Source organism: Mobula hypostoma, chromosome 5 (genome assembly GCF_963921235.1).
Source record: "Mobula hypostoma chromosome 5, sMobHyp1.1, whole genome shotgun sequence".
In the NCBI taxonomy this organism is placed as follows: domain Eukaryota; kingdom Metazoa; phylum Chordata; class Chondrichthyes; order Myliobatiformes; family Myliobatidae; genus Mobula; species Mobula hypostoma.
Window position 1 is genome coordinate 114,154,910 of NC_086101.1, and position 72,089 is coordinate 114,226,998.

A 72,089-nucleotide genomic window follows, 5' to 3' on the forward strand; every position below is an offset into this window, starting at 1 on the left:
CCCAAAACGCATGCGAACTGGTGAATTTCTGTAAATAGATGTTATTTATTAAACTTATACTTTTTAAATTCTTTGATTTATTTTAACTCTTTATTTTGGTTTTTCTTAATAATAATTTAGTTTGATATTTAAAATAAATCGAGGTGTTTTACAGTAGTACTACACTTCCCAGAGAGGCGAGCGAAGGCGCGCATGCGTGTTGGCGGTGGGAGGTGTGCTCATGGAAATCGGGACCTGTGGAATTTAGACCCCGGGGCCTGGGAAAGGCAGGAGGCGTTGGCGGTGTTCACATTTGGATGTCCAGGCTCTGATCGGGGGTAGGACCAGGAGGAAGAAGGGGAGCTGTGTGTGTTTCTTGAGGTGTATAAGAGTGCGAGGAGGCGGAAGGCTGAGGCTGGAAACAGGTATGTGCTTGGCCATTGTCCTGGGTGGGAGGGTTGGGTGTGGTGTAGTGAGGTGAGGTGAGGGCCACTGGGTGCGTCCTCGCCCCTCGTATCCTCCCTCCCTCCCTCCCTCCCTTCCCGCGATTCTTTTCCCTGTCTCAGTCTCCAGTTCAGCGCATTCCTCCTCCTGTTGCTGGATTCCTTTGGCCAGATAGCCACCCCACAAGTACAACCAGAGCAGGTAATTCGACTGCGAGAGGAATCTCATTCAGACAACGTATATACGTGTATATATGCACACTTGCACACATAGTACACGCATGCATGTACATATGTACGCACAATGCATACGTAAACACAACATACCTATGTGCACACATACTTATGAATACACAACTTCATAACATAAACATGCATGTACATAATGGACGTATATATGTATGTGTATGCTCACATGCATCCACACACAGGCATGGACGAATATGCGCCCACATGTATGCATATTCACACGTTTGTATATATATGTTTTTACACATATGCAGTTTTATATATACAGTATATACACACATTCCTACATACGCACATACCTATACATACGCATGCACAGATGCGTAGGCATATGCATACAGATACAGGTGCACATGCATATACAGGCACGTGCACACACACACACACACACACACAGAGGCATGTGTGCACTTGCATTCTTTCAAAGATATTGCGTGCTGCTGATGCCATATTGCGGTGGTAGTGATCTGGTACATGTATGGGGTGGGAGAGCTGCACCACAACAAAGAAAAGATCATAATGTGTGGGGTGGGGTGTTGCTGGTTTGTTTAAATTGCTCCTGCAACAGTGCTCAGCTTTTAACTCCTGTCTACACTTCTGGGAAGGCACCCATAATTCAAAGTTCACTTCAACAGATTGGTTGTAAAGTGCTTTGAGGGTGGTCTTGAGGGTACTATGTAAATACAAGACTTTTTTTTCCCCCAGGTCGCGGCAGTGCCATCACTCAAGTCGAGCATGACGTTCTGTTAGTGGGTCCTCGGGTGGTTGGGTGTGTTGGTTGTTCAGTCTCCTTTCGCAGCGGCTGCTTATTCTCTGCAGTGCAGCGGAGGAGGCGGTCCACGTGTAGCGCGGCTCCCTCTTGAACAGATCTCCTCCAGGTGTATCTATTGGGTGCAATGTCTTCCTAGTTTTTAGGTGTAAGGTTAAATTTCTTCAGGCTGATTTTGAAGTTATCTTTAAAACGTGTTCTTTGCCCACCAGGGGTTCACAGACCTTCTTCATCTGAGAGTAAAGGATCTGTTTGGGTAGAAGAGAATTAGACATCCAGGTGACATGACCTATCCATTGGAGTTGGTGTAGCTTTATTGTGGTAGAGATCCTGTTCATGTTGGCCTGCTCCACAACGCTGGTGTCAGTGTGTCTCTCCTTCAAAATCTTTCCCCCAAGTACAGTAGGTGAGCCTAGATGAATTGTCTCGACCGACACTGTGGACTCTCCATTTCCTGCCACCGATGCTGCCTGACACACTGAGTTCTCCTTCCCGTAAGCTTTTCTCCTGGTTCTGTCTCTGTGTCTCCAGAGTAGCGGTGTGCTGGTTTGTCATTGATTGTTCAGCGGTCACCCCCACTGTGATCTGGCAAAGTTGGGACAGTTTGGTGGAATCTTGATCTATGCTTTCCAGCGGCAAACAGCCTGCTGAGGAAAACTTGTGGGTTCAGCAGCATTTGAGGGAAGGAGAAAAATAATCAATAATTCAGTTAGAAACCTTGCAGCAGGACCTGTAGTTCAGAATCAGGTTTAATATCACTGGCATATGTGGTGAAATGCGTACCATTCATTCAGATCATTTCAACACATCAGTGACGTGGGTGCAGACGCACCCAGCCCTGAGACACCAGGCAAGGTCATTTGATTCCAAACAATTGATTTATTGATCGTTATAGAATGCCTCTCTGGTGCTTCCTGCTCTCTCCTCTCTCCCTTCCCTTTTTCCCAACCATGATTCCCCTCTCCCTGCCCCCTTCCCACTCCCAGTCCACAATAGACACCCATTATCAGAATCAGGTTTATCATCACTCACATGTCATGAAATTTGTTTTTTTTGGTGGCAGCAGTACAGTGCAATACATAAAATTACTACAGTACTGTGCAAAAGTCTTGGACTCCCTATCTAAAAGTTTTGCACAGTACCGTATGTCTCATTGGTTCAGCCCAGTACATCACGGGTACACCCCTCCCAACCACTGAGCACATCTACGTGAAACGCTGTCGTAGGAAAGCACCATCCATCATCAGGGGCCCCCACCACCCTGGCTGTGGCTCTTCTCACTGCTACCATCAGGTAGAAGGTACAGGAGTCTCGGGACTCGCACCACCGGGTTCAGAAACAGTTCCTACCCCTCAAACATCAGGCTCTTGAACAGGGGAGGATAACTACACTCAACTATTGAGATAGATGATCAGCAATCTCACTTTAAGGACTCTTTATCTTTTTATTTCATCCTCTTGTTTTATTGCTATTTATTATTATTTGCATTTGCACAGTTTGTTGTCTTCTGTGCTCTTTCTCTTGCATTGATCCTGTTTACAGTTACTATTCTATAGATTTGCTGAGTGTGCCCTTAGGAAAAGAATCTCGGGGTTGTGACATGTACGTACTAAAATAACTCTTACTTTGAACTTAATACCACTTGTGCGGGAAGATTCCAGCTGGAGGTTGAGATTTTCTGGTCATTTACTTATCAGCCGTAATTCTTAAATGAGCTTTTTCTATTTTCTGATGTGTATTTGTTGCAACTCTTAAGTAATCTGAGAAATGGATTCTGATGAGTGCAGTGTTTTCTGAGGAAACTGATGACTTCCACAGTGCAACAGACTTCAACAGTGAGGTAGAGGCTGTGGGCTGACGGTCCCAGTCGTAAGGAGGTAGTTTTGGTAAAGTTTTTGTGGGACTGTGATTTACTTCTGATGACAACATCCCATGTCGGTGTTGAACTAATTTGCAATTGATTGCTCAGTTTTTATTATTAATTATTGTGCTGTTGCCATAATGGCATAAGAACACGAGCTCAACCTTTTGTTAATTAATCTAATACTTCCTTTGTTCTTAATCATATCATAAATACGGGTTCATAATTTGTTGAATGGGAATATAGGTCCGTAATTCGTTGAAAGTGGCATCACAGGTAGATAGGATTGTAAAGAAAGCTTTTGACACATTGCCCTTTATAAATCAATGTATTGAGTAGAGAAGATGGGATGTTACATTGAAGTTGTATAAGAGGTCTAATTTGGAGTATCATCGTGTGCAGTTTTGGTTACCTACCTGCAGGAAAGATGTAAGCAAGGTTGGTAGAATGCAGGGAAAATTTACAAAGATGTTTCTGGTCTGGAGGACCTGAGTTAAAAGGAAAGGTTGAATAGATTAGAACTTTATTCCTCAGAACATAGAAGATAGAAAGATTTGATAGAGGTATACAAAATTATGAGGGGTGTAGATAGGGTAGGCTTTTTCCTCTGAGGTTGGATTGGACTACAACCAGAGGTCATGGGTTAAGGGCGAATAATGAAATGTTTAAGAAGAGCATGAAGGGAAATGTCTTCACTCAGAGGGTGGTGAGAGTGTGGAACGAGCTGCCAGCACAAATGGTGCATGCAAGCTCGATTTCAATGTTTAGGAGAAGTTTGGATAGATACATGGACGGTAGGGCTATGGTCCTGGGGCAGACCGGTGGGAGGAGGCAGTTGAAATGGTTCGGCACGGACAAGTGCACCATTTGCATCAAATCAGCAAGGATTGTGTGGGCCTGAAAGTGTCACCATGCTTCCAGCATTAACACAGCTTGCCCACAATTCACTAATGCTAACCGTATGTCTTTGTAATGTGGGAGGAAACAGGAGCACCCAGAGGTAACCCACATAGTCATGGGAGAACGTACAAAGTCCTTTCAGACAGATGCAGACATGGAACCCCGACTGGTGATAGCTGGTGATGTAATAGTGTTATGCTATCGTGCTGCCCGCAGTTTTCTTCTCTTCTTTGATAAAAATCAGAATCAGGTTTAATATCACTGGCATACGTTGTGGAATTTGTTGTTATGCAGTGGCAGTACAATGTAATACAGAATAACAAAATCCGTACGTTCCAGTAAGAAGTTTATATAAAATAGAAAGAAAATTAAATAGTAGTACAAAAAGTAGTGAGGTAGTGTTTATGGGTTCAATGTCCATTCAGAAATCTGATATACGTATCCATGTACCTATCCAAACTTCCAATGTTGAAATCGAGCACCATTTGCACTGGCAGTTCTTTGCACACTCTCGCACCTCTCTTGAGCAAAGAAGTCTTCCTAATGATCCCCTTAAACTTTTCACCTTTCACCCTTAACCCATGACCTCTAGTTGTAGCCCCACTCAATCTCTGTGGAAAAAGCCTGCTTGCATTTACCCTATCTGTACCCCTCATAGTTCTGTATACCTCAGGTTTTTTTAACGTTCCAAGGAATAAAACATAAAGAAGGGAAGAAGCTGTTCCTGAATTGTTGAGTGTGCGCCTTCGGGCTCCTGTACCTCCATCCTGATGGTAGCAATGAGAAGAGGGCATGGGTGATGAGGGTTCTTCATGATGTACATCACCTTTTTGAGGTGCCGCACCTTGGATACGTCCAGGATGCTGGGGAGGCTAGCACCCGATGGAGCTGACTGAGTTTCCAACTCTCTGCAGCTTCTTTCGATCCTGTGTAGTGGCCCCCAGCCCATACCAGACAGTGATGCAGCCGGTTAGAATGCTCACCGTTGTACAATTGTAGAAATTTGTGAGTGCCTTTGGTGAAATCTCCTCAAACTCTCATATTTTGAAGTTCTTGTTTTTAAATGCTTTATAAAGGAATAAGCTAACACTAAATCCATTGACTAATCCGATTTGTGTGGTCAAAGTATTGTTTGTGTTATTATTGGGGGAGGTAATATTCCTCTCTGAGATTAAAAGGGAAAAGTGTTTTGGGAATTGAGTGCTATTGTTCATAATCCTCTGGTGATTCGAGCTTTTGTAGGGTTTCAATTATCAATGTAGTAACGTATCAGATCTCAGTGATGTCACAGGGATTAATTTTGTGTTTTGCCCTTGAATCTCTGGCCATTACAGGAAGTGTGTGTGGGTGAGGGAAGTGGATGAGTCAGTCTCTCACCTTGTTTTTATTGTTAACACCCAGCAGTGCCTGCAAGGTTGCCGATGCCCATCCCTACCTCCGGGTTACTAGGCAACACTACTCACGACCTGGAAGCTTTTTTGACTGCATGGAGGTCATAAGATTAGGTAGGGGAAATGCAGTGAGGCGGAGTTTGGAGGCCTCTGACTGCCTTCTGGAGATCCTGTGGGAAACTCACTGGGAGGTGTGGAAGAAAATCCTACGACCTGTCCAGCATCCACTTGCAGTTGTTCTAACTTTTTAAAGCTCTGTAGAGCCTGACAAGATAACAAAGCAAAACACAAGAGATTCTGCAGATGCTGGAAATCCAGGGCAACACACTCAAAGTGCTGGAGGAACTCAGGAGGTGGGGCGGTATCTTTGGAGGGGAATAAACAGTCAGTGTTTCAGGCTGAGACCCTTTAAAGAGAAATGTTCTTCTTGAGGGCTGGTGTGCCCCCTTGTCTGCAGGTCATGGAAAAGTACAGCACAGGAACAGGCCCTTTGGCCCATCTAGTACATGCTGAACCATTTAAACTGGTTACTCCCATTGACCTCGCATCAGAGGTCCATGCGGGCAGGAGGTAGGGGGTCGTGGAATCAATATCGAATCGGCAAGATTGGAAACTGAGACCCGATGGCTGAAACATGGGTCCATGAGTCTGAGGCTACGTCCACGCTACGCCGGATAATTTTGAAAATGAAGCCTTTTCTCTTCGTTTTGACCTTCCGTCCACATTGAAACGGCGTTTTCATCCCTCGAAAACGGAGATTTTGGAAAACACTCTCCAGAGTGTGTAAATTTGAAAACGGTTGTTTCGTGTTGTAGTGTGGACAGGGTAAACGGAGAGATTTAAAAATGTCGTCATGACAACACCACAACAACAATGCTTTTTTTGCTTCTGCTTGGTGCTGCGCAAGCACTGCCGGACGGCTGATCTTGGTTCTTGATCCTCCAAAATATTCCGCATGGAATTTAAACTGGAGGTGGCTTTCAAGCTGGTCTACTCGGTTTCTCTGTTTGCATCCTCTGTTCTTCTGCCCGTACCCTCCGGTCTCCCAGTCTGCGGTGGTCGTACCCTCGATCTCCTGTACCCCGGGGTCTCCAGGCCAGCACTGCCGCTGACTGACCACCGCTGTTATAACGCGCGGTCGGTGTGAACGGCGTGAGAGTTAAATTGTAAAGTGAGCTTTTTTGACTAGATCCCCTAAATTGATTTGATTGAGTCTATCTTTAAAAATATTGAAGTCAGAAATACTGCGCAGGTCTGGCGGCAGAAGATTCCACTCTCTAGGTTCTTGGCTCTTGATCTTCCAAAATATTCCGCATGGAAGTTAAACTCGAGGTGGCGGAGGGTGGGCTTAAGGAGATTTTTGAAGAAGAAAAGCTGCCTTAAATTTAATTGGGTTTGGTTGAGTGACTGTGTTAGGATTAAGATTATTCCATGCTTTAATTGTGCGGGGGGAAAATGAATTGCTGTACACATCTGACTTGGTAGTTAGTATTTCAAATTGAGTTGAGTGCCCTCTTCTACTCCTAATAGGTTTGGGTTTGATGTGGGATTGGTAGTCTATGTCGAGTTGACCATTTAACATTTTGTAATTGTTGATCTTGGGTAGAGGACGGCTTCATGCGTGTGTTGTTTACTTTATTGTCTACGTTAATAGCTTGTTTGGAGTTAAATATCTCCACTGCTTTGCTGACTTTGTAGTCGTTTGTAACTCGCAGAAACAGCTCGACTTCATTATCTGTCTGAACGAAGAAGTCCGGTCTGATTTTCCAAGTTTTCTTTGTATTCCTGGGAGACATTGTTGAAAACTTTATTTCGCTGTTATTGTAGGTACTCTAGTTTTATTCTATGGAAATAGCACAATGCTGCCGCAGAAACGTAAATAGTATACCGTTTCCTCTTCACTTGTTTTCTGTAGATGTGTCTGCGCATGCACAGTAGGAGTAGATTCGCCCAAATATCTGTTTTAGTGTGGACAGAGATATTTTGAAAAACGCCTGTCGTTTTTACTCGAAACTGGCGTTTTCAAAATTATCTGGGCTAGTGTGGACGTAGCCTGAGACCACAGGGGAAGCTGGAGGCCTGACGACTGCAAGTCCACTGGACACTGGAGGCCTATCTGTGGGTGGGAGGGAGGAAGGGAGCTGTTGCTGTTGTGGTTGCTTGTCTCATTCTGCTGAGCATTGTGGGCACGCCTTGGCGCTGGAATGTGTGGCGACCCTCGTGGGTTGCCTGTTTGTTACCAGTGTTTTACCTGTAGTTGCTGCAGTGGATTCTCAGTCCAATGGCAATGATGAACGGCGCAGGAAGTGGGACAAGAACAGCAGCAAGATGGCGACTGGGCTGTATCCACTGCTTTTTGTTGGATTTTCTGTTATTAGGACCTAAGTTATTGGGAAAAGTTTGCCACCAGGTTAGAGGCTAGTGTTTTTAAACATTTGATTACTAATGGAAATGCATCAGGGAACATGAATTGGGTGAAAAAGGATCAAGTGCTTTCCTGGTGTATGTGAAGAATTTCACTTCTTACTTAGAGCGAGACCTTTGAGGAAAAAATTTTTAACAAAGGCAAAGGTCTCACTCCAAATAAGAACTAGAACTGGAATTTGATTGTAAGCAAGGTGGGACAGTGGAGACCTGATTGGATGAAGACTAGCCAATCGGGGATAGACGACAGGGGTATAAATACCATTGGACTAGCCTTGCCCAGACATCATCCCTGACGAAGATGGCAGAGTTTGTCATCGAAACGTCGGTTAAAATTGATACCCGTACCCGGCTAGAAGCCTGAGAAGAGTTTATTCATGAATTGGGTGGTTTCAAAGAATGTACTTGCATTGATACATTAAGTGGCCACTCTACTAGGTACCTCCTGTGGCCACTCAGTGGTCCTCTCCTTCTGTAGCTCACCTACTTTAAGGTTCGGGGTGTTGTGCGTCTAGAGATCCCTAACCCTAATATAGTGCTCTTCTGCACACCACTGTTGTAACGCGTGGTTATTCGAGTTACTGTCGCCTTCCTGTCAGCTTAAACCAGTCTGATCATTTTTGCTCACAGCACTGCCACTCACCGGGATGTTTTGTGTTTTTTGCGCAGTCGCATGAGGCATTGTTGCCCACAGAACTGTTGCTCACTGGATGTTTTTTTTTGTTTTTTGCACCATTCTCTGTTAACTCTAGAGTCAGCATGAAAATCCCAGGAGATCAGCAGTTTCTGAGATACTCAGACCACTCCGTCAGGTACCAACAATCACTCACAACCATTCTGATGTTTGGTCTGAACAACAACTGGACCTCTTGATCATGATAGCATGCTTTTAAACATTGAGTTACTGCCACATGACTGGCCGATTAGATAATGGCGTTAATGAGCAGTTGTACCTAATGAAGTGGCCACTGAGTGGATACTATGTTGGTTCACCCTTTAGAGCAGAGGTTCCCAACCTGGGGTCCATGGACCCTTTAATTAATAGTATTGGACCATGTCATAAAGGTTGGAGACCCCTGCCTTAGTCAAAGAGCACTACAGCAAGGAAACAGGCTCTTTGACCCATCTAGTCTGTGAAGAACTATTATTCTGGCTAGTCCCATTGACCCTACACCCGGACCATAGCGCTCCATACCCCTCCCATCCATATACTGTACTTATCCAAATTTCTCTTCAATGTTGCAGTCAAATCTGCATCCATCATTTTTGCTGGCAGCTCCTTCCATATTCGCATCACCCTCTGAGTAAAGAAGTTCCCCCTCATGTTCCCCTTAAATATTTCTTCTTTCGTCCTAAACCTATCACCTGTAGTTATTGTCTCACCCAATCTCAGTGGAAAAAGCTTGCATCTATCGTATGTAAACACTCTTAAATTTTTTGTATACTTCTCTCAAATCTCCCCTCGTTTTCCGAGGCTCCAGAGAATAAAGTCCTAACCTATATATTATTAATAATTTTTGTTGTAAAGTTTTCAGTTGTCACATTGTGGAGCTTCACTTGGAGCTGGCCTACTTGGGTCACTGCCTTTCTCTCTTCTGAAATGGCATACTTAGCCAGCAGGCGCATGCCAGTCTGGATCTCTTGGGAGCTTGTTGTAATGAGCCAGGCAGGAAGCCTGGCAGGAAATGCACTCAACAATATTGTTCATGAATCAGTTCATGATGCTTATGGCCTTGGGGGAGATTACAGTGTGAGGATGAGCCTGCTTCGTCACCTTGTAGAAGGAGTAGCCGTCCTTCCTCGGCCTCTTACGTTTCTTGCCCAAACCAGCAGTCAAAAGGGGCAAGGTTTTCTTGGCGCTCTTCTTGGGAATGGATTTCGACTGCCCGGGCATTGCTTCAGTTGACTTCAAACGCTGAAAGCCTCTAATATTAACCCCCAGGAAGTGTCAATCTTACCTGCTCATTGAAGGCTGCTTCCCCCATGGGAGGTGGCGATTGGCCCGTCTAAGGAGCATTGTAGCCCCTCCCACCAGCTGCCATTTAGCTGATGACATCACGTCGCCAGTAGCGCATGGAAACCACGCAGCCTGTTTTCGCTCTCCAGGTCATCACAGGCTGAGGGTGCCGTGGAAACGGTAAACAGTGGAAGTGTGCTGCAGTTAACTTACCAGTGGTGAAAGTCTTCTGTCCCCACTCACACAACACTCATTTCTCCATCCACTGATGTTCCCTGACCTATGTGTTTCCAGCTCTTTCTTTTTCACTCCTGGTTTTCAGCATTAACTTGTTACTCAGTGGAAACCTCCTTGTTTGTGTAATACCAAAAGGTTTCTTGCCGAGAGGGTGGATGGACTTCTGGTTTAATGATTCATCTGCAAAATTGTCACCCCTGACAGTGTCGAATACTTTCAGCAGTATTGGACAGTGTCAGCTCGTCTCATGGCCCTCGTAGATCAAAGTATTGAGTACAGGAGATGGGATGTAATGTTGAAGTTGTATAAGACATTAGTGAGGACTGATTTGGAGTATCGTGTGCAGTTTTGGTCACCTACCTGCAGGAAAAATGTAAATAAGGTTGAAAGAATGCAGAGAAAAATTACAAGGATGTTGCCGGGATTGGAGGGACTGAGTTATAAGGGAAGATTGAATAGGTTAGAACTTCATTCCTCAGAACATAGATGATTGAGAGGAGATTTGATAGAGGTATGCAAGATTATGAGGGATAAAGATAGGGTAAATGCAAGCAGACTTTTTCCATTGAGGTCTGGTGGACTACAACTTGAGGTCATGGGTTAAGGGCGAAAGGTGAAAAGTTTAAGGGGAACATGAGGGGCAACTTTTTCACTCACAGGACTGTGAGAGTGTGGAACAAGCTGCTAGTGTAAACGTTGCATGTCAACTTCATTTCAACATTTATGAGAAATTTGATTTGTACATGGATGGTATGGAAGGCTATGGTCCTGGTGCAGGTCAATGTGAGTAGGCAGTTTAAGTGGTTCTTGGGAGATTTTTCTATATTGCTGCCTTTGGGGCAGTGTCTTTACGAGACAGGTGATGGCAGCCATTATCAATACTCTTCAGAGACTGTCTGCTTATTTGTGATGTGCACCAGCTGCTCACACGACCATCCACCACCTGCTTCCATGGCTTCACGTGACCCTGATTGCGGGGCTGAGCAGGTGCCACACTTGCCCAAGGTGACCTGCAGGCTAGCAGAGGAAAGGAGCACCTTAAACCTCCCTGGTAGAGATGTATTTCCAACCCACCACCCGTGAATGTATAATGAAAAAAAATTGACAAGGATGTTGCTGGGACTTGAGGACACCAGTCATAAGAAAAGGTTGAATAGTTAGGAGTTTATTCCCAGGAGTGTAGGAAAATGGGCAAAGATTTGATAGAGGTATACAAAATTACAGTACCAGAGACCTGGGTTCAATTCTCAACACTGCCTGTAAGGAGTTACTACGTTTCACCCCATGACTGCATGGGTTTCTTCCCACAGTCCAAAGACGTTCGGGTTGGTAGGTTAATTGGTCAATGTAAATTGTCCTGGGATTAACTCTGGGAGGGATTGCTGGGTGCCATGGCTCAAACGGCCAGAAGGGTCTATTCCATGCTGTATCCCAAATAATAAATAGTGTGGGATTTATAATTAGAGCTCACATTTCTAACCTCTTCGTCTTGTCCTTGCAGACTTCGTAATGAAGAACTTTGATTCGCCCTAGTTGTGTTCCCCTGGGCAACTAAGAAGCAAATCCCTCACTCGTCAGTGAAACATCCCAAAAAATTAGAAAAGAGTGAATTCACTTCAACCCATCCTGGTACTGCTGGCGGGTTCATGAGATGAATTCCGAAATTTGACTGCAATTTGTTTTTAACCTTTCGAAACCTTTTTTTGAAATTCTGCCTGGGTTTCGGTCTTTAGCCCGCCGCAATCTGACAATGGCGTCTCTGCCATTGTTGTCTGGCAGGGACTCTGTGCCACACGCCAAGCCGGCGTACGCCAAGCCGTTGAACGACCTGGACTTCCACTCGGGAGCTCGGATGGAGGAGATCACCAAGCTGATCCAGGAGTTTGGCAAACACGAGCTGAGGGACTTCGATGACCAGCGCGCGCTGGAAGTGCACACAGCCAAGGACTTCATTTTTTCCATGCTAGGTAAGTGAGCGTAATGGAAGGAGATTTGCATTTTTTTATGTGGGGACTGTTAGATCTTTAATGTGCCCAGAGTGCTCTACAGTCAGTGAAATACTTCAAGGTTGTGGCCAGTTGTAGACTGTAAATAGCAACACTAAACACGCTCAAAAATGCTGGAGGAACTCGGCAGGTCAGGCAACATCCATGGAAATGAACAAACATTTGACATTTCAGGCCAAGACCCTGCTTCAGGACTGGAAAGGAAGGGGGTGGATGCCAGAATAAAGAAGTGTCAGGGGAAGGAGGATGGGTAAAGGGCTGGAGAAGAAGGAATCTGATAGGAGAGGAGAGTGGGCCATAGGAGAAAGGGAAGAAGGTGGTGATCCAGAAGGAGGTGAGAAGAGGTTAGAGGCTAGAGTAGGGAATAGAAGAAGAGGGGAAGGGGAGGAATTTTTTTTACCAGGAGAAGTCGATATTCACGCCATCGGGCTGGAGGCCATCCAGATGGAATGTTTGGTGTTGCTCCCCCACCCTGAGGGGTGACCTCATCTTGGTACAAGAGGAGGCCATGGACTGACGTGTCAGAACAGGAACAGGAATCAGAATTAAAATGTTAGGCCACCAGGAACTTCTGCTTTTGGCGGATGTCAGTCGGTGGGAGGCAACTTCCAACTTCCTTCCATCTTTCATATTGCCTCCGACTTCCACCCTGCCGTTAAATTCACCTGGTCCATTTCTGACACCTCCCTCCTCTTTCTCGATCTCTCACTGTCTCCATCTCTGGAGACAAACTCTCGACCAGCATCTTTTATAAACCTACCAATTCCCACAGCTATCTTGGCTGTACCTCCTGCCACCCTGTCTCTGGTATGTAGTAAAAAAAAATGCTGTTTCTTTTTCTCAGTTCTTTTTTCTCCATCGCGTTTGCTCCCAAGATGATGCTTTCTTTTCCATCACTTGTCCAAGATGAAGCTGCTCTGGAGTGTCATCTGCTTGAGTCTTGCATCACAGACTTGTGATTGAGAGGCAAAAGCCACATGAACCAGTCATTTTTTTGCTTACCGTGACTGTAATTTAAGATCTTTTTATAGTCCGTAGAGATTGCACAGTGCATTTACTGACTCATAGGAGGCGCAGCACAGATCCCACGTGCCAGCCCTGTTCTCATCCATTCACCATCTCTTTCAACCAGCAGCCGTCAAACATCTCCCCTTCCTCAGTTGCTTACAGCTGGTATACACTCTGTACCTAATAAAGTGGCCACTGAGTGCATGTTCGTGGTCTTCTGCTGCTGTAGCCCATCCACTTCAAGGTTCGACATGTGTGTTCAGGGATGTTCTTCTGCACACCACTGTTGTAATGTGTGGTTCTTTGAGTTACTGTCAGCTTGAACCAGTCCGGCCATTCTCCTCTGACCTCTCCCATTAACAAGGCGTTTTCGCCCACAGAACTGCTGCTCACTGGATTTGGGGAAGAAATGTGATCTAAGTGACTTTTGACCATTAAAAGATTGTTGGTGCCAGACGGGGTGGTTTGAGTATCTTGGAATCTGTGATTTTCACGCACGACAGTCTCTGGGGTTTTGTGCTTTTTCAAAGTCGAGCAACTTGTGGAAAATTAGCCGGAGTTCTTCATCACAACTGCACAATATTAATGGAAAAGTTTTGCATGTTGGTGTTTAGTGAAAATTTTTCCTGGCGCTGTCTGTGAGGAGTTTGTATGTTCTCTTCATGACTGCACGGGTTTCCTCTGGGCGCTCCTGTTTCCTCCCACAGTCCAAAGATGTACCGGTTAGTAGGTTAATTGGCTATTGTGAACTATCCCATGATTAGGCTAGGGTTAAATCAATGGGTTGCTGTGCGGTGTAGCTGGAAGGGTGTATTCAGCGCTGTATCTCAATAAATAAATAAATAAATAAGCAAAAACCATGTCAGACAAACTGAAAGAGATAAGAGCTTGCTGATGCTGGAACAACAAGCAGTCTGCTGAAGGGACTCCCAGGGTTAGGCAACATCTGTAGGCAAGAAAGGGAGCTGTCGATGCCTCACGTCGAAGCTTACATTTCCTCATTCAATCTCTTTCCACTCTGTCCTGATGCAGGGTTTTGGCACGAAATGTCATCAGTTCTCCCCCCTGACAGCTGTTTCTTGACCCACTGAGTTTCTCCAGTAGACTGTTTATTACCGTGGATAAGACAAGGAAGGGGCCTCTTGGTCTCTAGAAATAAAAGATACTTGCCAAAAAATCCCTTAGAAAATTGAAGAGAGTGAAGACACTCAATATTTTAGGAACGGCGTCTACTCCTTCCACCGACAGGTTTCTGAGTGGACAACAAATCCGCGAGCACTTGTTCATTTGTTGTGTGCCGTGTCCTATGATGTGGGCGATCATGGTCTTTCCATGACTGTGATTGTTCTCGGCAATTTTTTCTACAGAAGTGGCTTGCCATTGCCTTCTTCAGGGCGTTGTCTTTACAAAGACGGGCGACCCCAGTCACTGTCAATACTCATCAGAGATTGTCTGCCTGCTGTCAGTCTTCGGATAACCAGGACTTGTGATATGCACCAGCTGCTCCCGTGGCTTCACATGGCCCTGATCCTCGGGGAGGGGAGGGGTGCTAAGCAGGTGCTACTCCTTGCCTGAGGGTGACCTGCAGGCTAGCAGAGGGAAGGAGCACTTTTGGTAGAGACGTATCTCCAGCCCACCACGAACACCACTTTATTATTTTTTCTCTCATTTTACACAACCTGTAATGTACACGTATTGTAATTTATAGTTTTTTTAATACATTGCACTGTGACATACGGTGGTGTAGCAGTTAGCCTCATGTTATTACAGCTCAGGGCATCAGAGTTCAATTATAGTGCCATCTGTAAACAGTTTGTACGTTCTCCCTGTGACCACGTTGTTTCTCACACAGTCCGAAGGCTTACCAGTTCGTAGTTTAATTGGTCATTGTAATTTATCGAGGGACCTGAAGTGGAGAGAGTGAGCAATTCCCAGTTCCTGGTTGTTAATATCTTTAAGGCTCTATCCTGGGCCCAGCATATCGATGCAGCTACAAAGAAGGGACAACAGCGGCTGTATCTCATTAGGAGTTTGAGGAGATTTGGTATGTCACCAAAAACACACTGAAATTTCTACAGGTGTAGTGTGGAGAGCATTCTAACTGGCTGCATCACCGTCTGGTATGTGGGGGGGGGGCTACTGCACAGGATCGATCTGTGCTGCAGGAAGTTGTAAACTCAGTCAGCTCTATCATGAGCACTAGCCTCCGTAGTTTCTAGGGGTGATGCCTCAAAAGAGTAGCTCCCATCATTAAGGACCCCCATCACCGAGGACATACCCTCTTCTCATTGCTACCGTCAGGAAGGAGGTACAGGAGCCTGAAGACACACAGTCAATGATTCAGGAACAGCTTCTTCCCTTCCACCATCCTATTTCTGAATGGACACTGAACGCGTGATCACTACCTCACTACTTTTTAAATTCTAATTTTGCACTACAATTTTAATTTAACTTTTATATATTTTCTTTTTCTATTATTATGTTTTGCATTGTACAAGACAACAAATTTCACAGCATATGCCGGTGATTTTAACCCTGATTTTTGATCCTGCTGCTGTGACCAGGCCAGTGTTAAACAGGGGCGCTGCGCGGTGCCGGTGATTTTAACCCTGATTTTTGATCCTGCTGCTGTGACCAGGCCAGTGTTAAACAGGGGCGCTGCGCGGTGCCGGTGATTTTAACCCTGATTTTTGATCCTGATGCTGTGACCAGGCCAGTGTTAAACAGGGGCGCTGCGCGGTGCCGGTGATTTTAACCCTGATTTTTGATCCTGCTGCTGTGACCAGGCCAGTGTTAAACAGGGGCGCTGCGCGGTGCCGGTGATTTTAACCCTGATTTTTGATCCTGCTGCTGTGACCAGGCCAGTGTTAAACAGGGGCGCTGCGCGGTGCCGGTGATTTTAACCCTGATTTTTGATCCTGATGCTGTGACCAGGCCAGTGTTAAACAGGGGCGCTGCGCGGTGCCGGTGATTTTAACCCTGATTTTTGATCCTGATGCTGTGACCAGGCCAGTGTTAAACAGGGGCGCTGCGCGGTGCCGGTGATTTTAACCCTGATTTTTGATCCTGATGCTGTGACCAGGCCAGTGTTAAACAGGGGCGCTGCGCGGTGCCGGTGATTTTAACCCTGATTTTTGATCCTGATGCTGTGACCAGGCCAGTGTTAAACAGGGGCGCTGCGCGGTGCCGGTGATTTTAACCCTGATTTTTGACCCTGATGCTGTGACCAGGCCAGTGTTAAACAGGGGCGCTGCGCGGTGCCGGTGATTTTAACCCTGATTTTTGACCCTGATGCTGTGACCAGGCCAGTGTTAAACAGGGGCGCTGCGCGGTGCCGGTGATTTTAACCCTGATTTTTGACCCTGATGCTGTGACCAGGCCAGTGTTAAACAGGGGCGCTGCGCAGTGCCGGTGATTTTAACCCTGATTTTTGACCCTGATGCTGTGACCAGGCCAGTGTTAAACAGGGGCGCTGCGCGGTGCCGCGTGTTGAACCGGAGTGGCCTGTTCTGTGCTCTCTCTCTACGAAAGAAAGAAACCATGAATACATTTAACCAGCAGCTGAATAAACACCAAGGGTAGAATGGAATCAAGACTTGGCCGTGGCTGCATGTGTGAGAGATACTCGTGCATTCAGACAGAAGGTTGAATTCAAATCTCATTCCAGAGCCTTGAGTATGAAAATCTAAAATTTGCGGTAGTAGTCACCAGATCAGGCAGGGAAAGAAATCTTTTGATTTCAAAAATGTACTTAATTCATAAAATACAATCAGTACCTGTCTGTCTTTGCATTTATTGTGCCCTTTGTACAATAATCTTTTGATCTATGAAACATTGTTCTTCATATTTCCTCTTTAAACAATACCACCCCTCTCCCCCACTGGAATGTTTGATGGGCCAGGCCTCAAGCTGTATTTAATGTTCTTTGCACAAATACGGGGAGGTACAGTTACAATGAGAAGTCAAGTTTATTGCCATTTAACTATATACATGTATGCCATCAAACGAGACTGTTTCTCTGGACCAGGGTGTAAAGCACAGTAGTGCACATAACACACAATAACTTGAGAAATTAAGAAATAAATCTACAAAATGAATTGCGCATAGATAAACAAAGTAGAGTGCATAAATTAAATATTGTAAGACAGAACAGGTTAACCAGTGACACTTTGAATGTGATGCAGCCAGGAGTTCAGAAGCCGAAGGGCCTGAGGGAAGAAGCTGTTTCCCATCCTGACTGTTCTTGTTTTAATGCATTGGAGTCTCCTGCCTGATGGTAGAAAGTCAGAGAGGATCCTTGATTTTACTAAGGGCCTTGCCCACACAGCAGCTCCTGATAAACATCCCTGATGGATGGGAGGGAATGATCCTCTTGGCCACATTCACAGTCCTTTGTAGGGACTTCCAGTCTGATGCTCTGCTGCTCCCATAGCAGATGGAGATACAGCTTGTCAGGACAATCTCAGTGGTGCTCCTGTAAAATTCAGTGAAGATTGGCGGGGTGGAGCCTCACTTTCCTCAATCTCCTCAGGAAGTGGAGGTTCTGCTTTGCTGCTTCATTCAGGGAGGTGATATTAAGAGACCAGGTGAGGTCGTCCAAGGTGTGAACTCCCAGGAACTTGGTGCACTTCACTCTCTCTACAAAGAAACTTGCTGGTGGCAGCATCAAAGGCACATAGGTACAGATAACACACAGAATAAGTAAATTGTACAAGACGCTGAAGGAAAGCACGACCTTAGTGTCGTGGTCATGGTCACACAGCTTGGAAACAGGCCATTCGGCTCAACTCATCCATACTGACTCTGTAGCCCAGTGAATTAGTCCCATCCACCCAGGTTTGACAAGAGATGTGGAGCATTCAGTCAAGAGGAAGAAAGAAGTTTACTTTTAAGGTTTAGAAAGCACAAATCAGATGAGGCTCTTTGGGAGTTGTAAGGTAGCCAGGGAGGATCTTAGGAGAGCTAGAAAGATAAAGATAAGTTTGATTTGTCACATGTATATCAAAACTTACAGCAAAATATGTTGTTTGTGTCAAGTCAAATCAAATCAGTGAAGATCATGCAAATGTCATTAAGCTTCTGGCGCCGACATAACATGCCTACAGCTCACTAACCCTAACCCGTACAGCTTTGGAATGTGGGAGGAAGCTTTAGCACCCAGAGGAAACCCACGAGGTCATGGGGAGAACATACAAACTCCTTGTAGGAAGAGACGTGAGAGGGCATTGGCAAGTAGGAGTAATGAAACCAACACAGTCACGGGGAGAACGTACAAGCTGCTTATAGAAGGAAACAAGAGGAGGCATTGGTAAGTAGGATTAGGGAAAACCCATAAGGCATTCTGCATGTTTAGGAAGAACTGGAGAATGACTATAGTGAGGGTAGGGCCAATCGGGGATAAAAGAGGAAGCATATACTTGGAGTCTGAGGAGGTAGGAGAGGTCCTTAATGAATATTTTGCTTGAGTATTCACCTGTGGGACTCTCACTGTGATGAAGATGAGGACAGCATAGAACAGGCTGATATGCTGGAACATTTCTATATTAAGAAAGAAAGCCAAAAGTTCTTGTACTGAGCTGTACTGTTTTATGTTCCAAATATGTTTGTAAAATCAACATGCAAGGGGATTGGCTTGGTTTTGTTTTTTTTAAAGCACAATAGATGGTATTGAGTGATAATGAGTCGAAAGAGTAGATGGATTTGGGCTGAAGTCCCACTGCATTTCAGTTTGGAATTTGAAATTACTTTCACAGAATGAAGACTTTGTAGAAGAGGTTGTGAGGTCACATGCTTGAGCAACCGAATGCAACTGAGCTGATCCTGTGACTTCACATTAATGGTGGAAGGGGGGTGGAATTCCTACATATTCGGGAAGATTGAACTCCTTGGACTATAATCTAATTAGATTACATCATTTCAGTTGGGTTGACGAGTGTTTCTTGTGATACACAAGCTGTGTGTGATAGAAATTGGATAGGCCAGAGGACAACTTGCCTTTGTAAATTGCTTGTTTAGCCATTCCGTCGCAGCATTACTAAGTAAATTTTATTATCAAAGTACATTCATGTCACCACATACCACCCTGAGATTCATTTTCCTGTGGGCATACTCAGCAAATCTATAGAATAGTAACAATAGCAAGATCAATGAAAGATCAACCAGAGTGCAGAAGACAACAAACTCTATAAATGCAAATATAAATAAATTGCAATAAATAATGGAGGTGCTGCTGGATGTATTCACCATCTTTCTGGAACAATCCATTGTCCCTCGGATTTCAACGTGACAACCATGATTCCAGGCTAAAGAAGGCGACAGGAACCTGCCTAAATGACTGTCCTGTGGCATTAATATCAACCATTACGAAATGCTTTGAGCGGCTGGTCATGGAGCACATTAAAGCCTTTCTCCCAGCTACAATGGACCCTCTCCAGTTCGCTCATCATTCAAATCAATCCACTGATGGTGCCATGGCCTCTGCCTCCACTCTGTCCTGTCCCACCTGCAAAATGGGGTCTCATGCCAGACTGCTGTTTATAGACTGCAGTTCAGCGTTCAACAGCATCATGCCCCAGAAACTGGTGGGGAAATTGCCCTCACTGGGCCTCAACTCTTCCCTCTGTAATTGGATACTGGACTTCTTAACAGTAAGGCCACCATCGGTCCGTGGGGGCAGCAACGTCTCTCGTCCCGTTACGCTGAACACTGGTGCTCCCCAAGGCTGTGTGCTCAGCCCGCTTCTGTCCACACTGCTGACGCATGACTGTGTCGCAGGATCCAGCTCAAACCACGTCACCAATTTTGCGGATGCCACAGCAGTGGTTGGCCTCATCAACGATGATGAGATGGAGTACAGTGAGGCTGCTGGATTGGTGTGAGAAGAAGCCTGAAAGAGGAGAAGACAAAGGAAATCATGGACTTCAGAAAGGTGCAAACGAACCTTCCCCCTCTGCGAAAACATTGGAGAGTTAAGTGCACCAAGTTCCTGGGAGTTCACATCTGGTCCTCACCTGGTCCCTTAATATCACCTCTGTGAATAGGAAGGCACAGCAGCACCTCCACTTTATAAGAAGGTTGAGGCAAGCAAGGCACCGCCCCCCCCCCGCCACTCTTAATTGCGTTTTACTGGAGCACCATCATCCTGGCAAGTTGCATCTCCTGGTATGGGAGTAGTAGAGCGTTGGCCCAGAAGTCCCTACAAATGACTGTGAGAACAGCTGAGAGTATCACAGGGGCTCCCTACCTGTGATTGGGGACATTTATCAGGAGCGCTGCATATGCAGGGCCCTTAGTATTATCAAGGGTCCTACCCATCTATCCAGCATCCTCTGACTTTCTACCATCATGCAAGAGACTCCAATGCATAAAAACAAGAATGGTCAGGATGGGAAACAGCTTCTTTCCTCAGGCCATTAGGCTTCTGGACTCCCGGTGATATGTCACTGGTTAATCTATTCAGTAACTTGCAGTATTTAATGTTAATACACTTTAGTTTATTGTTTGTGTGATTCGTCTGTAGATTTTGTCCTTGTCTTCATAAGTTATCGTATGTTATGTGTACCTACTGTGCTTCATACCCTGGTTCGGAGAAACATCTCATTTCTATGTACATTATATGGTTAATATGTTATATACTTGAACATGAGATGAAGTGTCTTTGAAAGTGGTTGTGGGAACATCTTAATGATGAGGCAAGTGAAGTTTAAGTGTAGTTATCCCCTTTGGTTCAAAGCCTGGTGGTCCAAGTCCTAAGGCTCTTGTACCTTCTACTTGATAGCAGCTTTCGTGCGACAGCGTTTTGAGTAGATGTGCTCAATGGTGGGGAGGGCTTTACCTGTGATGTACTGGACCATATCCACTACATTTTGTAGGATTTTCCATTCAAAGGCACCTGTTATGTTGTTTCCATACCAGGATGTGATTAATATACTCTCCACTACACATCTATAGAAGTTTGTTGAACTGTGTAGCACTTGGCTTCACAATGATTCGTGGGGATTTGTTACTGAGATATTTTTGGGTTGTTAGTGAGCTTGGTATAGATCAGGAGAGACTTCAATTGAGACTTTTAACAGGGACAAGGTTGGCAGAGACTTGGTCCTAGTTGCCAGGTGGTCCCTTTAAGTGGCTTTTGTGGCCACTTCGGAGGGCTGGTCAGAGCCAGTCATGCTGGTGTGGTGCCAATTCTCACACAGAACAGACTGGATAGAGTTGCAGATGTTTTTCACCAAAATGGAAAGTTACCAGATTACTTTAAACTTCTGGCAGTCCCTGTGTTTCCATGTTTCCTCGGTATGGTAATCATTGAGACATAGAAACATAGATAACCTACAGCAGAATACAGGCCCTTTGGCCCACAGAGTTGTGCCGAACATGTCCCTACCTTAGAAATTACTAGGCTTACCCATAGCCCTCTATTTTTCTAAGCTCCATGTATCTATTCAAAAGTCTCTTAAAAGACCCTATCGTATCCGCCTCCACCGCCATTGCCAGCAGCCCATTCCATGAACTCACCACTCTCTGAGTAAAAAAACTTACCTCTGACATCTCCTCTGTACCTACTCCCCAGCACCTTAAACCTGTTTCCTCTTGTGGCAACCATTTCAGCCCTGGGAAAAAGCCTTAGACTATCCACACGATCAATGCTTCTCATCATCTTATACACCTCTGTCAGGTCACCTCTCATCCTCCGTCGCTCCAAAGAGAAAAGGCCGAGTTCACTCAACCTGTTTTCATAAAGCGTGCTCCCCAATCCAGGCAACATCCTTGTAAATCTCCTCTGTACCATTACCATTAATACTATATTCCGCCATCGTATTTGACCTACCAAAATGAACCACGTCACACTTATCTGGGTTGAACTCCATCTGCCACTTCTCAGCCCAGTTTTGCATCCTATCAATGTCCCGCTGTAACCTCAGGTGACAGCCCTCCAGACTATCCACAATACCTCCAACCTTTGTGTCATCAGCAAACTTACTAACCCATCCCTCCACTTCCTCATCCAGGTCATTTATAAAAATCACGAAGAGTAAGGGTCCCAGAACAGATCCCTGAGGCACACCACTGGTCACCAACCTCCATGCAGAAAATGACCCGTCTACAACCACTCTTTGCCTTCTGTGGGCAAGCCAGTTCTGGATCCACAAAGCAATGTCCCCTTGGATCCCATGCCCCTTACCTTCTCAATAAGCCTTGCATGGGGTACCTTATCAAGTGCCTTGCTGAAATCCTTATACACTAAATCTACTGCTCTTCCTTCATCAATGTGTTTAGTCACATCCTCAAAAAATTCAATCAGGCTCGTAAGGCACAACCTGCCCTTGACAAAGCCATGCTGACTATGCCTAATCATATTGTACCTCTCCAAATGTTCATAAATCCTGCCTGTCAGCATCTTCTCCATCAACTTACTAACTACTGAAGTAAGACTGGTCTATAATTTTCTGGGCTATCTCTACTCCCTTCCTTGAACAAAGGAACAACATCCGCAACCCTCCAATCCAACGGAACCTTTCCCGTCCCCGTTGATGATGCAAAGATCATCGCCAGAGGCTCAGCAATCTCCACCCTTGCCTCCCACAGTAGCCTGGGTTGCATCTCATCCGGTCCCGGCGACTTATCCAACTTGATGCTTTCCAAAAGCTCTAGCACATTCTCTTTCTTAATATCTACATGCTCAAGCTTTTCAGTCTGCTGCAAGTCATCACTACAATCACCAAGATCCTTTTCCGTAGTGAATACTGAAGTAAAGTATTCTTTAAGTACCTCTGCCATTTCCTCTGGTTCCATATACACTTTCCCACTGTCACACTTGATAGGTCCTATTCTTTCATGTCTTATACTCTTGCTCTTCACGTACTTGTAGAATGCCTTGGGGTTTTCCTTAATCCTGCCCGCCAAGGCCTTCTCATGGCCCCTTCTGGCTCTCCTAGTTTCCTTCTTCAGCTCCTTCCTGTTAGCCATATAATCTTCTAGATCTCTAACATTACCTAGCTCTCTGAACTTTTCATAAGCTTTTCTTTTCTTCTTGACTAGATTTATTACAGCCTTTGTACACCACGGTTCCTGTACCCTACGATAACTTCCCTGTCTCATTGGAACATACCTATGCAGAACTCCACACAAATATCCCCTGAACATTTGCCACATTTCTTCCGTACTTTTCCCTGAGAACATCTGTTCCCAATTTAAGCTTCCAGTTTTCTGCCTGATAGGCTCATAATTCCCCTTACTCCAATTAAATGCTTTTCTAACTTGTCTCCAATGCTATGGTAAAGGAGATAGAATTATGATCACTATCTCCAAAATGCTCTCCCACTGAGAGATCTGACACCTGACCAGGTTCATTTTCCAATACCGAATCAAGTACAGCCTCTCCTCTTGTAGGCTTATCTACATATTGTAGGTGTCAAGAAACCTTCCTGAACACACCTAACAAACTCCACCCCATCTAAACCCTTCCCTCTAGGGAGATAACCAATCGATGTTTGGGAAATTAAAATCTCCCATCACGACAACTCTGTTATTATTACACCTTTCCAGGATCTGTTTCCCTATATCTGCTCCTCTATCCCTGTTCCTATTGGGTGGCCTATAAAAAACACCCAGTAAAGTTATTGACCCCTTCCTGTTCCAAACCTCCACCCACAGAGACTCCGTAGACAATCCCTCCATGGCGTCCACCTTTTCTGCAGCCGTGACACTATCTCTGATCAGTGCCACGCCCCACCTCTTTTGCCGCCCTCCCTGTCCTTTCTGAAACATCTAAAACCCGGCACTTGAAGTAACCATTCCTGTCCCTGAGCCATCCAAGTCTCTGTAATGGCCACCACATCATAGCTCCAGGTACTGATCCACGCTCTAAGCTCATTCACTTTGTTCACAATACTCCTTGCGTTAAAATAGACACATCTCAAACTGTTGGTCTGAGCGCGTCCCTTCTCTATCACCTACCTATCCTCCCTCTCGCACTGTCTACAAGCTTTCTCTATTTGTGAGCCAACCGCCTCTTCCCCAGTCTCTTCAGTTCGGTTCCCACCCCCAACAATTCTCGCTTAAACTCTCCCCAGTAGCTTTAGCAAACCTCCCCGCCAGGATATTGGTCCCCCTGGGATTCAAGTGTAACCTGTCCTTTTTGTACAGGTCACACCTGCCCCAAAAGAAGTCCCAATGATCCAGAAATCTGAATCCCTGCCCCCTGCTCCAATCCCTCAGCCACGCATTTATCCTCCACCTCTTTCTGTTCCTATACACACTGTTGCGTGGCACAGGCAGTAATCCCGAGATTACTACCTTTGTGGTCCTGCTTCTCAACTTCCTTCCTAACTCCCTGTACTCTTTTCAGGACCTCTTCCCTTTTCCTACCTATGTCATTGGTACCAATATGTACCACAACCTCTGGCAGATCTCCCCCCCCACTGCAGGATATCTTGGACACGATCTGAAACATCTCAGACCCTGGCACCAATGTAATCAATGTAAACAGAAGGAAGTAATGAAGAGGGGAAGATGCTCCAGCCCACGACGTTGTGACTTCACCAGACATCTTGAGATAGATTTAGTCTCTCTTGGCACCAACTCCCAAAGCCATTCTAACTTCTGGGAAGGGTAAAAATGTTTGTCGGTTTCCATCAGATATAGTAATGGAATTAAGCTATCCAGCCCATCAAGTCTGCTCCATTCCATCATGGCTGATTTATTATCCCTCTCAAGCCTATTCTCCTGGCCTTCTGCCCATAATCTTACAATCAGATGCATTGTGAACGAGCCTACTCTGGAGAAGTTTGACAAACTGTGTCTTGAGCAGTGTGGGTGTAGACTCAAAACCGGTCCAAAAAGGGAATTAAGAACCTCTGAACCTCCGCTTTAAATATACCCAATGACATGGCCTCCACAGCCATCTGTGGCAGTGACTTCTACAGATTCACCGCCCTCTGGCTAAAGAAATTCCTCCTCATCTCCATTCAAAATGGATGTCCCTGACCTTAGGAAACATGCTTTCACATCCACTCCATCTAGGGCTTTCAATATTCAATAGGTTTCAGTGAGATTTCCCCCCGTCTCGCCATTCTTCTGAACTCCAACTCCAAAGCCATGAGATGCTGCTCATATGTTAACCCTTTCATTCCCAGGATCATTCTCATAAACCTTCTCTCAACCCTAATACTCCTAATACCAGCACGACCTTTCTTGCCTTTCTTAGGTAAGCGGTCTAAACCTGCTCACGCTATACTGTGGCCAGCATATCATTGGTCATTAGGATGGCCGTTGACACTGCTTTTGTCCACCAGCTAACTACCAGTAATAACATGTACCCGATCTTCTACGGGTCACTTGGAACTATAGAGTCAAACAGTATTAAAACAGACCCTTCAGCCCATCTTGTCTATGCAGTTTGTGTTGCCCAGCAAGCTTGTCCCATCTACCCGCGTTTAGCCCTTAGCCCTCTGTCCTTCCTGTCCATCTACTTCAATGGTTGAATTTAATATCAGAGGATGTATGCATTCTGCAACCTGAAATTCTTACTCTTCACAGACATCCACAAAACTGAAGAAACAACCCCAAAGAATGAATGACAAAAAAATGTTGGAACCCCAAAGCCCCCCTTCCCCCTCCCACAAAAAAGCAGCAGCAAAAGCATGAACCCTTCCTCCCCCCGCTTGTTCCAGCAAATGCATCAACGCTCGCACCACCCAGCCTGCTAGCAATAGCAAAGCTCCCAGAGACCATGATGTCAAAAACTACTGTCCATCCCAACACTTAGACATCTCAGACAGGCTGTCTCTCTCACTAGCGAGAGAGAGGGGGGAGATACCACTCCTTCAACAGCTCGCTGTTTCAGTGTGACAACCTGCCAAGTTGCTTGTCCAAGGCCCCCTCTCCCTCACTTACCAATGAGAGAGAGATCGCTCGAGTGCAGGGGCCTTTGACAGCTGTGCACACTGCCCACCGTCTCGATGTTTAAATCTCCTGCAACGCTCCAGTTGGCAACATAGTTGAGTAACCGAGATGCCCCCATGGTCACACCCCAAAGGCACACTTATCCAGATGATCTTTAAATATTGCTCATTGCCTGCATCTGGCAGCTCATTCCAAATACACACTACCCTCTGCATGAAGAAGCTGCCCTTGATATCCCTTTTAGATCACTTGTCTCTGATTTTAAACATATGCCCTCTTGTTTTTAGCAGACCCTTCCTGGGGGCGGGGTGGGGGGGGAGACTGTGTGCTTTCACCCTGTCATATAACTCTCTCTCCTCAATCTCCTATACAATAAATCCTTTTCTATGCAATCTCTTGTAACTAAGACCATCCCCTTCTCCCCAAGACCAGGCAACATCCTGGTGAATCTTTTCTGCACTCTAGTTTAATATCATCTTTCCTACAGCAGGGTAAACAAAATTCCAACCAGGAGCTGGTAGAGCAGTGCTAGAGATGGGTGGAGGGCATAATATGAGCCTATTGAGGTAGGGTGTAGAGGTTCTGCTGACTGTTTGCTCTGCAGAACCTACTCTCTCCTTGACATTACAGGGATTGTAAAGAGAAAAGCCATCAGGACCTTCAGAGGGGCTGCTGAGTGAGCCTCTAGATGGCTATGGCTGTGGCTGCTAGGACACCAGCCTGGGCCTGATCAACTCTGGCTCTGTTGCCTGGGCGAGAGTGTCTGATGCTGAAAGATCTGAAACATCGATTACCCCAGGTTACATCACTGACAGGTTACCCCAGATGACCCCAGGTTACATCACTGACACTGTGTCCCAGCGTGTCCTAGGATGTATCTTAGCATCGACCATTCCATATGTTAGCATATTTCACATTGGTATCACTCCCTCAATTAAAATTAAATCTGTCCTCTATAGTCTAGTAGATTAAGTTTCAAAGTATATTAATGTCAACATATACAATCCTGAGATTAATTTTCTTGTGGGCATACTCAGCAAACCTATAGAATAGTAACTATAACAGGATCAACCAGAGTGCAGAAGACAACAAACTGTGCAAATGCAAATATAAATAAATAGCGATAACATAAGATAACAAAATGAGTCCTTAAAGTGAGATCATTGGTTGTGGGAATATTTCAATGGATTGGCAAATGAGAATAGTTATCCCCTTTTGTTTAAGAGCCTGATGGTTGAGGGTAGTAACTGTTCTTGAAACTGGTAGTGTGAGTCCTGAGGTTCTTGTGCCTTGTACCTGATGATGGCAGCAAGAAGGCAGCATGGCCTGGGTGGTGGGGATCTTTGATGATGGATGCTGCTTTCCTACAACAATGTTTCATGTAGATGTGTTCAATGGTTGGGAGGGCTTTACCTGTGATTCACTGGGCCGAATCCATTACCTTTTGTAGAATTTTCCGTTCATAGGCGTTGGTGCTTCCATACCAGCTAGTCAATATGCTCTCCATAACACACCTTGAGAAGTTTGCCAAAGTTATAGATGTCATGCCAAATCTCTGCAGACTCCTAAGGAAGTAGAGGCACTGCTGTGCTTTCTTACTTACTTTTGTGCTTAGTTACTGCTGTGTGTTTTGGAACCTAATTATAATATTAACTCCTTTGCTTCTTTGTCATAATTATTAACCTCTCCCTTTAGGTTTTCCATTTCTATTGGTAGGCATAGCCTCTCTGTTCTAGTCAATCTCTGTATTGAAGTCACAAACTCCAAATGCTGGAATCTGGAACAAAAACAACCAACTGGTGGAAGAATTCTATGCGAAAGCAAAGTGAGCTGTCCATCCCAAGTCATTGGGCAAAATCCATTGTTCTTACAGGTGGCTGGAACACACATTATTTCTATCTTGATGTTTACTATATTTTTTGCAGTAGATGAGCTCTTTTTGTCGAAGTGAAGCCCCCACACACCCTTCCACCCTCATTCTTTTGTAGCCACCAAGCAAGCTGATGTTGTGGCCCTTGAAGATAACGGTCAGAAGTGGCTCATTTGGTACCTCTGTTGGCACCCAGGACACCTTCAAGGAGCATTGTCTCAGAAAGGTGGCATCCATCATTAAGGACCACCATCACCCAGGACATGCCCTTTTCTCATTGCACCATCAGGGGTGAGGTAGAGGAGCCTGAAGACACACACTCGATGTTTCAGGACGCACACATATATACATTTACTGTAATTCAGTGTTTTTTCCTGTATCATTTCATGGCATATGCTGGTGATATTAAGCCTGATTCTGATTCTGAATTCAGTTGTGCCTTTCATACGTGCTCTGGAGTCTTGAGGGGGTATGGTGTACTTTAGATCTGGCTTGTTTCTGGTGAAACAGCAAACAAGCATGTCGTCGCTCCAGTAAGAAATTTGCCCATTCCAAATTTGTGTCAATTTTTTTAAAATTTAGAGATACAGGCTCTTCTGGACCAACGAGTCTGCACTGTCCAGTTACAGCCATGTGACCAGCTAACCTACTAGCCCATTTATCTTTGAAATGTGGGAGAAAACAGAAGCACCCACGTGGTCACGGGGAAGAATGTACAGACAGCAGCAGGTATTGAATCCAGGTCACAGGCACTGTACTACGCCATGGTGCTGACTCCAAAGTACATTTCTTGCATTTTTGTCATTATGTTGCTGGGAATGGAGGGCTTGTCTTGTATGGAGAGACTGGATAGGTTGCAGCTCTATTCCTGGAGAATAGGAGGCTGGGGGGGGTTGGAGGGGCAACCTTAATTCAGATGCATAAAGCATGAAAGGGGGTGGATAGTCACAGTCACAGTGAAAGCGACACACTAGCATAGTGGATGGCATAATGCTTTACATCACCAGTGCTCGGAAGATCAGCTTCAGTTCCTGCCACTGCCTGTAAAGAGTTTGTACGTTCTTCCCATGACTGCATGGGTTTCCTCAGGTCCAGTTCCTTCCACACTCCAAAGGCATACGGGTTGGGGTTAGCGAGTTGTGAACATGCTTTGTTGGCACCGGAAGCATGGCAACAATGGCGGGCTGCCCACAGCACATCCTTGGACTGTGGGTCGTTGATGCAAATGACGCACTTGACTGAATGTATCGATGCACAGTACTGTGCAAAGAGTCTCAGACGTGTCGCTATAGCTAAGGCGCCTAAGATTTTTGCACAGTCCTGTATTTATCAACGTGGAGCACAGAGAGAGTTTGTAAATCTGGCGAGAGCAAAGGATGTTGGGAATGACGAGGGTGGAGTGCTGTGGGAGGGGTGTGGGGCTGGTGGCAGAGGAGGAGTGCCTAGGGCAGATCATGTGCAGACATACCCAGCCCTTGGGCATCAGGCAAGGTCAATTGATTCCAAGCATTACAGAATGTCTCTTTGGTGCTTCCCGCTCCCTTTCCTCTCCCTTTCCCTTCACCTACCCCCCCCCCCACTCTCAGTCCATGATAGAAACCCATATCATTACATAAAATTACTACAGTACTGTGCAGAAGGCTTAGGTACCCTAGCAATATGCAGTACATATGCCTAAGACTTCTGCATGGTGCTGTATATGTCACCATTCATTTTCTTGCAGGCATACTCAGTAAATCCATAATGGAATGATAACCTTAATGGAGTCAATGAAGGACCACACCAAATGGGTGTTCCACCAATGTGTAAAAGACAACAAATTGTGCAAATACAAAAAGAAAGAAATAATAATAAATAAATAAGCAATAAATATCAAGAACCTGATCTGATGAGTCTTTGAAAATGAATCCATAGGTTGTGGGAAATTTTAGTGCTGAGGCAAGTGAAGTTATCTGCTTTGGTTCAAGAGCTTGATGGTCAAGGGGTAATAACTAACTGTTCCTGAACCTGGTATTGAGTCCTGAGGTTCCTGTAGTTTCATCCTGATTACAAAAGCAAGAAGAAAGCATGGTGTTGGGGGGTCCCTGATGGTGGATGCTGCTTTCCTGCAACAGAATTTCTTGTAAATGTACTCAGTGTTTGGGGGGGGGCTTTACCCATGATGGACTGGGCTGTATCCACTACTTTTTGTAGAATTTTTGTGTGACAACAAAGCTAATCTTTCAATTTTTCTTTTCTTTAATTCGTCTTTTTTTCACCCTCTTCCCCCGCCCCCCCCCCCCAGGGTAGGGGAGTCTGAAACTAGAGGGTGGGTATTTAAGGAGAGAGGAGAAAGGTTTAAAGGGAAGTTAACTTACTGCCCATTATGGTGCTGGTGTTTAGGGCAGCAATGAAGGCCCTCCTCCTCTGTCCATGGCCACGCAGACGTAGAAGAATTCTTCATTGCTGTTTCCATAACAGCTTTGTTTTGCCAGTCAGTTGTTAGCCGTGAACCTGGAGGAGTGGTGGACCACTCTTGGTCTGACCTCTGCCTTTTAACCTCTTGACCATACCAAGAGCCAAAGCATAAAGCCCTGACTGCAGCCAATGTAGCCCTGCGGGTCACTGAGGCCCATGGGCCTCTATATCATGACAAGGTTGTGGTCATTTTGTAGGAAAAGGGAGCTAAGAATCAACTTTATTATACAGAGTTGCCAGAGGCAATGGTACAGTAAGTACAGTTTTGATGTTTTAGAGACATTTATACAGGTGCATAGAAGGGAAGGGTGGGAAGGATATTGGCCAAATCCAAGTGCATGGAACTAGCTGAGGTAGGCAACTCAGTCATCATAGGCTGGCTGGGCAATAAGGTTTGTTTCCCTGCTGTGAAACTCTTATGTCCTCATCAATTATAAATCATTTTGGCACATCCAGAGATTGTGAAAGTCAATAACTATCTTTGAATCAGCATTTCCAATGATGGTTCCTGTGGATATTACTGCAGTGCTATTTGTGGGTAGCTTGGTGTGTGGTGGTAGCTGCTGAGTTTCCTGCAATACCACAGTGGCCGCCCTTCCAAAGTATTTAATTGCTTGTAATGTGCTTTGGGAAATTCCAAGGTTATGCAGGCCTGCTGGAATTTTTTGTTTTGAGGGTGGCAGAGTGCCTGTTCAAATTACACACTGTAGAGTCCTGAATCCACCCTATGAATGTTAATGTCATCCCATTCCCACAGGTTGGCTTGTCCACTCTTCCGAGGTCTCGTTTACAGGGAAACAGAATAAACAGTACATTGTACTGTCATAGAGTCATAGAAAAATACAGCACAGAAGCAGGTCCTTGGCCCATCTAGTCCATGCCAAAGCCATTTAAACTGCCTACTCCCCTCAACCTGCACCGGGACGATAGCCTTGCGTACCCCTCCCATCCATGTACCTATCCAAACTTTAATATTGAAATTGAGCTCACATGCACCCACTTGTGCTGGTCATTAATTCCACACTGTCATGACCCTCAGAGTGAAGAAGTTGCCTCTGATGTTCCCCTTAAACATTTCACCTTCTACCCTTTAACCCATGACCTCTAGTTGTAGTCCCACCCAACCTCAGTGGAAAAAGCTTGCTCACATTTACCCTATCTGATAGTCTCATAATTTTGTATACCTCTATCAAATTTCCTTTCAATCTTCTACATTCTAATGAATAAAGTCCTAATCTAGTCAGTCTTTCCTTGTATCTCAGGCCCTTGAGACCCAGCAACATCTTGGGATAAAGTGTCCCATGGTGTTTGGCACGAGGTGAGGGTAGACCAGTCACTGAACTGAAAGAGGGTCAACCAGCAAATATTTATAAAATGTACAAGACCAAAGACACAGGAGCAAAATTAGGCCATTCAGCCCATTGAGTCAGATCCACCATTCCATCACAACAGGTTTCTTATCCCTCTCAACCCTATTCTCCTCCCATCTCCCCATAACCTTTGTCGCTTTTACTAATCAAGAACCCAGCAACCTGCACCTTAAATATATCCAGTGACTTGGCCTTCAGAGCCATCTGTGGCAATGAATTCCCCAGATTTACTACCCTCTGGCTAAAGAAATTCCTCCTCATCTCTGTTCAAAATGCACATCCTTCTATTCTAGGGTTCCCAACCTTTTTTACACTATGAACTCCAGTTTGGGAAGCCTTGCTCTATTCTGAGGCTGTGTCCTCTGGACCTAGACTCCCCCATTATGGGAAATATCCTCTCCATATCCACTCTATCTCGGCCTTTCAGCATTTGAAAGGTTTCAATGAGATTCCACCAACACCCCCCCACCCCTCCCATTGTTCTAAATTTCAGTGATTACAGGCCCAGAGCCATCAAATACTGCTCATACATTAACCCCGTCATTCCCAAAATCATCCTTGTGAACTTCCTGTGGACGCTCTCCAAGGTCAGCACATCTTTTCTGAAACAAGAGGCTAAAACTGCTCACAATACTCCAAGTGTGGTCTGACCAATCCCTTATAAGTCAGCATCACATCCTTGCTTTTATGTTCTAGTCCTCTTGAAATGAATGTTAACATTGCATTTGCCTTCCTTACCACCAACTCAACCTGCAGGTTAAGTACATGAGGACTTTCAAGTCCCTTTGCACCTCTGATTTCTGAATTTTCTTCCCATTTATAAAATAATCTGTGCCTTTATTCCTTCTACCAAAGTGCATGACCATACACTTCCCTACACTTCCCTACACTGTGTTCCATCTGCCACCTCTTTGCCCGTACTCCCAATTTGTCTCAGTCCTTCTGCAGACTTCCTGCTTCCTCAACACTACCTGCTGCTCCACTATCTTCGTATTATTTGCAAAGTTGGCCACAAAGCTATCAATTCCATCATCCAAATCATGACATGAAACCTATAACATGAAAAAAGTAGTCCAAATACCAACCCCATTAGTCACCAGCAGCCAACCAGAAAAGGCCACCTTTATTCCCACTCTGCCTCCTGCCAGTCAGCCAGTCATCCTTCCATGCTAGTATCTTTCCTGTAGTACCATGGGTTCATAACTTGTTAAGCAGCCTTGTGTGGCACCTTGTCAAAGGTTTTCTGAAAATCCAAGTACACAACATCACCGATTCGTCTTTGTCTATTCTGCTTATTATTTCCTCATAGAATTCCAAGATTAGTCAGGCAAGGTTTCCCCTGAAGGAAACCATGCCGAGTTTATTCTACTTTATCATGTGTCTCCAAATACCCTGAAGCCTCAACTTTAATAATGGACTCCAACCACTGAGGTCAGGCTAACTGGCCTATAATTTCCTTCCTTAGGCCTCCGTCCCTTCTTGAAGAGTGGTGTGAAATTTGCGATTTTCCACTCCTCTGGAACATTTCAGAACCTAGTGGTTCTTGAAAGTTCATTTCTAAATCCTCCACAATCTCTTTGTCTACTTCAGAAGCCTGGGGTGTAGTCCATCTGGTCCAGGTGACTATTCTACAGAGCTTTCAGCTTCCCAAGCACCTTTTCCTCAGTAATAGCTTATTGGAGCAGAAATCGGCCATTAAGCCCATTGAGTCTGGTCATGGCTGGTTCTTTTTAACCCCATTCTCTCACCTTCTTTCTGCAGCAATTAATCCCTTTACCAGTTTATCTATCTCTGTGTTAAATTGACCAATGATTTAGCCTCAATGGCTTCTGTAGCAACAAATTCCACAAAGTTAACACCACCTGGCTGAAGAAATTCCTCCTCATTTGTTTTAAAAGAGATGTCCCTTTGTTTCAAAACCATGCCCTCAGATCATAAACTCTACTGATGGAGATATCCTCTCCATATCAACCCTGTCCACTCCTTTCAGAATGTGGTAAGTTTCAAAGCCCCTCCGTACATCCTTCAGAATTCCCATTTGTTCTTCTAAAACAGGAGTTTCAAAGTTCAAAGTACACTTAATATCAGTACATATACCACTTGGATTTCACAGGCAACCAGGAAACAAAGAAACCCTTTAGAACGATAGAAACATCGAACCCACCCCCAACCCCTTCGCAGAAACAGCAGCAAAAGCATTGACCCCACCTGCGCCAGCAGAAGCATCCAACCTTGTTATGTCATGGACCCCTACCGAGGAGTCCATGGACCCCAGTTTGGGAACCCATGTTCTAAAAAGATGTCTTCAGAGATTCTAATTCAGATTTAGAATTACATTGAAGCATGCAGTGAAATAAGTCATTAGCATTAACAACCAAAACACCCAAGATGTGCTGGAGGCAAGTGTCACTACACGTTCTGGTGCCAACATGTCATGCCCCCCAATATTCAGCACAATAATAACACAACACAAGAAATAACAGCAGCAAGGTAACCCCCTTTAACACCTTCACACCCAGACCCAGAGACCAGCCTCCAACCTCATGGGAGGCTGCATCTGAGCTTCTGTCCCACCACCTCCTTGGCCTGGACTCTCAAACTTGCAGACGTCAGGTATCCGACCTCCAGGGGGCTCAGATTCACCCCCTACCTCCGGACTCGCCTTTGACCTTTTGGCCTTCTACCTCCAGACTTGCCAAGCACTGGACTTTTTGAGGAAGTTTTTAAAGGCTTTGTTTAACATCATCTGATGTAACTTGCAGCCAATGCCCTGCTGTAGAAGTTTTGCAAACATGAATGATATTGTGTGTATGTATATGTGTGTGTGTGTACACAATGAGAACAAGGTGGTGGGGATCCATAATGATGGATGCCACCTTTTTGAGGCATCGCTCTTTGAAGATGTCGTGGATCTGACTAATTTTACAACTCTCTGCAGCTTATTTCGATCCTGTGCAGTAGGCTACCACCCCATCCACCCCTTACCAGGCAGTGATGTAGCCAGTTAAAATGCTCTCCACGATACATCTGTAGAAATTTGCGAGTGTCTTTGGTGACATTCCAAATCTCCTCAAACTGTAGACAGAGGAGATTGCAGGTGTTTAAATCTGGAGCAACAAATGAGGCAGAATCTGCAGAGGAAATGGACAGTCACTTCGACCTATTTCCTCCCAGCCTCTGTCACTATTCCCACTCTCCCCTCCTCCATCTGCTCATCACCCCTCCTCACCCGGATCTACCCATCACCTCCCAACCTCAGTCACTATTGCCACTCTCCTCTCCTCCATCTGCTCATCACCCCTCTTCACCTGGATCCACCCATCACCTCTCAGCCTCGGTCACTGTTCCCACTCTCCTCTCCTCCATCTGCCTATCACCCCTCCTCACCTGGATCCACCCATCATCTCCCAACCTCAGTCACTATTCCCACTCTCCCCTCCTCCATCTGCTCATCACCCCTCTTCACCTGGATCCACCCATCACCTCCCAGCCTCTGTCACTATACCCACTCTCCCCTCCTCCATCTGCTCATCACCCCTCCTCACCTGGATCCACCCATCACCTCCCAGCCTCTGTCACTATTCCCACTCTCCTCTCCTCCATCTGCTCATCACCCCTCTTCACCTGGATCCACCCATCACCTCCCAGCCTCGGTCACTGTTCCCACTCTCCTCTCCTCCATCTGCCTATCACCCCTCCTCACCTGGATCCACCCATCACCTCCCAGCCTCTGTCACTATTCCCACTCTACCCCCCCTCCATCTGTCCATCTCCCCTCCTCACCTGGATCCACCCATCACCTCCCAACCTCGGTCACTATTCCCACTCTCTCCTCCTCCATCTGCCTATCACCCCTCCTCACCTGGATCCACCCATCACCTCCCAGCCTTTGTCACTATTCCCTCTCTCCCCTCCTCACCCGGATCCACCCATCACCTCCCAACCTCAGTCACTATTCCCACTCTCCCCTCCTCCATCTGCCTATCACCCCTCCTCACCTGCATCCACCCATCACCTCCTAACCTCGGTCACTATCCCCACTCTCCTCCACCTGCCTATCACCCCTCCTCACCTGGATCCACCCATCACCTGCTGCCTCTTACTTCACCCCTTCTCTCCACCTGTTTGTACCAGCTGTATCCCCAATCCTCTATCTTTCAGTCTGGATGGCAGGGTGGAGATACGTCTCTACCAAAGAAGGTGTAATGCGCTCTTTCTCTCCACTAGCCTGCAGGTCACCCTTGGACAAGGTGTAGCACCTGCTTAGCACCCCCCCCCCCCCCGGATCAGGGTCACATGAAGCCATGGGAGCAGGTTATGCGACCACTGATGCCAGTCAGACGATCTCTGAAGTGTACTGATTATGGCTCGGATCGCCTGTCTTGTAAAGACACTACCCAGTGGCAAACCACTGCTGTAGAATTTGCCAAGAAACATCATGGTCAAAAACCTTGATCACCCATCTCATATGACAAGGTACATCAGGATGATGATGATGATCTGATTGGAGGTGGTTTTGTGCTGAAATTAGTTTTTGGCTGCAGGAGGCCAGGGATTTCAAAAATAAGGAATAATGCCGCAGAATGTCATTATGTATTCTGAAACAGTGCAGGTGTAGGAACTCAGAGCTCACTATATAGATGGTCCTGGAGCACTTTAGAACAAAATAGTGAAAAGGAAAGTATTAGCTTTATTTGTCACATCTGACCCAAGCTGTCAACAATTCCTCCCCCCCCCCGCCACCACAGATGCTGCGTGACTTGCTGAGTTTCTCCTGCAGACTGTTACCAGAGCTAAAGAATGAAAAAAAAAACAGAATAAAGCAGTGGTCCCCAACCACCGTCACTCGGTTCTTAAAGCGGTAAATGCGAAAACAGTTCTTAATGCGGTTAAGTCAGATATAGTTCTTAAAATGGTAAATTCAAAAATCCAACAGATTTATACGTTCAATTGTGAGAGACTTCTCTGGAGAAGGATTTCTCATAGATGTGACTTTCCTGTTGGTTCTGTCCAAAGGATTCACGATGCAGGAAATAAACAGTTTAAAACAACTGACCTTAAATCCTAGAGAGCACCTTGCATGAACTCTTTGCTCTTTTGGCAAGAGTTACCTTCGATGCAGGTCACTACTCCTTCAACGAAGACTCAATGAGGTCGATCCTTTGTTAAACTACTGAACGATACCGACTCCTCTCAATCCTTCGGGTCCTGTACTTCGATAAAGTCTTCACTCTCCCGTACTACTGCTGGAATAAGGTACATCAACACATCTAGCAAAAATTTCCAGTCCAGCACTATTGCACCTTGCAACAGAACATAACACTCTGTTTTAAAAATGAAACTGCGTCATAAAAACAAATACGCAACAGAAACGGAGACACATCAACGTTCTAGTTGGAAATCTAAAAACTGAAAACTAAAAACTAACAGCGTCATCTGAGGTTTTCCCTTATATACCAGTGGTGCACATGTCATCACGTGACCTCACATCGGCAGGAAAATGGAAAATTACATCAGGTGACCTCCAAAAGACCATTACATTATTCTCACAAAAAAAAATCACAGATCACTTTGAGGTATGTAACAGTAGGGCAGCCTGAAATCCCGCAAAACCAGTTTCAAGAACAACTACTAACTTGCAACCACTCACCTGGGCCCTGCCATTTTCTCCAGTCAAGTTTATTGCACCGTCAAGCAAGACGTTTCTCTGGACCAGGGTGTAAAGCACTGTACACACATAACACACAATAAGTTATGAAAGTAAGGATGAAATCTACAGATGAATTATGCCTGAATAGCAAACTAAAATGCATAAGTTAAATATTGTAAGGTACAGACAGAAGAGATTAACCAATGACACTTCAAATACGGTGCAGCAGGGAGTTCAGAAGCCTAATGGCCTGAGGGAAGGAACTGTTTCCCATCCCGGCCGTTCTTTTCTTTGTGCATCAGAGTCTCCTGCCGGATGGTAGAAAGTCAAAGAGGGTGCTGGATGGATAGGTGGGATCCTTGATAATATTAAAAGCGCTGTCTATGCAGCACGCCTGATAAATGGTAGGGAGACCCCTATGATCCTCTCAACCATTCTCACAGTCCTTTGTAGGGACTTCAGGTCCGATGCACAGCTGCTACCATGCCAGATGGAGATGCAGCTTGTCAGTACGCTCCCAACTGAGCTCCTAAAACATGCAGTTAGGATGGAGGGTGGGGGGGAGCCTCGCTTTCCTCAAACTTCTTCGGAAGTGGAGACGCTGCTGTGCCTCTTGTTCAGGGAGATGATATTAAGAGACTGGGTGAGGTCATCTGTGATGTGAAGTCCCAGGAACTTGGTGGACTTAACTCTGTCTACGGAGGATCCATATACGTGCGGCGGGGGGGTGGGGGGGAATGGTTCAACTGCACGTTTCCGAAGTCCACAATCACTTCCTTGGTCTTACCACATTCGGATTTGGGTTGTTCTCACACCAGTCCACCAGCTGCTCCACTTCCCTCTCGGTACCCTGACTCATCATTGTTGCTGACGCCAGCCACTGTTCTGTCATTCCCAAACCAATGACTCGTTTTGAGCTGAATCCTCTGAATCAAGGCCATTGGACAGAAAGTACAGTGGCCTGAAGCCCCACCATACCAGGTTCAAGAACAGCTACTTACCTTCAACCATTCATTTCTTGAAGTAACCTGCACAACCCTAATCCCCCACCTCAGTATAGCAACACTGTGACCTCTTTGCACAACAGTAGTCTTTGTTTTGGTCTCATTATGTATTTTAATTTTATTTGGGGAGACGAGACAGTAACACGCCCTTCCAGCCTGACGAACCTGTTCTGCGTAATTACACCCATATGACCAGACAGAGGAGGTTTGATTTAATTTAACTTCCAAGTTCAAAGTAAATTTAATTTTTTGTTAAATTTTATTTGGAGGTACAGCACGGTGATTATGTCCAATTACGCCCATGTGAACAATTAACCTACTGAGCCGTACATCGTTCCAGTGTGGAGGAAACCAGAGCATCTGGAGAAAACCCAAGTAGCCCTGGGATGAATGTACAGACTCCTTAGAGACAGTGGTGGCAATTGAATCTGGGTTTCTGTCACTGTAAAAGCATTACACTATGCTGCCTAGCCGCCTCTAATTCTATTTTTTTCCTGCAGAGTTTGTGTTTACGCTTTTCTTGTGAACATAGTGTCTCCGAGGTGGTGTGTCTGTGATGGCTGCAGTTTTTCCTTATCCTGGTGCACATGCAATGAATTTGACCTTGGCTTGCGTGCTGAGTGGTCTGAACCTGATGATGTTCCTCCTTCCTTCCTGCAGGACTGGTGCAGAAACTGGACCACAAGCTGCCCGTGTCGAACGAGTACCTGCTGCTCTCGGGGGGCGTCCGCGAGGGAGTAGTGGACATGAACCCGGACGAGTTGGGCGACTATGCCAGGGGCACGGACTACGACGTGGACTTCACACTGCTGGTGCCGGCCCTGAAGCTGCACGACCGCAGCCAGCCGGTGACGCTGGACATGCGGCACTCAGCCCCCTGCCACTCGTGGCTCAGCCTGCGGCTGTTCGGCGAGGCCACCCTGGCCAAATGGGTGGAGTGCTGCACGGAGACGGAGCCCAGTGACAGCAGCGGCGGCTACTACTTCTCCCCCACCAAGGTGGCCGACTGGTTCTTCCGCTCCGTGACAACCGTGATCGAGGAGATCCGCAGCCACCCGCAGCGGGGGCTGCCTGGTGTGGCGTTGGTGGAGAAGAACGGTGCCGCGGTCTCTGTCATCCTGAACGTGGGCCGCAGCCGGCTCCTCTACGACATCGTGCCGGTGGTCTCGTTCAAGGGCTGGCCGGCCGTGGCCCAGAACTGGCTGATGGAGAACCACTTTTGGGACGGCAAGATCACCGAAGAGGAGGTGATCAGCGGCTTCTACCTGGTGCCCGCCTGCTCGCACAGGGGCGATCAGGACAACGAGTGGCGGCTGGCTTTCTCTCGGAGTGAGGTGCAGCTGAAGAAGTGCATCTCGGCCCACCTGATCCAGGCCTACCAGGCGTACAAAGCAGTGATCATCAAGCTCCTCTCCCGGCCCAGGGCCATCAGCCCCTACCACTTGAGGAGTCTGATGCTGTGGGCATGCGACCGCCTGCCGCACAGCTTCCTCTCCCAGGCCGACAACACGGCGTACTTCTTCCTGGGCCTCCTTGATGACCTGGCCCACTGCCTGGTCAACAAGTCCTGCCCCAACTACTTCCTGCCCCAGTGCAACATGTTCGGACACCTGTCCGACGCCACTGTCCTGCTGCTCGCCTGCCGACTCTCCTCGGTGCGCTCGGACCCCGCCGAGCACCTCCGCAGCGCCATCGAGCACGCCAAGGCGGCCAGCAAACTGGCGCAGGAGCTGCGGCCGGGCTCGTCTCCCGCCCAGCCGGACGGGCTACTGTCTGGCACTGCCCGGCAGGACGATGGGCTGGCCCATAAGCTGCAGCAGCTCGTGACAGAGAACCAGGGCAAGTCGATCTCGGTCTTCCTCAACCCCGACGATGTCAGCAAGCCCCACTTCAGAATCGATGACAAGTTCTTCTGAGTGCGGGGTGGGGCGGGGGAACAGTAGGGTGGGAGGTGACCAGTGTTGCCCACCAGATGTGACCCTCCCACTCTGGGATTTTAGAGGGCTTGTTGTCCAGCGGACATTGAGAATGGTTATCGGCACTGTAGCTTCGCCAGGATCTAATTTACTTCCTTTTAGTTGGTCTGGTGTATTGATTTAGGACTGCCTGCAAAACGATACAGGGATAGTTGTTAAGATTAACCAGCATTGATTGCTATTTGAGCTCTCCTGACTAATCTTTAGAATCCAACCCAATGCTAGTGAGTCAGAACACTGAAGAGGCAAGTTAGACCCTTTACACTTTGGCTGCTGTTGGGGGTGGGGGGGGTGGTCGGCACGGGGTGATCATAATGGTAGGCACGCAGTTGCTTTTGTGTGGTGGTGTGCAACGTGGCAGCTCTCTAGTTCCTTACGCAGCCCGTCCTCCCTGGACTGGCCGGTAGAGAACGCCTAGCCAGACGGCAAGAGTCCAGGGTGGGCACTGAATGCGTATGTGACAACTTTACCAAGGAGCAAAATAGTCATAGCACTGGATGCATATCTTTTATATATATTATGGCTGGTTGTCAATTGGAACTGACCTACAGCGAGCGGTTAATGAATGGGGCACGTGGCTGGGATTCCATTGACCTAATCAAAATGGTTTGGCCGTGTCCTGTTTTAATAACGGATGCTTGTCGGGGCTGAGCTTCTGGTTCAGGAATCCAGTCTTCTTTCTAACTTGTTTCTGAATTGGTTTTAATGTTTGGCCTCTGATTTGTTAAAGTTGTGAGATAGTTATATTTGGTGGTGGGTGCTCAGTTAGCGGCCAGTAGATCACAAGATCAGACAGGAGTGTGGTTTGTTTGTTTTTTTTGACTTGTGGTTTTTCACCTGGCTGGCCCGCAGATCAGGACTGGTCAGCACAAAGCCTGTAGCTGGTTAGTCAGTGGGAAAACTGTAACTGATTGTGTTGAACTTTAGACTTGGGAGATCAATATCACGCAGTGTAGCTCCCTTCCCCTTCCTGGCCACTCCCAGTTTCCCCACTCCCCACCTTCCGATCCTTCTTGCTGGAGCTACTGACATTGCCAGTTGATTGTGCCTTCGATCAGTTCAGGGACGCTGTACTGTCAGAAGCAGAAACGTGTAGCTGAGATTTGAGTGATCACTGTGTCTGCTGGTCAGTGACACACTAACCTAAATTACCTGGGGCCGGAAGTAGTTTGGATTTTGGAATGTATAATTCAATTCAATTCAAGTTTAATTGTCATTCAACCATACGTGAATCCAACCAAACAAGACAGCGTTACTCTGTGGCCAAGGTGCCACGCACAGTATCTACAGTCACACACAGCACAAGGTACATATAGCACATTCAAGATTGCAAGCACATGAAGGTATCAATAAGATACAGCCACGGCCAAAAAAAAGTAGTCCTGTCCCAAGCCCTGAGTGCCACAGAAAGCTGCAGTCGACCACAGTACCGCTTGTCTTCTGCTGAACAAACGCTGGGGGCACTGACTCCAGCCTGGAGCCACACCACAGTGCCCCCGGTAGAGCACACCAGCTCTGACACCTCTCCCCTGGCCGCTGTAAACAGGTGACACCACGGCTTGAGGCCGAGTCCTAACACATACAAGATAGCAAGCACATTTAGGATAACCGCACAAAACAAATATAAAGTCCAGACCCTGAGTCCATGAATGCCGCAGAAATCTGCAGTCGACACAATATAACTTGTCCTTTGCCAAGCGAACACTGGCTCCAGCGCCTTCAATGGCTGTAAACAGTCGACACCACGGCTTGAGGCCGAGTCGTTGCTACAGTCAAGGCCATGCAGCTATAATGACATTGCCATTATTTCCAACTCTGAACATATGTGCTACTGGTAAGCAATATTTGTCATGCACTTGTTCATCACCCATTTGTACTGATGCAACCATTCAGTGTGTTAGATTTTCATCGATGACGACATTGGAAACTCATCAATAAATTTCTCTGCTGCTTCGTCATCAGCAAATGCTTTATCACCATAAAACTTTAAAAATTTAATGCCAAGCTATTTTTTAAATTTCTGCAATCAGCCTGCTGAATATTCACAATTACCTTCAATTTTCAGTTCACCGTGATAGGTCTTTGCTTGCTTCATGATCAGCGTACAATTAGCAGCATATGTTCGCCCTGAAGCTGATGAACCTACACTTCCAATACCTGATCAAGATCTTCATTTTTGGCTTGATGTGTTGTTTTTCTCTTTTTCATTAACTTCTGCCCGTGACGTCTCAGAACTGTCTGTGGTGTGCAGAGACCTGCACCACTACCTGGGTACCTTCCTAGTGTCCTGTGGAATTTTCCATCGTCTTGTCATGTCAGTGCTCAAAAAACGTTTCTGTATTTCGGACAGCTTTGGATTTGGAAATTTTGGATAAGGGGTACGCAGCCTGCATTAGAATTGTAAAGGGAATGAATTTAGGGGAGCTGATATCAACACCTCACGGAAATTTATGGAGAAATCCATATGTGGATTGAAAGCAGCTGAAAATGTGTTTTTGGTCTGTCCTATCTTGCTATGAGATCCCTTTAGGGACTGGGGGCACTCCCTGTCAAGTTGGTAGAGTGGCAGATTAAAGAGAAGGCAATTCCTTTGCACACTCAGTGGCCACTTTATTAGGACAGGAGTGGAACCTGGTGTGGTCGTCTGCTGCTGTAGCCCATCCACTTCCAGGTTTGATGGGATAAGTGTTCAGAGATGCTCTTCTGTGCACACCACTGTTGTAACAAGATTCAGATATATTTATTATCAAAGAACATATAAATTATGCAACCTTGAGATTTGCCTGTTTACAAGTAACCACAAAGCAAGAAACCCAAAAGAACTCAACTAAAGATAAAAAAGAATAAATATAAAATACTCAATGCATAAGAGAAAAAGAATACAAATCATGCAGAAAATTGAAGTGAACAACACATGGTTATTAACAAGATGTTTTCGCCCGCAGAACTGCCTCTCACTGGATTTTTTTTTTTTGCTTTTTGCACCCTGTAAATTATAGAGACTGCTGTGTGTGAAAATCCCAGGAGATCAGCAGTTTCTGAGACCCTCAAATCACCCTGTCTAGCACCAGCAATCAATCCACTTGGGTCATTTCTCCATTCTGATGTTCAGTCTGAACAATAGCTGAACCTTTTGACCATGTCTGCATGCTTTTATGCATTGAGTTGCTGATTAGTTATTTGCATTGAAGTTCAAAGTATATTTTATTATCAAGATACATACACAGTATGTCGCCATATACAACATTGAGATTCAATTTCCTGTGGGCATACTCAATAAATTCCGTAGAGTAATAACTATAACAAAATCTAGGGCATTCAACCAGAATGCATTAGTGAGTAGATAAACCTAATAAAGTGGCTACTGAGTGTATGTCACTGAGAAGGTATTCCTGTTGAAGATTCTGGGCTGGAGTGAGAATATACACAGGGAAACCTTTTTCTCTGTTGCATGGGCATTGCTAACACTTATCATCCATCCCTAATTGAAATTAGGCAAGTTTTTAGTGATAATCTGATAGTTTCAAAACTGCTGTTCCTGAGGCCTAGCTCTTCCATTTTTTTTTAAATTTCCAGATTTAGTTTATTACTTGGTGGAATCTGTGGTCCAGGACTCTGATTGTCACTAGCTTAACCTCAAAGCTTCTATATCACTGAGCAATACTGTCCTGCCAACTGCGGTATATGAAGAATAGAAGGATACTTTAAGACTGATTATATACCTGGAGGTCTTCTTGTTGGAAGAAGTTGGGCGAGAAGAGGTGGTCTGCACCAAGCAAAACCTGTGTTTGTTCTGGGTACACTGGGAAGTAGAAGTGGACATGTCTCCATTTTGCTAGGTCAGGGGTTCCCAACCTTCTTTATGCCATGGTACCTTACCGTTAGCCGAGGTGTCCCAGATTGTGAACCACTCCGTTTTATTTTTATTCATCCTTTAAAGTACCTAAGGTACCCTACAAAGGTGAATACAACAGAATTGACCTCTGTATTGTACTGAATGATTGTGTGTTCAAACAGTGAGATGTGACATTGCTTTCAACTTCAGGGTTGAATGTCTAGTAGGTGCAGTGGGGTCCCACCGGGCACTACCAAACTCTACCTCACTCAATGAAGTTTTCAGTATCTTCTGCTCACTTGCTGAGCAATATCAGATATCTCAGGGAGGGAAAATTCATTGCCACCTTGTGTTTGAAACATATCTCTTGATGCATTTGCTGAGGTTTGTTGTCAGTGTGCACAGCAAGTAATTCAAAACTGCCCCTTTCATTCTGGGAGGATCGCTAAGAACGGGTGTGACTCTTCTCATTTATTTTCTAGTGATGAAGTGAACCTTATTAAAGACCAGATACATTGTATAAAAGTCCCGATTTATTTTCAAAGTACAGACTTCACACCCTGGTGATGATTATTTCTGTTTCTTCTGAACTGATGTGAGTTTCATAATCAGTGCTGCTGCCACATTTTCATCTACCACCTGGTGAGGAGTTTCTTTCAGCCTCACCAAGCCTGGCCGTTCCGTACCTTGCACCTCCGGATATCGTTACAGTCTCTGTATTCTTCACTGACTTCAAACTCACCGTAGTACTTGCTTGACTTGAAAGTAGTATTGGCCAGGCCACCATGTCATCAGCATCCGACAGGACATCAGGCAGATATCCAGTCTCCTCAGCCAGGTTATCTTTTCATTCTGGCATCTTCTCCCTTCCTGAAGAAGGGTCTCAGCTCAAAACATCAACTGTTTTTTTTTCATTTCCATAGCTGCTGCCTGACCTGTTGAGTTCCTCCATCATTTTGTGTGTGCGCGTGTTGATCTGGATTTTCAGCATCTGCAGAATCTCTTGTGTTTTATGTTGTAGAGCCTTCCTGCCTGCCACAGTGATGCAGCTTGTTAGGGTGCTCTCTACTGCACATCTCTAGAATGTGGTGAATATTAGATGTGCATAGTCCAGCTCTCTTCAGCTCCTGGGACCATGAGAGGTTGTGCGAGATGAGTGGATCGCAGTTTCCACTGCTGTGCTGCTGATGTAACGAGGGATATGAGTGTTGTGAGTTCTTCTAAAATTGATAACCATCTCCTTTGTTTTGTTGACACTAAGGAAAAGATGTTTGCCTGGCACCAAGCCTCGAGCTCTTCCTCTCTGTAGGTCGTCTCATCACTGTCGGTGATGAGCCCCACCATTGTCGTGTCATCAGCAAAGCTGATGGTGTGATTGCTCGGGTATTTGACCATGCAGTCGTGTGTGAGCAGTGTGCACAGCAACGGGCTCAGCACACAGTCCTGGGGTGCACCTGCGTAGAGGACAATGGGGAGGAGGGAGCAGTTGTGCATCCTGACTGTCTGAGGCCTGTTGGTTAGGAAGTCCAACACCCAGTTGCCCAGTGGTGTACTTAGACTGAGGAATAGGAATTTGTTCCCCAAGGGCTGTGGGGCAACAGTGTTGAATGCCAAACGGAAATCCAGGAACATAGGTGCCCTTGTTTTCTCTCTCTGTCAAGATCAGGTGCATGACCAGTGTTATGGTGTCTGTCATAGAGTTGTTCTGTCGGTGACTTGAAAGTAACATCAGCCAGTTTAAATCAGCAGGCCTGACTCTTCTGGGTCAAGTGGTCAGAGCCCAGAGATTCAGGCTGGGAGGTTGTATTTCCTCAAGGAAGCTTCTGCCCTCCTGGTTAACTCTTCCCAGAGCTTGAGATAAATCTTCAAGACAGTGTGCTGTCTGCTTTTTGTTTACTGATAGAACAGTGCAGGCTGTTCAGCCCACATGGGCCATTTGGTGCCAACCTATTAACCTTCTGGAGGTGTAAAAACTCCTTAATAAGACCATAAGACATAGGAGCAGAATTAGGCCATTTGGCCCATCGATTCTGCTCTGCCCCTTCATCATGGCTGATCCATTTCCCTCTCAGCCTCAGTTGTCTGCCTTCTCCCTGTATCCCTACAAGCCCTGACTAATCAATAACCTACAAATTTTTGCATTAAATATACCCAATGACTTGTCCTCCACAACCGCTTGTCACAACGAATTCCACAGATTCACCACTCTCTGGCTAAAGAAATTCCTCCTCGTCTCTGTTCTAATAGGATGCCCCTCTCTTCTGAGGCTGTGTCCTCTGGTCCTAGACTCCCCTACCTCAGGAAACATCCTCTCCACATCCACTCTATCAAGCCCTTCAACATTTGACAGGTTTCAATGAGTTCACCCCCTTTATAAAGCCCCTGAGACATCCTGTCAAGTTCAACCAGGAAGTTTTGTGATGTCTCATATAAAATTAAGTCGGAGGATGGCATAGGTCTTAAACATTTCCACCTTCTGTAGGCTTAATCCTTGTGCTCAGAGTCCTTTTAGTCCATCCCTCAAGTCTACCTTTCCAGCGGTCACTAGAACATCCCATCCATAGTTGGATCCCAGCTCCTAGGTCTTTTCTCCATTTACCTGGAGCAGAGGTTGGTGGATAGCTGTAGTATTGGCTTGAAAAGATCAATGGGAAATATTTATCAAGTTTATGGAAGTGTAACAACAGTTAGAAAGGTACCACATAGTTGAAAGGGTACAGAGAGAGTTTTCAAGGATGTTGCCAAGTTTGAAAGACTGAGTTACAAGGAAGGATTGAATAGCTTAGGACTTTATTCCTTGGAGTGTAGAAGATTGAGGGGAGATTTGATAGAGGTTTACAAAATGAATAAGGGTACAGATAGAGTAAATGCAAGCAGGCCTTTCCCACTCAAGTTGGGTGGGACTACAACTAGAGAACATGGGTTAAGGGTGAAATGTGAAATGTTTAAGGGGAGCATGAGGGGAAACTTCTTCACTCAGAGGGTTGTGAGAGTGTGGAACGAGCTGCCAGTGCAAGTGGTGCACACAAGCTCAATTTCAATGCTTAAGAGAAGTCTGGATAGGTACATGGATGGGAGGAGTATGAAGGGCGATGGTCCTGGTGCAGGTTACTGGGAGTAGCTAGATTAAATGACTCAAGATGGACTAGGTGGGCCAAAGAGCATGTTTATGTGCTGTACTTTTCTATGACTTCTTGACAAGATGGTCAGCAAACACTATTCTAGTGTGTGTCACACTGGAGCATTGCCTCCTAAGGAAATACATGTTCTTCTTTGCTGTTGTCAGCTAAATTTCTCCACTATCTTTGCTGTAATACTTCAATGAGGAGTTACACTCTTGTGTCTTATTCTTCAGGCTGAGGTGGGCACCTCTGACTGCCGAGATTTCTTGTTCCCAGTGTGGATGCCTGGGTCCCTTCAATCTGCGGGTTAAGGTCATAAGACCTCGGAGCAGAACTTGGCTATTTGGCCCATGGAGTCTGCTCCACCATTCCATCATGGCTGATTTATTAACCCTCCCAACTCTATTCTCCTGCCTACTCCCCAGAACCTTTGACAAACTTACTAATCAACCTTCACTTTAAATAAACCAATGACTTGGCCTGCACTGCTGTTTGTGACAATGAATTCCACAGATTCGCCACTTTCTGGGTAAGGAAATTCCTCTTCATCTCTGTTCTTCTATTCTGAGGTTAGACTGTCACAGTATTGGAAACATTTTCTCCCCACCCACCACCATTCTTCAGACTCTAGCAAAGTATAAGAACTATCAAACGCTTCTCATAAGTAAACTCTTGAGATTATTCCCGTAAAACTGCTCAGGACCTTCTAAAACCACCTCCGCAGCCTCCAAGGTGGTGGTTCTGTATGGGATGACCCGGGATGAATAGTTATAACTCCTGGGCCCTGTTGTCCCAAGGTTTGAAATTCATGTGACTGTGTCCTTTATAATGCTTAGGATGTTGTCTGGTAAGCTACAATCAATCCTAAAACTGGGAGTCTGAAGTTCTGGTTCTTCATGGATGGGCATGTCTGCCCTACATCTGGGAAGGTACATCTCACCTTCGAACAACCATGGTGCGCATATAAAGTACACCACTCTGTGCCAACTCAGAATTGGCTGATGGTTCAACCCAAGCCTATATGGTCTGTGATTGTTTGTCCAGCACTGCCAGTGGTATCTCCGCTCCCAAACGGATGTGTTTGGCAAATTCTGAGTTTAAATCATTCTCTGAATTGGTGCTTGTAATCAAATGCATCTGCAAATAAATAGAATTTAGGAACTAGAGCATCATACGGCAAGAAAAGAGGCCATGCAGCTCATCGAGTCTATGCTGACCATCAACCAACCATACTCCCACTGGATTCTACTATGCACCCACACGAGGGGCAGTTTACAATGATTGTTAAACCTACTGACGATCACGTCTTAAGAACCTGCAAGGAAAGGGGGAATGTGCAAACTCCACACAGGCCAGGTCAGAAACTAAGTCACTGGTGCTCTGAGGGAGCAGTGCCACTAATACATTTGATATCAGGTAACATCTTTTATCATGCATTAAACTGTTTAGAAGCAAAATGGTCTGTTTCGTGTTGGGCGTGGGAAAGGTGAATACTTTTGTTTGGGATGTTTTGATCAATGGTCTTTGCGGAGTGGGTGGGAGGGTCTCTGTGTTGTCTTCCTGTGCGGGACCAGTGAGTGCACTTTTCATTTGAATGTTACTGGTAAAAAAAAGTAAAGTTCCTCCCTGCGCCTCGTGTGGTGCATCGGGCGACAACCTTGCCGTTTCTTTAGCGCTAGTCTGTTTTTTTATGAAGCTGAGTTGCTAGCTCGACACTCAACCCAGCACGGATGGAAAGCATGTAAGGAGCTGGCCGGATTTGAACCTGGGACCACAAGGCCCCGAAGTCTGGTGTAATGCCACTATACTACCGGCAGAATGTTACAGGCTAGTACACAAACTAACCTACTATCCGTGTACTCAGGGAGGAAGAGGCTGGCATACAAATCCCAAAAAAAAAACCCACAAAATCCAAATGAATTGAATGTTTGTGCAATTAAATTAATTTGGTGTACATTTCAAGCTTTTGTTTTTGTATATTTTGATCACGTACCAAAGTCTCTTCTGCTGCTAAGGCTTTAAATTGTCTGTCATTCTGTTTCATGGAAAATAAATGTGTTGTATATAATCCAATTATCATTGTTCCTGCATTTTATTTGGGTGTATCCATAAGGACAGGGTGTGGAGTAGTTGCAAAATAATCTCTTATGTCTGCACTATTACAGTTCCAAATTTGTCAGAATGTTGCCTGGGTTAGAATAGAAGGACATCCCTTCAGAACAGAGATTCTTTAGCCAGAGGGTGGTGCATCTGTGGAATTAATTGCTACAGCCGACTGGAGGCCAAGTCATTGGGTATATTTAAAGGTGAGATTGATAGGTTCTGCATTAGTAAGGGCACCAAAGGTTATGGGGAGAAGGCAGGAGAATGGGACGAGTGGGGTAATAAATCAGCCAGTGGAGCAGACTTGAATGGCCAAATAAGACCATAAGATACAGGGGCAGGATTTGGCCATTTGGCCCATCGAGTCTGCTCCACCATTTCATCAGGCGTGATCCATTTCCCTTACAGCCCCAATCTCCTGCCTTCTCCCTGTATCCCTTCATGATACCAATCAAGAATTTATCAACTCTGCCTTAAATATACCCAATGATTTGGCCTCCACAGCCACCTGTGGCAACGAATTCCACAGCTTCACCAATCTCTGGCTAAAGAAATTCTTCCTCGTCTCTGTTCTAAAATCTCGCCCCTCTGTTCTGAGGCTGTGTCCTTCTGTCTTAGATTTCCCCACTATAGGAAACATCCTCTCCACACCCACTCTATTGAGGCCTCTCAACATTCTGCTCTTAGCTCTTATTAGATTAGATTCAATTTTATTGTCATTGTCCAAGTACAGATACAAAGCCAATGAAATGCATTTAGCATCTGACCAGAAATGCAAAGGATAATGTTATTTACAAAATAACTGCAAATAAAAAAATGCTACAGCACGCAAATATAGAAGTACTGAGACAGTACAATATGGGTGCAATACTGCTTAGTGCTGTGATGTGAGGTTCAGCAGTGTCACAGCCTCAGGGAAGAAGCTCTTCCTTTGCCTGATGGTGTGGGAGCGGAGGCTCCTGTAGTGCCTACGGAATGGGAGGAGAGTAAAAAGTCCATGGTTAGGGTGAGATGCATCCCTGATAACGTTTTTCGCCCTGCCCAGGCAGTGTTCATGGTAGATTTGTTCTCAATGGCGGGCAATTGGGTCTTGTTGGGGGCATTATGGTCATCCAAGTACTAGAGGGCATGCAGTTAAGGTGAAAGGGGGAACGTTTCAAGGGAATATGCGAGAATTTTTTTTTATGAGTGTGTTAGGTGCCCAGAGCGGGATGCCAGGTGTATTTTTGGAAGCAGGTGTGATAGTGCTGCATAAGACACACGAAAATTCTATTATTATTTATTTATTATTAAAATGCAGTCCTTCGAGCCATGCTGCCCAGTAACCCCCGATTTAATCCTGGCCTAATCCCAGGGCAATTTACAAATGACGAATTAACCTACCCAAATGATACGTCTTTGGACTGTGCGAGGAAACTGGAGCACCCGGAGGAAACCCACACGGTCACAGAGAGTACATACAAACTGCTTACAGGTAGTGGTGGGAATTGGACCCAGGTCACTGGTACTGTACAGCATTGTGCGAACCACTACGGTACTCTGCCGGCCAAATGGGAGGATATGGATCATATACAGGGAGAGGAGGTTTAGCTTAATTTGGTTCCAAAGTTCAAAGTAGATTTTAATCTTTTATTTTATTTAGAGGCTCAGCCTGGTAATAGGCCCTTCAAGGTCGTACCACTGAATGAACAATTAGCCTACTAACCCATACATATTAGGACTGTGGGAGGAAATAGAGCACCCGGAAGAATGTACAAACTCTTATAGACTGCAGTGGGATTGAACCTAGGGTGCTCGTGCTGTGTGAGCGTTATGCTAACCGCTGCACTGCCATATTGTCCCAAAGTATACTGTTCTGTCACACCAAAAGGTTCTTGGATCCAGCGCAGATAGGCAGAACACACAAATTATCTACTTAAATCTAAGTTTATTAGGACAGAATAGAGCATGTACTAAAATACTGATCTTGATATGTTTCAGCCCATCTCACTGCAGCAACCTCCCATTCTGCTGATCCGCAATCAGCCGATTGGTGAGACCTCGAAAATCTATCTCCCAGGCCCCAAATGCTTTTTTAAAATATCTATTCAAAGTACAAAGTAAATTTATTATCAAGGTGTGTGTGTATGTGTATATATATATGTGTGTGTGTGTGTGTATGTGTATGTATATGTGTGTATAATAAGAATAAAAATCATAACAGAATCAATGAAAGACCACACCAACTTGGCCATTCCACCAGAGTGCAAATACAAAAAGAAAGTAAGAATAATAATAAATATTGAGAACACAAGATGAAGACTCCTTGAAAGCAAGCCCATAGGTTGAGGGAACATTTCAATGATGGGCCAAGTGAAGTTATGCCCTTTGGTTCAAGAACCTGATGGTCGAGGGGTAGTAACTGTTTCTGAACCTGGTGGTGTGGGTCCTGAGGCTCCTGTACCTTCATTCTAATGGCAGCAGTGAGAAGTGAACTTGTCCTGGGTGGTGGGGGATCCCTGATGATGAATGTTGCTTTCTTGCGACAGGGTTTCAGTCTATATGGACTTCAGCACGGCATTTAATAAGGTACCCCTTGCAAGGCTTATTGAGAGGTAAGGAGACATGGGATCCAAGGGGACATTGCTTTGTGGATCCAGAACTGGCTTGCCCACAGAAGACAAAGAGTGGTTGTAGACGGGTCATATTCTGCATGGAGGTCAATGACCAGTGGTGTGCCTCAGGGATCTGTTCTGGGACTCCTACTCTTTGTGATTTTTATAAATGACCTGCATGAGGAAGTGAAGAGATAGGTTACTAAATCTGCTGATGACACAAAGGTTTGGGGTGTTGTGGATAGTGTGGAGGGCTGTCAGAGGTTGCAACGGAACATTGATAGGATTCACTACAGGAAGGACGTGGAAACCATCAAAAGGGTGCAGAGGAGATTTACAAGGATGTTGCCTGGATTGGGGAGCATGCTTTATGAGAATAGGTTGAGTGAACTCAGCCTTTTCTCCTTGGAGCAAAGGAGGATGAGAGGTGACCTGACAGAGGTGTATAAGATGATGAGAGGTATTGATCGTGTGGATAGTCAGAGGCTTTTTCCCAGGGCTGAAATGGCTGTCAGAAAAGAGCGTAGTTTTAAGGTGCTTGGTAGTAGGTACAGAGGGGATGTCAGGAGTAAGTTTTTTATGCAGAGAGGGTGAGTGCGTGGATTGGGCTGCTGCCGCCGGTGGTGGAGGCGGAAACAACAGGGTCTTTTAAGAGACTCCTGGATAAGTACATGGAGCTTAGAAAAATGGAGGGCTATGGGTAAGCCTAGGTAATTTCTAAGGTAAGGACATGTTTGGCATAGCTTTAAGGGCCGAAGGGCCTATATTGTGCTGTAGGTTTTCCATGTTTTCTATGTTTCTATTAAAATACTTATCTAGATATGCGCAGGCCCCCCCTCACTGCTTCACACCTCCTGTGCTGCTGATCCTCAGCACCATTTACAACCACCCCTTTAGTCAGGTCTTGAAAAACTATCTCCCAAGCCCCAACCGCTGTACTTTTATATCTAAATACTGCAGTAAATTAGATTAGATTTTTTAGATTCAACTTTATTGTCATTGTGCCGAGTACAGATACAAAGCCAATGAAATGCATTTAGCATCTGACCAGAAATGCAAAGAATAGTGTTATTTACAAAGTAACTGCGAATTAAAAAAGTGCTACAGCACACAAATATAAAACTACTGAGACAGTACAATATGGGTGCAATACTGCTTAGCGCAGGTTCAGCTGGGTCACAGCCTCAGGGAAGAAGCTGTTCCTGTGCCTGCTAGTGCAGGAGCGGAGGCTCCCGTAGTGCCTACCGGATGGGAGGAGAGTAAAAAGTCCATGGTTAGGGTGAGATGCATCCCTGATAATGCTTTTCGCCCTGCCCAGGCAGCGTTTATGGTAGATGTTCTCAAAAGTGGGCAATAGGGTGCCGATAATCCACTGGGCAGTTTTCACCATATGCTGGAGTGCTTTGCGGTCCGATACGGAACAATTGCCATACCACACTGAGATGCAGTTGGTGAGAATGCTCTCAATGGTACAGCGGTAAAAGTCCTTCAGTAAATGCACTAGCACCAGCTCAAACCATCGAACCAATGGTTCAATGACTCCATTTCTTATCAGAGAATGTATACAATGCACAACCTGAAATTCTTACTCTTCACAGACATCCATGAAACACAGAAGAACAACCCCAAAGATCAAATGACAGAAAAGCCTTAGAATCCCAAAGCCCCTCCTGCACCCTCCCAGGCACAAGCAGCAGCAAAGCATCAACCCCCCCTCACTTATTCCAGCAAAGAGCATCAGCCCCCCCCTCAAAACCCGCCATGAAAGGAATAGCAAAACCCCCAAAGAGACAATGATCTAAAGTCCATTAAAAAATCTACAGTTCATAACCCAGCACTTCGACATTGCCACAGGCTCGCTCTCTCGTCACTCGTTACCCAGCAAGGGAGGAGACCAACAGCTCACTGTTTTTATGATACAGTCTGCAGTGTCGCTTTTATTTCGAGTTCCCTGACTCGACAATCAACAGTGAACTCTCTCTCCCCATCGAGAGAGAGCAGTCACTCAGGTGCAGAGGCCTCCAACAGCTGCACCCCCTGTCTCGAGGTTCCGATATCCTGTGATGCTTCAGGCTGCGACACTACATCCACAGGGCCGCTCAAGGCTGCACCCCAAAGGCGCAAGTGTTCCAATCTGCTCCCGGAGATATCAAAAGCGCTAGACCGCTTGGCGAGCTCCGAGAGTGGGAACCCGCCACCGTGAAGAATCGCAGTTTGAGTGCAGCTGAAGATCATGGACTCCCATTAGACCCCAGCCACCTTGAAAAGGAAAGAAGAGACATTAAAGAGAAGAATTTAATCTGTTTCACAGAAACAGAGCCAATCATCACTTGTCACCATTCTTCATGAGTCCCACCCCTGTATTCACCTAATTTTCATCCTCCCGTGGTTGTTCCAACACTAGTGTTGTGTTTTCATGATGTACTCCCACAGTGCCAATCAAAGCTAGTTCTGTTACATTCAAGGCCACAGTGGTAGTGTGACATTCAACAAGCACAAAGGTTACAAGGCATATATGCATTGTACGTTAACTGAATGTTACTGTATACTACCCTGAGATTCAAATCAAGTCAAATAAAGTTCATTGTGATTTAACTATGTACATGTATACCGTCAAACGAGATAATATTTCCCTAACCAAGTAGTGTTCATGGGTTCATTGTCCATTCAGAAATTGGATGGCAGAGGGGAAGAAGCTGTTTCTGAATCATTGAGTGTGTCTTCAGGCTTCTGTACCTCCTCCCTGATGGTAACAACAAGAAGAGGGTATATCCTAGGTGGTGGTAGGAGTCCTTAATGATGGACTCCACTTTTCAGAGGCATCGCTCCTTGAAGATGTCCTGGATACTACGGAGGCTAGTGCCCATGATTGAGCTGACTAAGTTTACAACTCTCATTGGCAGGTGAGGGAGGGATGATAGGCAGATGGAGGAGGGGAGGGTGGGGCTGCCGATGATGGAATCTGATTGGTGAAGGAAGGCGGAGCATGGTTCCAATGCACAGGGTCGGGAAAAGCCGCAGAGGACCATAGAACCGGCCCCATGGTGGGCACTAGTCTCCCCACCACCAAAAACATCTCCAAAAGGCAGTGATGCCGCAAGCAGGTGGCATCCCCATGAAGGGCCCTTGCCATCCAGGACATGCCTTCTTCTCATCACTTCTCCCAGGGAGCCTGAGGACACCTGCTCAACGTCTTAGAAACAGCTTCTTCCCCTCTGCCAGCAGTCCATGAACACTACCTCACTATTTTGCTTTCATTTTGCACTTTTAAATACATTTCTTATTGTAACTTATGGTAGTTTTTTTCTTGTATTATACTGCTGCAAAACAACCCACTTCACAGTGCGTGCCAAAGGTAACAAATCTGATTAAGGGACGTGGGGAGGGCAGGTGGGAATAATGGGGGGCACCTCAAACCTAATGCAAGTGGATGGTTGTAATGAACAGCATGGATGGGCCAAAGGACCTGGCTGTGTGTACATCTCCCTGCCTCACACCATTGAAACATGTTATGTCCTTATCGTCTCATTAACATTGACCAGGATATATGGACAGAGGGTGCTGCCGGGTCTTGTACTGATCCTTGGTCACCAGTTGCACAGCCTCAGAGTACAAAGACGTCCATTTAGGACGGAAATGAAGAGGATTTTCTTCAGCCAGAGGGTGGTGGCTCTTCCCCCACCTCTGTAATCTTCTCACTACCCCTCTGGGGCTCCAAAGGTAGTCATAGCCGAAGGGTGGCAGTGGGGTCGAGCTCCCACTGCTAAACAAATGCTCTTCATGGCGTGCGTCTCAAACAGCCTCTGACAACCAAGTCCAACTCCTGACCTTCACGTGTGGCATAGTTCGTATGCCCGGTGGAGCTGTTCTCACTGACAGGAGAAGGAGCGAAGGCGGGCCACTAGCACCTTAAACCCGGTTGCTCCGGGCAGATGAGGCTCGTTAACCAGGTATGGTAGCTCACCTAGGAGGGGGAAAACTCCGATTTCAAACCTCCACTGCCTTGCGGCTATACCCGCTCACTGGAAAGGCTTTGGGAGTAAACCCCGAGGAAGAATCCTGAGTCGGAGTCCCTTGGGCGGCTGACTGCTGTACCCAGCACCGGCACAGCAACTCCTGCGATGCTGCTGGCACCAAACTGTATCGACTTCCGTCGTTCCTTTGGACCTGTCATCAGCATGGAGCGGGGGGGAGTCCCACTGCATGGGCAACAGACAGATCTCCATGATCAACTCTGCCCTGGCTTGTGCCCTGAAGAGGCCACTCCCCAGTGACTACCCCAAGTGCAGTACCCATGGTCGACCACAATCGACGGAGGCCATACACACCCTCTGAGTGAGTGTGTGGCTTCAATTCTAGGAACCTCAGCTGATGTTCCATTTCCAGTACGCGGTGCTGTCCGGAGTCCTATAAACTCTTTCAGGACAACTGGATTTTAAATATGTAATTTGTGGCATTGTTTCTTTCAAAGCCGAGTTTCCTTCCTAATGTTTGTACCTCATCCAAGTAACTTGCATTTGAAAATAAGACCATAAGACATAGGAGCAGAATTAGGCTTTTTGGCTGGTCCATTCCCCTCTCCACCCCATTCTCCTGCCTTCTCCCCATCTTTCACACCCTGACTAATCAAACACCTCTCAACCTTCACCTTAAATAGAGTTGATAAGTCCTTGACTGCACACGGCATCAAAAGTTACGGGGAGAAGGCTGAGGAGGGGAAAAAAAGGATCAGCCATGATTGAATGATGGAGCAGACTCGATGGGCCAAATGGCCTAATTCTGTTTCTATGTCTTATGGTCCTATGGTCTAAATACACCCAATGACTTGGCTTCCACAGCCACCTGTGGCAATGAATTCCACAGATTCACCATCCTCTAACTAAAGAAATTTCTCCTCATCTCTGTTCTAAATGGACGCCTGTCTATTCTGAGTGCCCATTGGTCCCAGACTTCCCCCACCATAGGAAACGCCCTCTCCACATCCACTCTCCCAGAGCCTTTCAACATTCAATAGGTTTCAATGATGTCACCCCTCATTCTTCTAAATTCCAGCAAGTGCAGACCCTGAGTCAGCAAATGCTCCTCACACAATAAGCCTTTCATTCTTGGAACCATTCTCGTGAACGTCCTCTGAACCCTCTCCAATGTCAGCACATCCTTTCTTAAATAAGAAGCCAAAAACTGCTCACAAAACTCCAAATGAGGCCTCACCAGTGCCTTATAAAGCTTCAGCATCACATCCTTGCTTTTATATTCCAGTCCTCTCAAAATGAATGCTAGCATTGCATTTGCCTTCTACACCACCGACTCAGCCTGCAAATGGATCTTTGGCTAATCCTACACAGGGACTCCCAAGTCCCTGTGCACCTCAGATTTTTGAATTTTTTTTCCTGTTTCAAAAATAGTCTAGGCTGTTGGTATTACTCATTGGAGCATACTGAAGAGTTTTGATCTTTATTCTTATAACAAAATCTGAAATAAAAATGCTATTATCTTCCTATCTTTTTTTATGAGAGCATATCTGTTTGCATAATTGCTTTTCATAATTTTATTGCTTCCACAAATCATTCAAGTGTGTTATCGTTAAGTTTTTAGTAGCTGTTACTCCTTACTGTGGTCTGCCAACGAGAACAGTACCCCCAGATGTCCTGTGCCTTAAGTTCTCAATATGTTATCTAATATCTGAAGTTATCAAAGTGTAAAGCACATTATACAAGGTTATACAACCTTGAGATTTGCCTGCTTACAGGCAGCCACAAAACAAAGAAACCGAATCAAACCCATTTTTAAAAAGACCATCAAACACCAAATATGCAGAGAGAGGGAAAAAAACAAGTTGTGCAAACGATAAAAGTAAGCAAGTAGCTTCAGAACTGAAGTTTTATGGAAGATGTGACGCCGAGTTTCCTTGCAGCTGGAGCAGGCAACAGCCATAGTTCATCGTAAAGCCGAGTAAACGTTGCAAGACCGCAGATGCGAAGCCAGGTATCACTGCAGCCGGAGCAGACAACAGCCTCAGTGTGGCGTAGAGCTGAGTAAATACTACCAACCAGCAAGCAGAACCAGCCCCCATCTCACCTCTGGTCCCGGCATCCTGGCCTTTTCAATCTGGCCTGGCAATTAAATTATCTGAACTTTGGGTCGTTCCTCGCTCTCAGACCACTCTGGCAGCCATGATTCGGTGCGTACCCGACTTTTCCAGTTCATCCCGGCGCTTAAATCGATCAGACATCAGGTCTAGCTCACGACTACCTTGACTGTGCCTCAACCCCAACAGCACATGTCACGACCACGGCTTCCCTGCTCCTCCACCTCTTCAACCGCTCGTCTCCACTTGCCTCAACTATGCCTCGCCTGCTGCTCCACCTCCGTCACCGCCTGTCTCGGCCACCCCCTGCTCGCTTCTCCATGGTTAGCGGTGATCATTATCAATAAAGTGTTATTGATAAGGTAGTTTCCTTTGTTTTGTTTTTTGCCACCTGTAAGTAGTCACTGGGCATCACCAGCCTTAAACCTATGACTTGTGATTTCAACCAGGTCATTTAGGTCATAACTCTACTCCAAGAATCGTCCCCTTGTCGTGGTGGAGAGGCCTGTGAGATCGCGAGTTTACCCCATAGTGCATAGCTCCTGTTAGGGTCACCCTTGGTGGTAAGGTCAAGGTCGAGGTCGAGGGGAAGGTTCCATTCGAAAAGTAATCCAACCCAGACCTCAGTGGTGGAGCTGGTGGAAGATGATGATAAATCTTCTGCCAGCTCCACAGGGCGGCTTTGGGGCAGTATAGTGGTTAGCACAACGCTTTCGACTCACGACGCTACTTGTAGGGAGTTTGTACGTGACGGCGTGGGTTTCCTCCCACAGTGCAAAGATGTAACGGTCAGTAGGTTAATTAGTCATTGTAAGTTGTCCTGTGATATGAAATCGGGGGATGGCTGGGAGGCATAGCTCAAAGGGCCAGAAGGGCCTATGTTGTGCTGTTTCTCAATAAATAAATAAATCACACTGGCAGTGAAGGGCCCTGGGTCATCTTGCACTCCACGTCTCTGGACCCTGTCCCTGATATGCCAAGGTAGCTGCCCATGCGTCAGCCTCCGCACGTTAAACAAAGTCACACACAGGCGTTCTCCATTAAGGGAACAACCCCTAATATCTCAGTTATGTGGATCCTGGACTGACCTCTATAACCACCTTTTTACACACCAATAGACAGCCCTTTGGAGAACATCACGGGGCCATGGGACGTCACAGCAGTGTGGCAGTGAGCGTGATGTTGCAGCACACAATTCCAGCGATGTCTGTCAGGAGTCTCTGTACATACATGTGAGCTTCTCCCACAGATCAAAGGCGTACTGGCTAGATTGACTGGTCATTGTGAGTTGTCCTGTGATCGGGTCAGGGTTAATCGGGGTTGTGGGTTGCTGGGCAGCGTGGCTCGAAGGGCTGGAAGGGCCTATTCCACACTGCATCGCTAAAATAAAATAAATAAAATAATACTCAACTTGAATGCTCGTACTACGAGTCAGAACTGACTTGCATCTCATTTCCATTTATCAACCTCGGTCAAAAAGCAATAGAATCAGGCCTTTTGGCCCAACCAGTCCAGGCTGACCGCGTTGTCTAGCCAGCTAATCCCAAGTTCCTGCGTCCAGCCCATATCCCTACAAGTCCTGCTCCTCCATGTACCTGTCTATCAAATGGCTCAATTTAATATCAGAGAATGTATACAGTATACAACCTGAAACTCTTCCTCGTCACAGACATCCACGAAACAAGAAACCCCTAGGAATGAATGATAGAAACATCAGAACCCCAAAGCCCCCCATTCTCTCTCTCAAACACAAGCAGCAGAAGCGTCAACACTCCCCCCACTTACACCAGCAGAAGCTGCGACCCCACCCCACCATGAAAGGCAATAGCAAAAGCCCCCCCCCCACACACACACATAAAGAGACCTTGATCTAGAGTTCATCAAGGTTCTTCCTAAATGATGCTGTTGTACCTGCTCCAACTAGTTCCTCCGGCAGCTCATTCCATTTGCTCACCACCTTCTGGCTGAAAAAGGGACCCTCAGGTCCCTTTTAAACCTTTCTTCTCCCATCCTAAACCTTTGCCCCCTAATGTTTGACTCTCCTACCAGGGGTGGGGAAAGATTATGACCATCCACCTTATTTTTTTAAAATAATTTTATTTTAATTTTAAACACTCTGTAAGGTCGCACCTCATTCTGCTATGTTCCAAGGAATAAAGACCTGGACAACCTCTCCCAATAACTCAGGCCCTCAGGCCCCGTCGAATGTTTCTGCTCCCACGTTCCACGTACAATGGACACCGTGGTCTTCCAATGGCACTGTCTACACTTCCTGCTATCTTGGTAAAGCAGGCAGCATGATCAAAGACCCACCCACCCCAGACATCCTCCCTTCTTCCCCCTCCCATCGGGCAGAAAACACAAAAGCCTGAAAGCTCATGGCACCTGACTCAAGGACAGTTTCTATCCCACTGTTAAACTGTGGAACAGTACCATAGTACGATAAGAAGGACTCTAGATCTCAATATCCACCCCATCATGACCTTGTTGTCTATCTGCAGAGGAGGAACTCAGCAGCCCAGGCAGCATCAATGGCAAGGAATAAACAGTCAACATTTCAGACTGCCCTCCAAGAAGACCACAACCTTGCCATGGTTTGGAGGTTTGCATGCCTCAGTGACCTGGAGAGTTATGTTGGCTGGAGTCAGGGCTTTATGCTTTGGCTCTTGGTAGGGTCACCCATGCCAAACGTGTCTAAGGGTAGAGACCAGAGTAGTCCACCAGTCCTCCAGGTTGGGGGGTTCAGCTCAGGACTAAAAAGCCTCCAAACCCAACGACAAGGCTGTGGTCTCTTGGAAGCTTTAGAACTGACAGAAGGAGATTTCTTTAGCCAGATGGGTGGTGAATCTGTGAAATTCATTGCCACAGAGGGCTGTGGAGGCCAGCCAGGTTGTCGAGTATATTAAAGACAGAGAATGGTAGGTTCTTGAATGGTAAGTGGAATTAAAGGTTACAGGGAGAAGGATTAGTCATGATTATGTGGTGGATGGATTCAATGGGCCAAGTGGCCTAATTCTGCTCCTATATTTTAAGAAAATATTACATCACAAGAAAGGTGGACAGCCATGTAATATGCAGGCTTTCATGCATTTTTCACGTCAATTTAGGGACGGGGAATAAATACTGGCTTTGCCAGAGACACCCACTCGCACACAGGCCCAGAGACACCCAAGTGAATGCCCAGGCACACAATCACTAATTTGGTCATTTGTCATGTGCTTTGTCATATAACCATAACTCTGATTGTTCTTGGCAATTTTTTCATTGCCTTCTTCTGGGCAGTGTCTTTACAAGACTGATGATTCCAGCCATTACCGCTACTCTTCAGAGATTGTCTGCCTGGTGTCAGTGGTCACATAACCAGGGCTTGTGATATACACCGGCTGCTCGTACGACCATCCACCACCTGATCCCATGGCTTCATGTGACCCTGATCAGAGCTATGAAGGTGCTACACCTTGCCCAAGGGTGTCCTGCAGGCTAGCAGAGGGAAGGAGCACTTTACACCTCCTTTGGTAGAGAAGTATCTCTACTCCACCACCCGAAATCACTGTTTAATTAAACTCGAATTAATTTCCTTATTGCTGGTCTCTTGTACTCATTCCTGGGTCCTTTGTGGATTTCCTGAACGAATGGGTAAACAAAGTTATGTAGGAACCATGAGGCTGAGAAGTGATTTTGACATCTGGCTTCGTGCTTCCTTTCTAGTTCTTATTCTGGCTTCTTGTCCCTTCCTTTACAGTCCTGATGAAGGGTGTGGGCCTGAAATCTTTATTCCTCTCCATAGATGCTGCCAGATGAGGTCCCACCCCACTTTGCCACTCAGCACCACCTCCACCCAGGACATCAGGGAGAAGGTACAGGAGCCCCAGCACATGGGAACAATTGTCGACTAATGATTTATAGTGTGTTTGTTGTCATAGGGTCATGGCAAGATACAGAATTAGATTGCCAGGCCTTTCTTCCATGCAGATGCTGCTGCTGCCCAGGTTGGGACCCAGCCGTATTCGAACTCGGGACCATCTACCTTGGAGTCTAGAGCTGACGCCACTCCACCACCATCCAGCCCAGGAACACCTGTCAAATATCAGTCTCCTGAACCAGCGGGGATAACTTCATTTGCCCCATCACAGAACTGTTCACACAACCAATGGATTCACTTACAAAGATTATTGGTTTTGATACTTTTTTATTTACTTGTCTATTTGTTTTTTTCGTATTTGTGCAGTTTGCTGTCTTCTGCACATGGGTTGTTTGTCTGTCCAGTCGGGTGTGGTCTTTCATTAATTCCACATTGTTTCTTTGATTTACTTTGTATGACTGCAAGAAAATCAATCTCAGGGTTGTATACGGTGACATAGTTGATAAAAATTTGCTTTGAACTTTGATTTTGTATGCATTGCTCAAGACTTCCAGCACCTCCAGAATTTCCTGTGCCTCCATTCGGAAACAGCCCTGGACAGTACACTTGCAGAGAGCACTGATGAGCTCAGTGTTATGTGTGATTGCAGAGACACATCGTGTCAGAGAACTACTTGGCACAGGAACAGGCCCTTCAGCCCTTGAAGTCTGCACTGAATATGAAATCCAGTTAACTAAACCTATTATGCCGACACATATCCCTCTCCCTCCACATTCACGTGTCCAACAGCCTCCCCACTGCCATATTCTATTGCCTTGCATGAGGCATTATCAAAGTTGAAGTTCAAAGTAAAATTTATTATCAGAGTATATAAGTGTCACCACATACAACCCTGAGGTTCTTCTTCTGTGGATATACTTAGCAAACCTATAGAACAGTAACTGTAAACACCAGGAACTGCTAACTGTAAATAAACTACGCAAATGCAAATATAAATAAATAGCAATAAATAATGTGCATGAAATTACAATATAACAGAGCCCTTAAGTGAGTGTAGTCATCCCCTTTTGTTCTTGAGCCTGATGGTTGAGGGGTAGTGACCTGTTCTTGAACCTGGTAGTGCAAGTCCTGAGGTATCTGTCCCTTCTCCATGGCAGCTACATGAAAAGAGCATGGCCTGGGTGGTGAGGATCTTTGATGATGGATGCTGCTTTTCTATGCAACGTTTCAAGTGGATGTGCTCAATAGTTGGGAGGGTTTACCCATGATGTACTGGGCCGAGTCCACCAGCTAATGTAGGATTTCCTGCTCAAAGGCATTGATGTTCCCATACCAGGCTGTAATGCAGACAGCAGCATACTTTCCACCAGACATCCATAGACGTTTGCCAAGGTCTTCAATGACATCCCGAACTGCCACAGACTCCTGAGGAAGTAAAAGCCCCATTGTGCTTTCTTCACAATAATATTTATATGATGGGTCCGAGACAGGTCCTCTGAAATAATGACACCCGGGAATTTAAAGTTACTGACCCTCCAAAGATTACAGACTCATGGATGTCTGAAATCTACAATCAGGTTCTTGGTCTTATTGACATTGAGTGAGCAGTTGTTATTACACCACTCAGCCAAGTTTTCAATCTCCTTCTTGTACGCTGATTCATCACCCCCCACCCCCGTGCACAGCCCACAACAGTGGTGTCATCAGCAAACTTGTAAACGGCGTTGGGGCTGTACTTAGCCACACAGAAATAGGTGTAAAGCAAGTGTCAGACCATAAGACATAGGAGCAGAATTAGGCCATTTGGCCCATTGAGTCTGCTCCACCATTCCATCAAGGCTGATTTTTTTTTATCCTTCTCAAACCCATTCTCCTGCTTTCTCCCCAAAATATTTGACGCCCTTACTAATCAAGACCCTATCAACTTGCACTTTGAACCTCCCTCTACAACTGGATTCTCAACTTCTTCATCAGAAGTCCACAGTCTGTGTGAATCAGAAATAACATCTCCACTTCGCTGATAATCAACACTGGTGCAACCCAGGGATGTGAGCATAGCCCACTGCTCTACTCTCTCTGCACCCATGACTGTGTGGCCAGGCACAGCTCAAATGCCATCTATAAATTTGATGATGATACAACTATCGTTGGCAGAATTTCAAATGGTGGCGAGAGGGCGTACAGGAATGAGATATATCAGCTAGTTGAGTGGTGTTGCAGCAACAACCTTGAACTCAACATCATTAAGACCAAAGAATTGATTGCAGACTTCAGGAAGGATAAGACAAGGGAACACAAACCAATCCTCCCTAACTCCAGGGCATCTTCAAGGAGCGATGCCTCAAAAGGACCCCTATCACCCAGGACATGCCCTCTTCTCATTGCTACCATCAGGAAGGAGGTCCAGAAGCCTGAAGGCACACACTCAGTGATTCAGGAACAGTTTCTTTCCCTCTGACATCCGATTTCTGAATGGACATTGAGCCCATGAATGGGCATTGAACTACCTCACTACTTTTTTAAAAATCTTTTTGCACAACTTATTTAATTTAACTTTTTAAATATATATTTATATGTACTTACTGCAATTTACAGTTTTTATTATGCACTGCTGCCACATAACAACAATTTTCACGACATATGCCGGAGATATTAAACCTGATTCTGAAATATACCCAATGACATGGCCTGCACACCATCTGTGGCAATGAATTCTATAGATTCACCATCCTCTGGCTAAAGAAATTCCTCCTCTTCTCTATTCTAAAGGAATGCCCTTGTATTCTGAATCTGCACCCTCTGGTCATAGACTCCCCACCCCCTATGGAAACGTGCTCTCCATGACCTTTTAATGTTCGATAGGTTTCAATGAGACCCCCCCCCTTCTAAACTCCAGTGAGTACAGGCCCAGAGCCATCAAATGCCCCTCATACATTAACCCTTTCATTTCTGGGAACCTGACCTGTTGATTGTGGCCAAGTCACGTTCAAGTTTATTGTCAGAGGCTGAAGTTTGCAACAGCACAGTATGTTACAGGCATGACAACAGAAGTTACATACTCAGATGAAGTTGGAAAGAGTGCGGAGAGATTTATGAGGATGTTGCCAGGATTCAAGGGACTGTGTAATGGAGAGAGTTTGAGCAGGATAGATCTTTATTCATCGGACTGTGTGAGAATGAGGGATGGTCTTATAGAGGTGTATAAAAGCATGAGGGGCACAGACAGGGTGAATGTGCACAGTTTTTCTCCCAGGGCAGCACACAAAGTGCTGAAGGAACTCAGCAGGTCAGGCAGCCTCTATGGAGGGGAACAAACATTTGATGTTTTGGGCCGAGACTCTTCATCAGGATTGGAAAGGAAGAGGGCAGAAGCCCTACGCTGGTTATGGTTAATACTGGTACTAGAGAGCATGCACCTGAGGGGAGATACTGCAGACACAGGCTGCTAAACATGCTAGAACAAACACGAGAAAATCTGTGATGGACTGGGCTGTATCCACTGTGCTTTTGCAGAGTTTTCCGTTCCTGGGCATTGGTGTTTCCATACCAGGCCCTGTTGCACCCAGTCATTTTCGTGTGTTTCTCACCCCGTGCATGCCACCTTGCCTGAACAGAGGAACACTTTCAGTAACAGACTGAGACAACTGTGCTGCTCCAAAGAGCACGATATGAGGTCATTCTTACCCTCGACCATTAGGCTCTTTAATGAGTCAACCTACAGCCAGGGAAGTGATGATTCCTCCTATCAGACTGTTTAAGATAACTTTTTTTTATTTATTATTCTTACTTCTCTTTTAATATTGTATATCTGTGAGCTTGTAATGCTACTGTGACACTGTAATTTCCTTTGGAATCAATAAAGTATCGATCCATCTATGTTGTTAAGGATGCTTGAATATTAATAGAGCATGAAAACAGGCCATTCAGCCCAACCCATCCATGGTGCCCACCAAGATAATCCCATTTGCCCATGTCCCTCTAAACTCCTGTGCACATATCGGTGCAAGTATCTTTGAAACGTTACTATTGTACCTACCTTCACCATATTCATTCCATACACACCACCCTCTGCATGAAGAAATTTCTCCTGAAGTCCGTTTAAATCCTTCCACCAGAACAGTACAGCACAGGAACAGGACCCTCCGCTCACGGTGTTGTGTGGGAACTTAGAAAACGAGTCATGAAGCACCTTCATTCGTTCTGTGCCATGTCGTACGACGTGCGCGATCATTCCACACCCACATGGTCTTTCCACAGGCATAGGACAGGAACAGGACCCTTCACTCATGATGTTGTGTGGGAGCTTAGAAAATGAGTAATGAAACACCTTCACTCATTATGTGCCATGTCGTACAACGTGCGTGATCATGGTCTTTCCACACCCATGAGTGTTCTCAGCAAATTTTTCTACAGAACTGGTTTGCCATTGTCTTCTGGGCAGTGCCTTTACAAGATGGGTGACCCCAGCAATTATCAATACTCTTCAGAGGTTGTTTGTCTGGCGTCAGTGGTTGCATAACCAGGACCTGTGATATGTACCAGCTGATCATACGACCATCCATTCCTTCACATGACCCTGATCGGGGGGCTAAGCAGGTGCTACATCCTGCCCAAGGGTGACCTACAGGCTAGCGGGGGAAAGGAGCGTGTTACACCTCCTTTGGTAGAGACATATCTCCACCCCACCACACAAATTAAAAACTTAAATAAACTATTCGCTTCTGGCTGCACATGGTCCATATCCATTCAACTGCATATGCAAATTTATAAAACTCTGGTTAGGCCACATCTAGACTATTGCATAAAGTTCAGGTCTCCTCACTATAGGAAGGATGTGAGGCTTTGGAGAAGGTGCAGAAGAGGTTTAGCAGGATGCTGCCTAGTTTAGAGGGCATGTGTTATCATGACAGGTTGGACAAACTTGGGATGTTTTTTTGGAGTACTACGGGCAGAGGGGAGATCCAATAGAGGTTTACAAGAATATGAGAGGCGTAGATAGAGTAGACAGGGAGTATCTGTTTCCCAGGGTAGGAATGTCTAATACCAGAGTGCTTGCATTGAAGGTGAGAGGGGGTAGTTTCAAGGGGGATGTTTTTTACTCAGAGAGTGATGTATACCTGGAATGTGCTGCCTGTTATGGTGGTAGAGGCAATTACGTTAGAGGCTTTTAAGAGAAGCTTGGATAGGCACATGGATGTGAGGAAGATGGAGGGATATGGACATGGTGTAGGTAGGAGGGATTAGTTTTTGGGGATTTTTGATTTGCTTTTTAGCTGTGGGCCAAATGGCCTGTTTCTGTGCTGTTCTGCTGTTATATTTATGAGGCTATCTAAGAGCATTTTAAACACCTCCATTGTTTTTGTCTCCACTACAACCCCATGCAGTACATTCCTGACACCTACCCCTGTGTAAGAAGACGACAAGCTCCACACATCTTCGGACTTGCCCACTGGAAAAGTCCTGTCAGTGGCCACTTTATTAGGCACAGGAGTGGACCCCGGTGAGGTCTTCTGCGGCTGTGGCCCAACATTTCAAATTTTACCATGTTGTGCATTCAGAGATGCTCTTCTGCACATCACTGTTGTAACGTGTGGTTATTTGAGTTACTGTCGCCTCCCTGTCAGCTCAAAACAATCTGTCCATTCTCCTCTGACTTCTCACATTAAGAAGGTGTTTTCATCCACAGAACCGTTGTTACGTACCCTGTAATTGGGTTGCCAAACCAGCAGAAATGGACCACTTAGTTGGAGTCTGGATTACTGGAACTAAGGAAGTTTTATTAAAGAAATAGGCAACACAGTACTCTAATAGTAAGGATATAAATGCAACAGGTTAGCAATGAATAAACACACATGTACACAGAACTAGGATAATAGGATCAATCAAGCTCTATCGCAGTCTAGGGGTAAATGATCAGTTTCAAGTGACAGAGTTCAGTTCAGTTTAGTTCAGTTCCCAGTAATCGCTGTTGTGCCGTTGGGGAGAGAGAGAACGAATGAATATGCAAATCGGATTCCAAACAGACCTTCGATATTCCTCGCAGTTTAGCTTTCGGGCGAGCCCTTTGTAGTGTCTTCTGAGGTCACCGACTGTGACCCCTCCATTCCAGATATGATCGTTCTTCTGCGGTGAACCCGGCACCCAGGCAAGGGCGGACACACACACCAGGTTCCCGCCCGACCGCACCTTTCCACCCTGTGCGTCTATGGCTGGTCCCGCGACCAGACCTCAAAAACTTCCACCAACTTGTGGGGGCACACCGCTTCCAGGGACTCGTTACCTCGTGGTGTCGTGTGTGTGTTGCCTTAGCGAACCTGTTCCTTTTATTCCCCTGCTGGGGTATCGCCTGTCCATCAAACTTCAAGCAGTTCGGGTTCAAAGCAACCGGTCTCTGACAATACTCGGAACTGTGTCTCCTTTCGGTAATCTCTCTCGTCTCTCTCTTATTAGCATTTTGAATGTTCCCCCATTGTCCTCTTATCGGCATCAATCTTCTGATAATTTGGTCTGTTGTCACACGCTACTCACTGGATTTATTTGTTTTTCACACCATTCTCTGTTAATTCTAGAGCAGGGCTTTCCAACCTGGAGTCCATGGGCCTCTCGGTTAATGGTGGGGGTCCATGGCATAAAGAAGGTTGGGAACCCCTGCTCTAGAGAGGGTTGTACGTGAAAATCCCAGGACAGCAGCAGTATCTGAGATACTCAAACCACCCCATCTGACACCAACAATCATTCCACGGTCAAAGTCACTTAGCTCACATTTCTCCCCCATTCTCATGTTTGGTCTAAACAACAACCATGACCATGTCTGCATGCTTTTATGCATTGAGTTGCTGCCAGATGATTGGCTGATTAGATATTTGCATTAATGAGCAGGTGTACTTAATAATGTGCCCACTGTTGTCTAATATATTTATACCTCTCATAATCTTATAAATTTCTCTCTGATCTCCCCTCAGCCTCTGTTGCTGCAGAAAAAATAATTGTCAGGCCACTTCTATGGAGGAGAATGAGCAGTCAATGTTTTGGGCCCAAATCCATCATCAGGACTGGAAAGCAAGGGCTGAAGAAGCCAGAATAAGATTAAAAGATTCAAAGTACATTTATTATCAAAATATGTTTGCAGTAATCAACCCTGACATTTATCTTTCCACAGACAGCCACGAAACAAAGAAAACCAAGAAACCGTTCAAAGAAAAACATCAACCACCCCCCACGCAAAAAAAAATACAAATTGTGCAAATGGCACAAAATAGGGTGAAAACACAGAACATAAAACACCGAACCACAGAGTCATTGAAACAGTCTAGGGATGTTCAGTTCAGCTCAGCTCAGTTCAATCCAACACCACATCGCTCGTTGACTGCAGCTGCAGCACCGGTCTGACTGATGAAAACTGCTCAAAATAGCAACAAGAACAAGGAGAAACCAGAAACACATCATAATGTGAACTACAGGGTCCAACAACAAACCACCTTGATTAAACGTTGCCCAAGACCTGTGAACTGTCTGAAGGATTAATCGTGTTGTTCACTGGCGCCATCTTCTTCAGAAGGTGGGGGAGGGAATGAGCACAAGCTGGCAGGTGAGAACAGGTGAGGGTGAAGGTGGGTTCGTGAGGGGTGAGAAGCTGGCAGGTGAGAACAGGTGAGGGCAAAGGTGGGTGGGTGAGGGATGGGAAGTTGGCGGGTGAAGGTGAAGGTGGGTGGGTGAGGGATGGGAAGCTGGCGGGTGAAGGTGAAGGTGGGTGGGTGAGGGATGGGAAGCTGGCAGGTGAGGGTGAAGGTGGGTGGGTGAGGGATGGGAAGCTGGCGGGTGAGGGTGAAGGTGGGTGGGTGAGGGATGGGAAGCTGGCGGGTGAAGGTGAAGGTGGGTGGGTGAGGGATGGGAAACTGGCGGGTGAGGGTGAAGGTGGGTGGGTGAGGGATGGGAAGCTGGCGGGTGAGGGTGAAGGTGGGTGAGTGAGGGATGGGAAGCTGGGAGGTGATAAGTGAAAGAGGTAAAGAGCTGAAGAAGAAGGAAAAAGTTAGGGGAGGAGAGTGGACCACGGAATGGAGGAGAGGAACCAGAGGGGCGTGATGTGCAGGTGAGGAGAAAAGAAGGGGTAGGATGGTAACCAGAATGGGGAATGGAGAAAGAGAAAAGGGGGAGGAGGGAGAAGGTAGAGAAATTGATGCTTTTGCTGTCAGGTTGGAGGCTACCCAGACGGAAAGACTGTCTGGGGCCCTGAATGGTGATGAGGGAGGAGGTGTAGGGTAGGTTAACACTTGACACAGTTGGAGGGTTAAATTCCCAGAGGGAGACTAGTTGGGAGGTACTTTCTTGTTAATAATGCTATAAAAAAGCAAACTTGTTTTTAGAAAGGGGATTTCATTAAACTTTAGTCAAATTTTGGTTAGGCCTGGAGGGCTGAGTTCCAGTTTCCAGTTATAAAAAGACGAACAAGTTACTGGAACTGTACTGGAAATGGTTCATCATCACCAAAACAGAAATGACAAGCTATACTTTATTCGGAAGAAACCATATTTTCTTTCTTAAGTAAAAAACAGGGAAGTAATCTTTAAAATTGTGTATATATTACATAAGCTATTTACAGAGATATTTCCACTTGTTTGATTCTAGGGAGGTGGAAACAAATCTAAAGAATCGGTAATAATGCTCCCTCCGCGATTCCCTTGTCCATTCATCTCTCACCACTAATCTCCCTCCTGGCAGTTATCCCTGCAACAGTCTCTGTGGTACACCTGCCCATCCACCTCCTCCCTCACCTCATTCAGAGCCCCAAATAGTCCTTCCACGTAGGGCAACACTTCACCTGCGACTCTGTCCGATGCTCTCAATGTGGCCTCCTCTACATTGGTGAGACCCGTCGTAAATTGGGGAACCGCACCGTCAAGCACCTCTGCACCATCTGCCACAAGTGGGACTTCCTGGTGGCCAAACATTTTAGTTTCGATTCCCATTCCCATTCTGACGTGTCAATTCATGGCCTCCATTTATGCCAAGATGAGGCCACCCTCAGGGTATTCCCTCTGGGTAGCCTCCAACCTGGTAGTATCAATATTGATTTCCCCTTCTGGTGAACAAATTTCACCCCCTCCCTCTATTCCCCACTCTTGACCTTTCACTTCTTCTCACCTGCCTATCACTTCCCCCTGGGTCCCCTCCTCCTCTCCTTTCTCCTATTGTCCGCTCTCCTGTCCTATCACATTCTTTCTTCTCCAGCCCTTGACCTTTCCCACACACCTGGCTTCACCTATCACCTTTCAACAAGCCACTTTCCCCTCCCCCCAACTTTTTATAACCCCCTTCCCTCTCAGTCCTGAAGGAGGGTCTTGGCCCAAAACATCATGAGTTTACTCTTTTCCACAGATGCTGCCTGACCTGCTGAGTTCCTTCAGCATTTTGTGTGTTGCTTCAGGAGAATAAATTTTACCCAGAGTATGTTGTGACTGAGGAAGTTGCTGACAGGAAGGGATGTCATTAGGACAGACGTACACTCACTGGCCACTTCATTAGGTACAGGAGGTACAGGAAGTACTTCGAAAAGGGGCCACTGAATGTATGTTCGTGGTCATCTGTAGCCCATCCACTTCAGGTTTCAACATGCTGAGCATTCAGAGATGCTTCTCTGCACACAACTGTTGTAACACTTGGTCATTTGAGTTACTGTCACCTGCCTGTCAGCTTGAACCAGACTGGCCATTCTCCTCTGACCTGTGTCAACAACAAGGCACTTTCGCCCACACAACTACACTCACTGGATTTTTCTTTGTTTTTTTTAACACCGTTCTCTGTAAACTCCTAGAGCAGGGGTTCCCAACCTTTTTTATGGCATGGACCAAAACCATTAAGCAAGGGGTCCGCGGTCCCATGTTGGGGTGCCGTGCTTTAGAGACTACTGTGCGCGAAAATCCCAGGAGATCAGCAGTTTCTGAGATACTCAAACCACCCCATCTGGCACCAACAATCATTCCACAGTCAAAGTCACTTAAATTATATTTCTTCCCCATTCTGATATTTGGTCT

The 72,089-nt window shown here is 45.9% G+C and overlaps 1 protein-coding gene across 2 annotated transcripts; it reads left to right on the forward strand.

Annotated features, from left to right (window-relative positions):
- Nucleotides 1–227: 227 nt before the first annotated feature.
- On the forward strand, nt 228–49,484 carry LOC134346939 (nucleotidyltransferase MB21D2-like). 2 transcript variants are annotated; one of them, XM_063048813.1, is made up of 3 exons: nt 228–404; nt 11,712–12,177; nt 39,139–49,484. In XM_063048813.1, the coding sequence occupies exons 2-3, from the start codon at nt 11,961–11,963 to the stop codon at nt 40,392–40,394; spliced, it is 1,473 nt and encodes a 490-aa protein (XP_062904883.1). In that variant the 5' UTR covers nt 228–404; nt 11,712–11,960; the 3' UTR covers nt 40,395–49,484. The 2 variants fall into 2 exon arrangements, with proteins under 2 accessions (XP_062904883.1, XP_062904885.1); XM_063048815.1 differs by lacking the exon at nt 228–404 and adding an exon at nt 461–624.
- The last annotated feature ends 22,605 nt before the right edge of the window (nt 49,485–72,089 follow it).

Bases quoted from the DNA above. Each gene is read 5' to 3' on its own strand.
- LOC134346939 (XM_063048813.1), top strand. From the start codon at position 11,961: ATGGCGTCTCTGCCATTGTTGTCTGGCAGGGACTCTGTGCCACACGCC. The intron at 12,178-39,138 runs GTAAGTGAGCGT...TCCTTCCTGCAG, and splicing joins CTTCATTTTTTCCATGCTAG to GACTGGTGCAGAAACTGGAC.